The sequence below is a fragment of the Anser brachyrhynchus genome, assembly GCF_964034855.1.
Source record: "Anser brachyrhynchus genome assembly, contig: SCAFFOLD_238, whole genome shotgun sequence".
Lineage (NCBI taxonomy): Eukaryota > Metazoa > Chordata > Aves > Anseriformes > Anatidae > Anser > Anser brachyrhynchus.
The window spans coordinates 6,708-67,655 of NW_027663514.1; the positions used below are offsets into that span (position 1 = coordinate 6,708).

Consider the following 60,948-nt stretch of genomic DNA (forward strand, 5'->3'; position numbering starts at 1 on the left):
GATGCACTGCAGTGAGTCCAGAGAGTGCACTGGCACCACTGGGGATGCAGTGCAGTGAGTCCAGAGAGTGCACTGGCACCACTGGGGATGCAGTGCAGTGAATCCAGTGAGTGCACTGGCACCACTGGGGATGCAGTGCAGTGAGTCCTGAGAGTGCACTGGCACCACTGGGGATGCAGTACAGTGAGTCCAGAGATTGCACTGGCACCACTGGGGATGCAGTACAGTGAGTCCACACAGTGCACTAGCACTACTGGGGATGCAGTGCAGTGAGTCCAGAGAGTGCACTGGCACCACTGGTGATGCAGTGCAGTGAGTCCAGAGAGTGCACTGGCACCACTGGTGATGCACTGCTGTGAGTCCAGAGAGTGCTCTTGCACCACAGGGGATGCAGTGCAGTGACTCAAGAGAGTGCACTGGCAGCACTGGGGATGCAGTGCAGTGAGTCCAGAGAGTGCACTGGCACCACTGGAGATGCACTGCAGTGAGTCCAGAGAGTGCACTGGCTCCACTGGTGATGCACTGCAGTGAGTCCAGAGAGTGCACTGGCACCACTGGGGATGCACTGCAGTGAGTCCAGAGAATGTACTGGCACCACTGGGGATGCACTGAAGTGAGTCCAGAGAGTGCACTGGCACCACTGAGAATGCACTTCAGTGAGTCCAGAGAGTGAACTGGCACCACTGGGGATGCACTGCAGTGAGTCCACAGAGTGCACTAGCACCACTGGGGATGCAGTGCAGTGAGTCCAGAGAGTGCGCTGGAACCACTGGGGATGCAGTGCAGTGAGTCCAGAGAGTGCACTGGCACCACTGGGGATGCAGTGCAGTGAGTCCAGAGAGTGCACTGGCACCAGTGGGGATGCACTGCAGTGAGTCCAGTGAGTGCACTGGCACCACTGGGGATGCAGTGCAGTGAGTCCAGAGAGTGCACTGGCACCACTGGGGAAGCAGTGCAGTGAGTCCAGAGAGTGCAGTGGCACCACTAGGGATGCAGTGCAGTGAGTCCAGAGAGTGCACTGGCAGCACTGGGGATGCAGTGCAGTGAGTCCAGAGAGTGCACTGGCACCACTGGGGATGCACTTCAGTGAGTCCAGAGAGTGCACTGGCACCACTGGGGATGCAGTGCAGTGAGTCCAGAGAGTGCACTGGCACCACTGAGAATGCACTTCAGTGAGTCCAGAGAGTGCACTGGCACCACTGGGGATGCAGTGCAGTGAGTCCAGAGATTGCACTGGCACCACTGGGGATGCAGTGCTGTGACTCCAGAGAGCGCACAGGCACCACTGGGGATGCAGTGCAGTGAGTCCAGAGAGTGCACTGGCACCACAGGGGATGCACTGTAGTGAGCCCAGAGAGTGCACTGGCTCCACTGGGGATGCACTGCAGTGAGTCCAGAGAGTGCACTGGCACCAATGGGGATGCACTGCAGTGAGTCCAGAGAGTGTACTGGCACCACTGGGGATGCACTGAAGTGAGTCCAGAGAGTGCACTGGCACCACTGAGAATGCACTTCAGTGAGTCCAGAGAGTGCACTGGCACCACTGGGGATGCACTGCAGTGAGTCCACAGAGTGCACTAGCACCACTGGGGATGCAGTGCAGTGAGTCCAGAGAGTGCGCTGGAACCACTGGGGATGCAGTGCAGTGAGTCCAGAGAGTGCACTGGCACCACTGGGGATGCAGTGCAGTGAGTCCAGAGAGTGCACTGGCACCAGTGGGGATGCACTGCAGTGAGTCCAGTGAGTGCACTGGCACCACTGGGGATGCAGTGCAGTGAGTCCAGAGAGTGCACTGGCACCACTGGGGAAGCAGTGCAGTGAGTCCAGAGAGTGCAGTGGCACCACTGGGGATGCAGTGCAGTGAGTCCAGAGAGTGCACTGGCAGCACTGGGGATGCAGTGCAGTGAGTCCAGAGAGTGCACTGGCACCACTGGGGATGCACTTCAGTGAGTCCAGAGAGTGCATTGGCACCACTGGGGATGCAGTGCAGTGAGTCCAGAGAGTGCACTGGCACCACTGAGAATGCACTTCAGTGAGTCCAGAGAGTGCACTGGCACCACTGGGGATGCAGTGCAGTGAGTCCAGAGATTGCACTGGCACCACTGGGGATGCAGTGCTGTGACTCCAGAGAGCGCACAGGCACCACTGGGGATGCAGTGCAGTGAGTCCAGAGAGTGCACTGGCACCACTCGGGATGCACTGTAGTGAGCCCAGAGAGTGCACTGGCACCAGTGGGGATGCACTGCAGTGAGTCCAGTGAGTGCACTGGCTCCACTGGGGAAGCAGTGCAGTGAGTCCAGAGAGTGCAGAGGCACCACTGGTGATGCAGTTTAGTGAGTGCAGAGAGTGCACTGGCACCACTGGGGATGCAGTGCAGTGAGTCCAGTGAGTGTACTGGCACCACTGGGGATGCACTGCAGTGAGTCCAGAGAGTGCACTGGCACCACTGAGAATGCACTTCAGTTAGTCCAGAGAGTGCACTGGCACCACTGGGGATGCACTTCAGTGAGTCCAGAGAGTGCACTGGCACCACTGGGGATGCAGTGCAGTGAGTCCAGAGAGTGCACTGGCACCACTGGGGATGCAGTGCTGTGACTCCAGAGAGTGCACTGGCACCACCGGGGATGCAGTGCAGTGAGTCCAGAGAGTGCACTGGCACCACTGGGGATGCACTACAGTGAGTCCAGAGATTGTACCATCACCACTGGGGATGCACTACAGTGAGTCCAGAGATTGTACCATCACCACTGGGGATGCAGTGCAGTGAGTCCAGAGAGTGCACTGGCACCACTGGGGATGCACTGCAGTGAGTCCAGAGAGTGCACTGGCACCACTGGGGATGCACTGCAGTGAGTCCAGAGAGTGCACTGACACCACTGGGGATGCAGTGCAGTGAGTCCAGAGAGTGCACTGGCACCACTGGGGATGCAGTTCAGTGAGTCCAGAGAGTGCACTGGCACCACTGGGGATGCAGTGCAGTGAGTCCAGAGAGTGCACTGGCACCACTGGGGATGCTGTGCAGTGAGTGCAGAGAGTGCACTGGCACCACCGGGGATTCACTGTAGTGAGTCCAGTGAGTGCACTGGCACCACTGGGGATGCAGTGCTGTGACTCCGGAGAGCGCACTGGCACCACTGGGGATGCAGTGCAGTCAGTCCAGTGAGTGCACTGACACCACATGGGATGCACTTCAGTGACTCGAGAGAGTGCACTGGCACCACTGGCGATGCACTGCAGTGAGTCCAGAGACTGCACTGGCACCACTGGGGATGCACTGCAGTGAGTCCAGAGAGTGCACTGGCACCACTGGGGATGCAGTGCAGTGAGTGCAGAGAGTGCAATGGCACCAATGGGGATGCACTTCAGTGAGTCCAGAGAGTGCACTGGCACCACTGGGGATGCAGTGCAGTGAGTCCAGAGAGTGCACTGGCACCACTGGGGATGCCCTGCAGTGAGTCCAGAGAGTGCACTGGCACCACTGGGGATGCACTGCAGTGAGTCCAGAGAGTGCACTGGCACCACTGTGGATGCAGTACAGTGAGTCCAGAGAGTGCACTGGCACCACTGGGGATGCACTACAGTGAGTCCACAGAGTGCACTGGCACCACTGGGGATGCAGTTTAGTGAGTCCAGAGACTGCACTGGCACCACTGGGGATGCAGTGCTGTGACTCCAGAGAGCGCACTGGCACCACTGGGGATGGGTTTCAAGCCAACTGCATTAACCGCTCATGCTTCTTTCTTATGAGACGTTAGTAAACCAATTACATAGCCTTGTCAAGACTAAATCACAGGTAAAAATCCTGTACATCTCATGTGGCCAACCACTCCCAACTAGGATTCCAAGAACCAGGAGGTTCGGTGAAAATAGGGCTAGTGCTATTAGAGGGGTGATTATTAGGATAAGCCCTAAGCTGTCTTTCATGGAGAAGTGTGGGTGGAATGGGATTTTGTCGCAGTCTGATACGATTCCTAGTGGGTTATTTGATCCTGATTCGTGTAGGAAGGTTAGGTGGACTAGGGTGATTCCTGCAATTAGGAAGGGCAGTAGGAAGTGGATGGCGAAGAATCGGGTTAAGGTTGGATTGTCTACTGAGAATCCTCCTCAGGCTCATTCTACTAGAGTTTGCCCAATGTACGGGATGGCTGAGAATAGGTTGGTGATTACGGTGGCCCCTCAGAATGACATTTGTCCTCATGGTAGGACATACCCTACGAAGGCAGTTGCTATTAGGGTGAGTAGGAGGATTACTCCTGTGTTTCAGGTTTCTTTGTATAGGTAGGAGCCGTAGTAGAGGCCTCGTCCGATGTGTAAGTAGATGCAGATAAAGAAGAGCGAAGCACCATTGGCGTGGAGGTTGCGGATGAGCCATCCGTACTGGACGTCTCGGCATGTGTGAGCTACTGAGGAGAAGGCGAGTGAAGTGTCTGCGGTGTAGTGTATGGCTAGTAGCAGGCCTGTTAGGATTTGTGTGGCTAAGCAGATGGCTAGAAGGGAGCCGAAGTTTCATCAGGCAGAGATGTTGGAGGGGGCGGGTAGGTCGATTAGGGAGTTGTTGATTATTTTTAGTAGGGGATGGGATTTGCGGATGTTAGGGGCCATTAGTGAGTCTGTGTGTTATTAGGATTATTACCAGGATGGAGAGGGCGAAGGATCCTAGGTAGGCCTTAATTAGCCCTGTGTGTATTGAGGTTGCGGCTTTGCTTGCGGCTACTTGTAGTTCAGCAAGGCCCTCTGGCCCTATTTTTTTGAGTCAGGAGAGGTCGATCAAGTGTAGGGCAATGTTTTGTCCCTTTTCTAGTAGGTTTTTGGAGAAGAATCGGTGTACTAGGGGGTTGAAGTACCCTAATGCAGAGGAGAAGTTTATGAGGGGGGTTGGTTTGGGGTGAGTGAGGGTGTGTGTTATGTTCGATAGTTCTAGGGCTAGGATGATTCCTAGGATTGTTATGAGGATGGCAGCAGTTTTGGTGATAAGGGGTATGGTTATTGGGGGGGTTTTGGTTGGTGTGATGAAAGAGGTAATGATTATTCCTGCTGTAATGCTGCCTAGGGCGAGTCGGGTTAGGGGGGCGGTGATTAGTGGGTTGTTTTCGTTTATTGATACTATTGGGGGGATTCGGGTTTGTCCAGCTTGGACTAGGATGGTTATGCGGATGCTGTAGGTTGCGGTGAATGCTGTGGCTATAAGGGTTAGGAGTAGGGCTCAAGTATTTAGGTATGATGTGTTTAAGCTTTCGATGATGAGGTCTTTTGAGTAGAATCCGGCTAGGAATGGGGTTCCTATCAGCGCCAGGTTTCCGATGGTTAGGCAGGAAGTAGTGACTGGGAGTATTTTCTGTAGGCCTCCTATCTTTCGGATATCTTGTTCTCCGTTTAGGTTGTGGATGATAGACCCTGAGCATAGGAATAGTATGGCTTTAAAGAAGGCATGGGTTGAGATGTGTAGGAAGGCTAGTTGTGGGAGGTTTAGTCCGATAGTGACTATTATTAGTCCTAGTTGGCTGGATGTTGAGAAAGCAATGATTTTTTTGATGTCATTTTGGGTTAGGGCGCATGTGGCAGCGAATAGGGTTGATAGAGCACCTAGGCATAGGCAGGCAGTTAGGGCTGTCTGGTTGGTGGCTAGCAGGGGGTGCATGCGGATGAGCAGGAAGATTCCGGCTACTACTATGGTACTGGAGTGCAGTAGGGCTGATACTGGGGTGGGGCCTTCTATTGCTGCGGGCAGTCATGGGTGGAGTCCAAATTGGGCGGATTTTCCTGCGGCTGCGAGGATTAATCCTATGAGGGGGAGGATTGGGGTTTGGTGGGGGTGTACGGCTTGTTGGATCTCTCAGGTGTTGAATGTTGAAGCTAGTCATGCTATGCTCAGGATCAGTCCGATGTCTCCGATTCGGTTGTAGATTACGGCTCGTAGGGCGGCGGTGTTGGCATCTGCTCGGCCTTGTCATCAGCCGATGAGAAGGAAGGACATGATTCGTACTCCTTCCCAGCCTACGAATAGGAGGAATATGTTGTTTGCGGTTGTTAGGAGGAGTATGGCGACTAGGAATGTCAGTAGGTAGGTGAAAAATTTTGTTACGTATGGCTCTGAGGCCATGTATCATATGGCGAATTGTAGGATTGATCATGTTACAAATAGGGCGATTGGAAGAAATGTTATTGAGTATTGGTCTATTTTTAGGCTCAGGGGGATTTTAAAGTTTATAATGAATTTTCACTCCCAGTGGCAGGTGACAGATTCTACTCCCGAGTAGATGAATGCGGTTGTAGGGGCTAGGCTAATTAGGAATGCGGTTTTAACAGCGCGGGTGGTGGCTTGTGGGGTGTTTTTAAAGTTTTTAAATAGAAATGGCAGGATGATTGGGGTTAGGAGGATTGTCAGCGTGAGTGGTGTGAGGGAGTTGATTAGTAGTGTGGGGTTCACTACTTTTACTTGGATTTGCACCAAGATGGGTGGTTCCTAAGACCAGTGGATTGCTGTTATCCTTTAAAAGTAAGGGGGCTGAGGTTTTAGGCTCAGATGTAAGAGTTAGCAGCTCTTGTTGGTTAAACCCTCCCCTCGGCAGGTAAGAAGGTTTGAACTTCTATTCTTAGAATCACAGTCTAATGTTTGGTTTAAACTATACTTGCATGAGGGGATTCCGGAGATCAGTTCGGGTTTGAGGATTAGGAGGAATATTGGGATAATGTGGAGTGTTATGAGCAGGTGTTCTCGCGTGGTTGAGTTTTGCATAGATGTGATGTGGGAGGGGATTGAGCCTCGTTGGGTCATTAGTAGTATGAATAAGGTGTAGGAGGCGGTTAGTAGGGTTGCGATTCCTGTTAGGATGATCGTGAAGGCAGATCAGTTGAATAAGGTGATTATAATGGTTAGCTCTGCTATGAGGTTTGTTGTTGGGGGTAAGGCTATGTTTGTTAGATTGGCCAGCAATCATCAGGTAGCTATGAGTGGTAGGAGAGGTTGTAGGCCTCGTGTGAGTAGTAGAATTCGGCTGTGCGTACGTTCATAGTTTGTGTTGGCTAGGCAGAATAGTATGGAGGAAGTTAGTCCATGGGAAATTATTAGGATCATTGCCCCTGAGAATGATCAGTGGGTTTGGATTATTCCTGCGGCGATAACTAGGCCTATGTGGCTAACGGATGAATAAGCGATTAGTGATTTTAGGTCTGTCTGTCGTAGGCAGATTGAGCTAGTCATTAGGGCGCCTCATAGGGCCAGGGTTAGGAAGGGGTAGTGCAGGAGGTTGGACAGTGGGCCCATAAATAGAGTGACTCGTATAATTCCGTATCCTCCTAGCTTTAGTAGTAGGGCGGCGAGGAGTATTGAGCCTGCGATGGGTGCTTCTACGTGGGCTTTTGGCAGTCAGAGGTGTAGGCCGTATAGTGGGGCTTTTACTATGAATGCTATGAGCAGTGCTAGACCTGATAGTATTCCTGTCCATGAGGTGGATAGGGTTGGGTGGGTTAGTTGTAGGGTTGGCAGGTGCAGGGTGCCAATTTTCACGTATAGGTGTATGATTGTGATTAGCAGGGGTAGAGAGCTTACTGGCGTGTAGAATAGCAGGTAGATGCCAGCGCTTAGGCGTTCTGGTTGGTTCCCCCATCGGGTGATTAAGATTAGGGTGGGAATGAGGGTTGCTTCAAATGAGATGTAAAATAGTGCTAGTTCTGTGGTGGAAAAGGCTAGTAGGATGAATGGCTGGACTGCGACTAAGGTTGAGATAAAGATTCGTTTGCGTTGTAGGGGTTCTTGTTGCAGGTGGTTTTGGCTTGCTATGATTATGAGTGGGAGTAGTCAGCAGGATAGTACTAGGAGGGGGGATGAGATTTGGTCAATTCCTGTTCAGTTGGATAAAAATTTGTAGGGGTAGTAGGTTGGGATTAATCACTGTAGGCTTAGGGCAGCGATTAGGAGGCTGTATAAGGTGGTGTTAGTCCATAGAAATTTTGGTGGAGACAGCAGGGCTGTTGGAAGAAGTATGATTGTGGGTAGGATGATTTTTAGCATTGCAGGAGGTTTAGGTTGTGTAGATGGTCGGAGCCATGTGTGCGGGTGGAGGCTACTAGGATGGCCAGGCCTGTGCCCGCCTCACACGCTGAGAAGGTTAGCATGAGAATTGGTACCATGGTGAATGAGGAGACTTGGTTTTCGATGGATCATATTGATAGGCCTACGAATATCGATAATATTATGCTTTCAAGGCATAGTAGGGCGGATACTAGGTGGGTTCGGTGGAAGGCTAGTCCTAGTCCGCTGAAAATGAAGGCTGAGTAGAAGCTTAAATGTAGGGGCGACATAAGAAAGTTACAGGGTTGGCTGTAATCTGCTGGGTCGAAACCAGCTATCTTTTTGGTTAGACTAACTTTCTGTTATTCTGCTCATTCTAGGCCCCCTTGAATTCACTCGTAGGCCAGTCCGAGTGTTAGGAGAAGGAGGATCACTACAGTTCAGGTGAGGGTCATTAGGGGGGATTGGAGTTGGACGGCTCATGGCAGGGGGAGTAGGAGGGCGATTTCTAGGTCGAATAGGACGAACAGGATGGCTACTGAGGAAGAATCGGACTGAGAATGGTAATCGAGCAGATCCAAGTGGGTCAAATCCACATTCGTACGGTGAGAGTTTCTCTGAGTCGGGGTTTATTTGGGCGAGTCAGAAGTTTAATGCGGTTAGGGCGGCGCTTAGGATTGATGATAGGGCGAATATGAACATGAGTGCGTTCATTGCTCTCCTCTGGGTTTATACCAGATTCTAGAGATTGGAAGTCAATTGTAATTAATATACTAGAAGAGCAAGATCCTCATCAGTAGATGGTTATGTAGAGGAATAGTCAGATGATGTCTACGAAGTGTCAGTATCAGGCTGCTGCCTCGAATCCGAAGTGGTGGTCTGATGTAAAGTGGAACTTGATCAGTCGGAAGAGGCAGACGGTCAGGAAGGAGGATCCGATGATTACGTGGAGTCCGTGGAATCCAGTGGCAACGAAGAAGGTAGATCCGTAGACGCTATCGGCGATTGAGAATGGGGCTTCGTGGTATTCTATTGCTTGTAGGGCTGTGAAGTAGAATCCCAGGAGGATCGTTAGGGTTAGGGCGTGGATGGCGTGTTTTCGGTTTCCTTCTGTGATGCTGTGATGGGCTCACGTTACGGTAACGCCTGAGGCTAGTAGGATGGCTGTGTTTAGTAGGGGGACTTCTATCGGGTTGAGTGGTTTAATTCCTGTTGGGGGTCATTGGCCTCCTAGTTCTGGGGTTGGGGCCAGGCTCGAGTGGAAGAACGCTCAGAAGAACCCTAAGAAGAAGAATGCTTCGGATGTGATGAAAAGGATTATGCCGTATCGTAGGCCTTTTTGGACTGTGGGAGTGTGATGGCCTTGGAAGGTGCTTTCTCGTACAATGTCTCGTCATCATTGGAGTATTACTAGGAGTATTGAGATGAGGCCTAGGGTTAGTAGTATGGATGAGTTGTAGTGGAATCACATGATTAATCCTGAGGTTGTGAGTAGGGCGGCGGCTGCCCCGAAGATTGGTCAAGGGCTTGGGTCAACTATGTGGTATGAGTGTGCTTGGTGTGCCATTAGATGTTTTCTTGTAAGTATAGGCTTAGAAGGAGCACGAAGACGTAGGCCTGGATTATGGCTACTGCTACTTCTAGGATGGTTAGGAGTAGTAGGATGATTATTGTTAGGATGGATACTGCAGGAAGGGTGGGTATTAATGCAATGGAGGCTGTAGAGACGAGTTGGATGAGTAAGTGTCCTGCTGTAAGGTTGGCTGTAAGGCGGACTCCGAGGGCTAGGGGGCGGATTAGTAGGCTGGTTGTTTCGATCAGGATTAGTGTGGGGATTAGGGGTGTAGGGGTACCTTCGGGTAATAGGTGGGCTAAAGAGGCTGATGGTTGGTTTCGTAGGCCTGTTAGTAGTGTGGCGAGCCATAGTGGGAAGGCTAGGGCTATGTTCATAGATAGTTGGGTGGTTGGGGTGAATGTATATGGAAGGAGGCCTAGAAGGTTGATTGTAAGAAGTATGATTATTAGGGATGTAAATATTATGGCTCATTTGTGGCCATTTTTGTTGAGTGGGACTATTAGTTGTTTTGTGATTAGGTGAAGGAGTCATGTTTGGATAGTAGAAAGGCGGTTGTTGATTCATCGGTTGTTTGGGGACGGGAATAGTAGGGCTGGGAAGAGTAGGGATAGTAGGATTAAGGGGATGCCAAATAGATTGGGGCTGGAAAATTGGTCACAGAAGCTTAGGTTCATGGTCAGGATCATGGTGTGGGTTTGGTAGTGAGGGAGGTCTTATTTGATGGGGGGTTGGTTGTGGTGAAGGCTAGTAGTTTTGGTTGGATGAGGAGTGCTAGGGTTAATCAGGTTATAATTATGATTGAAAATCATGGTGCGGGGTTAAGCTGTGGCATATCATTAAGGAGGGGGAAGTCCCTCTTTGGCTAGCTTAAAAGGCTAGTGCTGTTGCATAGCTTCTTAATGATTAGGATGATGATAGAAGGGACGATCAGGCCTCGAAATGTGGGAGTGGGGTTGATTCTACTACAACGGGTATGTAGCTGTGATTAGCCCCGCAAATTTCTGAGCATTGTCCGTAAAATTCCCAGGCCGGGTGGTAATGAATGAAGTTTGGTTTAGTCGGCCTGGGATTGCGTCTGTTTTAACTCCGAGCGTTGGGACTGCTCAGGAGTGGAGTACGTCTCCTGCAGTAATGATCACGCGGATGGGGGATTCTATTGGGATAACTACGCGGTGGTCAACTTCTAGCAGTCGGAAGTGGCCGTTGGGTAAGTCTGGGGTGGGCACTATGTAGGAGTCGAAGGATAGGTCTTTGAAGTCTGTGTATTCGTAGCTTCAGTATCATTGGTGGCCGATGGCTTTTAGGGTGAGGTCTGGTTCGTCGATTTCGTCCATTATGTAGAGGATTTGTAGGGATGGGAGGGCGAGGAGTACCAGGACGATAGCAGGTAGGATTGTCCAGATCAGCTCTACTTCTTGGGCGTCTACAGCATTGGACGAGAGTTTTTCTGTTAGTATGTGGGCTAAAAGGTAGAGAACTAGGCTGCAGATAGCTAGGGCAACGATTAGGGCGTGGTCGTGGAATTCAACGAGTTCTTCTATGATGGGTGATGAGGCGTCTTGGAATCCTAGTTGGGAGTGGTTGGCCACATGAGATGTACAGGATTTTTACCTGTGATTTAGTCTTGACAAGGCTATGTAATTGGTTTACTAACGTCTCATAAGAAAGAAGCATGAGCGGTTAACCTCCTGGGAGACCCAGAAAACTTCACCCCAGCAAACCCACTAGTAAGCCCACCACACATCAAGCCAGAATGATACTTCCTATTCGCCTACGCCATCCTACGTTCAATCCCAAATAAACTAGGAGGCGTATTAGCACTGGCCGCCTCCGTACTGATCCTATTCCTAATCCCATTCCTGCACAAATCAAAACAACGAGCAATAACATTCCGACCACTCTCCCAGCTCCTATTCTGAGTACTAGTCGCCGACCTCCTCGTCCTAACATGAGTAGGAAGCCAACCCGTCGAACACCCATTCATCATCATCGGCCAACTCGCTTCAATCGCCTACTTCACTATCCTCCTATTTCTCCTCCCCGCCGCAAGCGCCCTAGAAAACAAAATACTCAACTGCTAAATACTCTAATAGTTTATAAAAACATTGGTCTTGTAAACCAAAGATTGAAGACTTACCACTTCTTAGAGTACCCCAAACTCAGAAAAAAAGGACTCAAACCTTTATCTCCAGCTCCCAAAGCTGGCATTTTCAATAAACTATTCTCTGACCCTAACCCCTAAACCGCCCGAATAGCACCCCGCGACAACCCCCGCACAAGCTCCAATACAACAAACAAAGTCAACAACAGCCCCCAACCCGCCACTAAAAACATCCCTGCCCCATGTGAATAAAACATGGAAACTCCACTAAAATCCGACCGAACAACAAACACCCCAACATTATTCACAGTAGAAACCCCGAACTTCCAAGCCCCCATAAACCCCCCAAACACCAACCCCCCAAAAACAATTGCCACAAACGCTACTGCACATCCAATCACCCGTCAATCCCCCCAAGCCCCAGGGAAAGGCTCCGCTGCTAAAGCTACTGAATAAACAAACACCACCAGCATACCCCCCAAATACACCATAAACAGCACTAAAGCCACGAACGAAACCCCAAGGCCCAGCAACCACCCGCACCCCGCCACAGACGCTAACACCAAACCAACAACCCCATAATACGGCGAAGGATTCGACGCCACACCCAAAACACCCACCGCAAAGCAAATCCCTAAAAAAAACATAAAATAAGTCATTATTCCTGCCCGGACACTACCCGAGGCCTGCGGCTCGAAAAGCCGCCATTGTTCTCAACTACAGGAACTAACCGCAAGCCCCCAATAATTCTACCCCATCTATGCCATTATGCTTAACCCCCCCCCCCTCCCCCCCCGAGGCGGGGGTATTTGGTTATGCATATTCGTGCATAAATTTATATACCCCATATACATACATACTATAGTACCAGTAATATACATTATATACGGACTATCTTATAAGCAGGTGCTAAACCCATACATGTACACGGCCATTAAACCCTTAAACACACTCCTACCAAACCACCCGGCATGAATGTTCTAGGACCATACCGCACAACACCCAATACAACTCCACTCAAGCGCATAACAAGACCCCATTTTAATGAATGCTCACAGGACATGCTCCAACAACAACTCTCCACCACATATCTCATGCAGTTCGTATCAGACGGATTTATTAATCGTACTCCTCACGTGAAATCAGCAACCCGTTGCACATAATGTCCGGTATGACTAGCTTCAGGCCCATACGTTCCCCCTAAACCCCTCGCCCTCCTCACATTTTTGCGCCTCTGGTTCCTCGGTCAGGGCCATCCATTGGGTTCACTCACCCCTCCTTGCCCTTCAAAGTGGCATCTGTGAGTACTTTCACCTTCTCAATGCGTAATCGCGGCATGTTCCAGCTTTTTGGCGCCTCTGGTTCCTCTTATTTTTTCCGGGGTTACCTCACAGGTGGCTATTCCCAGTGATCTCGGGGGTCCCACAATCTAAGCCTGGACACACCTGCCTCACGGCCTATCCTATATTTCAAGGGTCCCTCGATGAGACGGTTGGCGTATATGGGGAATCATCCTGACACTGATGCACTTTGACCACATTCAGTTAATGTTACCTCCACCCTCCGGGTTAAATGGGGCTATTGGATGAATGCTCGTTGGACATAGCACAAAACAACAAATCATTAAGCGCAACCCCTGCGCTTCACAAACTAAACCAGTAAACTTTCGCTAACCACCATGTAGCATAAACCTTCATCGCCCAATCCCAGCAAACTACCTCTAAAACTCCATTAATCATCCCTTCCATGACATCATCGGAACGATGTACATATACACACAAACACATACAAAATAACTTAAACTTATTAGAGAAACTCCAGTACTAAAAATAGTAAACACAAGCAATAATTTCATATACTTCACTCTCACTCACCACTCAACTATCAGCTAACCACACCCCCGTCCACATAGCTTAACACAAAGCATGGCACTGAAGTTGCCAAGATGGCATAAAACATGGCATGTAACATAGGCCTAGTTATCGCCGCAGGAATAATCCAAACCCACTGATCATTCTCAGGGGCAATGATCCTAATAATTTCCCATGGACTAACTTCCTCCATACTATTCTGCCTAGCCAACACAAACTATGAACGTACGCACAGCCAAATTCTACTACTCACACGAGGCCTACAACCTCTCCTACCACTCATAGCTACCTGATGATTGCTGGCCAATCTAACAAACATAGCCTTACCCCCAACAACAAACCTCATAGCAGAGCTAACCATTATAATCACCTTATTCAACTGATCTGCCTTCACGATCATCCTAACAGGAATCGCAACCCTACTAACCGCCTCCTACACCTTATTCATACTACTAATGACCCAACGAGGCTCAATCCCCTCCCACATCAAGCTGTGGCATATCATTAAGGAGGGGGAAGTCCCTCTTTGGCTAGCTTAAAAGGCTAGTGCTGTTGCATAGCTTCTTAATGATTAGGATGATGATAGAAGGGACGATCAGGCCTCGAAATGTGGGAGTGGGGTTGATTCTACTACAATGGGTATGTAGCTGTGATTAGCCCCGCAAATTTCTGAGCATTGTCCGTAAAAAATCCCAGGCCGGGTGGTAATGAATGAAGTTTGGTTTAGTCGGCCTGGGATTGCGTCTGTTTTAACTCCGAGCGTTGGGACTGCTCAGGAGTGGAGTACGTCTCCTGCAGTAATGATCACGCGGATGGGGGATTCTATTGGGATAACTACGCGGTGGTCAACTTCTAGCAGTCGGAAGTGGCCGTTGGGTAAGTCTGGGGTGGGCACTATGTAGGAGTCGAATGATAGGTCTTTGAAGTCTGTGTATTCGTAGCTTCAGTATCATTGGTGGCCGATGGCTTTTAGGGTGAGGTCTGGTTCATCGATTTTGTCCATTATGTAGAGGATTTGTAGGGATGGGAGGGCGAGGAGTACCAGGACGATAGCAGGTAGGATTGTCCAGATCAGCTCTACTCCTTGGGCGTCTACAGCATTGGACGAGAGTTTTTCTGTTAGTATGTGGGCTAAAAGGTAGAGAACTAGGCTGCAGATAGCTAGGGCAACGATTAGGGCGTGGTCGTGGAATTCAACGAGTTCTTCTATGATGGGTGATGAGGCGTCTTGGAATCCTAGTTGGGAGTGGTTGGCCACATGAGATGTACAGGATTTTTACCTGTGATTTAGTCTTGACAAGGCTATGTAATTGGTTTACTAACGTCTCATAAGAAAGAAGCATGAGCGGTGAATGCAGTTGGCTTGAAACCAGCATGTGAGGGTTCGATTCCTTCCTTTCTTGTACTTGGACGAAGGCCGGTTCCTCGAAAGTATGGTATGGGGGAGGGCAGCCGTGGATTCATTCAACGTTTGTGGTAGTTAGTTCTGGTTGTAGGACTTTTCGTTTGGCCGAAAAGGCTTCTCAGATGATGAATATTAGTATGATTACGGCTACTATTGAGATTAGGGAGCCGATGGAGGAAATGGTGTTTCATAGTGTGTAGGCGTCGGGATAGTCCGAGTATCGTCGGGGTATTCCTGCTAGGCCTAGGAAGTGCTGGGGGAAGAACGTTAGGTTTACTCCTGTAAATATTACCCCGAAGTGGGCTTTTGCTCATGTTTGGTGTAGGGTAAACCCAGTGAGTAGTGGGAATCAGTGAGTAAATCCTGCTAGAATGGCAAAGACGGCGCCTATGGATAGGACGTAGTGGAAGTGGGCAACTACGTAGTACGTGTCGTGCAGGGCGATGTCTAGGGAAGAGTTTGCAAGAACGATTCCTGTTAATCCTCCGATGGTAAATAGGAAGATAAATCCTAGAGCTCATAGTATTGGGGGGGTCTCATTTGATTGTTCCTCCGTGCAGGGTGGCTAGTCAGCTAAATACTTTGATTCCGGTAGGGATGGCAATGATTATAGTGGCTGATGTAAAGTAGGCTCGGGTATCAACGTCTATTCCTACTGTAAACATGTGGTGAGCTCAGACGATGAATCCTAGGAAGCCGATGGATAGTATGGCTCAGACTATTCCCATGTAGCCGAAGGGCTCCTTTTTGCCTGAGTAGTACGTGACTACGTGTGAGATGATTCCAAACCCCGGTAGGATCAGAATATAGACTTCTGGGTGTCCGAAGAATCAGAATAGGTGTTGGTACAGGATTGGGTCTCCTCCTCCAGCGGGGTCGAAGAATGTGGTGTTTAGGTTTCGATCAGTTAGTAATATTGTAATACCGGCGGCGAGTACGGGGAGTGATAGAAGGAGTAGGATGGCGGTAATTAGTACGGATCAGACAAATAGTGGGGTTTGGTATTGTGAGAGTGCGGGGGGTTTTATGTTGATGGCTGTGGTGATAAAGTTGATGGCCCCAAGGATGGAGGAGATACCGGCTAAGTGGAGTGAGAAGATAGCCAGGTCTACTGAAGCTCCGGCGTGGGCAAGGTTACCTGCTAGGGGAGGGTAGACAGTTCAGCCTGTGCCGGCGCCAGCTTCTACAGTGGATGAGGCTAGTAGGAGGAGGAATGATGGGGGGAGGAGTCAAAAGCTTATGTTGTTTATTCGCGGGAATGCTATGTCGGGGGCACCGATTATGAGGGGGACTAATCAGTTGCCGAATCCTCCGATCATGATGGGTATGACTATAAAGAAGATTATTACAAAGGCGTGAGCGGTAACGATTACATTGTAAATTTGGTCGTCGCCTAGGAGAGTTCCTGGTTGTCCTAGTTCTGCGCGGATTAATAGGCTGAGTGCGGTGCCGACTATTCCTGCTCATGCCCCGAAGATGAGGTACAGGGTGCCAATATCCTTATGGTTAGTGGAAAATAGTCATCGGTTGATGAAGGTGACGGGTAAGATGGCTGAGTGTTGAAGCGTTAGGCTGTAGTCCTTTTTACAGAGGTTTAATTCCTCTTCCTATCGGCTCTGTAGTGAAATTCATGTTGAGTTGCAAGCTCATCGATGCGCACTAGGGTGCGTCAGGGTCTTTGTAGGCAGAAGCCAATTGGTTTAGGCATTTAGCTGTTAACTAGAGTTTTGTGGGATCGAAGCCCATCTGTCTAGGGAGGCTTTAGCTTAATTAAAGCGTCTGACTTGCATTCAGAAGATACAGGTTAATATTCTGTAAGTCTTAATGTGCAGAAACTAAGAGGGTTTAACTCTTATTTAAGGCTTTGAAGGCCTTCGGTTTGGGGTGTTATCCTAAGTTTCTAGACAATGGCATGTATTATTGGGGACAGGGGAAGTAAGAGGATTGATAGTGAGGCAAGGACCGCAGTAGGTGTGCTTGGGGCTTTGCTAGTGTATCATTGTTTTATGTGGTTAGAGGAGTTGGGGGGAAGGGTAATTGTTGAGTGGTATGCGAGGCGTAGGTAGAAGAAGAGGCTGAGCAGTGATAGCATGGCAATTGCCATGGCTGCTGGTGTTATTTCCTGTTTAGTTAGTTCTTGGATGATAAGTCACTTTGGTATAAAGCCTGTTAATGGGGGGAGGCCTGCTAGGGATAAAAGTACTAGTATTAGGGTGGCGTTTAGCACTGGGGTTTTTGTTCATGAGGTTGTGATCATGGATAGGTTAAGGGCTTTGATTTTGTTAAGGGCTAGGAATACGGCTGATGTTATGATTGTGTATAGGTAGAAGGTAAGTAAGGCCAATTTGGGGCTGTAAACTAGGATGATGGCGATTCAGCCTAAGTGGGAGATGGACGAGAAGGCTAGGATTTTGCGTGTTTGTGTTTGGTTCAGTCCTATTCAGCCTCCTAGTGCTGTTGAGGCTAGGGCCATGGCGGTGAGTAGAGCTGGGTCGAGGGATTTGGATGTTAGTAGGAGCAGGGTTAGTGGGGGGAATTTTATGAGGGTCGAGAGTAGCAGGGCTGTTATTAGTGGCGATCCTTGTAGTACTTCTGGGAATCAGAAGTGAAATGGCACTAGGCCCAGTTTAATAGCGATTGCTGCTGTCAGTAGTAGACAGGAGGTTGGGTGGTTTATTTGTGTGATGTCTCATTGGCCGGTGACTCAGGCATTGGTTATGCTAGAGAATAGGACCAGGGCGGAAGCAGCTGCTTGGGTTAGGAAGTATTTCGTTGCGGCTTCTACTGCTCGTGGGTGGTGGGATTTGGCAATTAGGGGAATGATGGCTAGTGCGTTGATCTCCAGTCCTGTCCAGGCCAGAACTCAGTGGTTGCTGGAAATTGTGATGGTGGTGCCCAAGATGAGGCTGAAGGTTATGATTGGGGTCGCGTAAGGGTTCATTAGTAGAGGAGGGGGTTAAACCATCATTTTCGGGGTATGGGCCCGATAGCTTGATTAGCTGACTCTACTAGAAAATAATATAAGGGAAGTATGGAGAATTTTGATTTCTCTTGTGTGGGTTCAATTCCTACTTTTCTAAGGTCAACAGGAAATGAGAGGGCTGTTATACCTCTATGTTCACTTTATCATAGTGACCCTTTGTAGTTCAGGCACATTTCCTTATGTAAGGAGGTAGGCCTGCATAGCAGATAGGTATGCTGATGTGTCAGAGGCACAGAGCTAGTGTGAGGGGTAGGAAGTTTTTTCATAGTAGGTGCATTAGTTGGTCATATCGGAATCGTGGGTATGAAGCTCGGACCCATAAGAAACCAGAAGATAGTAGGAGGACTTTTGTGGCTAGGATGACGGGGAATAGTTCTGTGGGTGGCCCTAGGGCGCTTGGGTTTAGGAATATGATGGCTGTAAGTGTATTTATTAGCATAATGTTCGCATATTCAGCTAGGAAGAATAAGGCGAAGGGTCCTGCGGCGTATTCAACGTTAAACCCTGAGACTAGCTCAGATTCACCCTCTGTGAGGTCAAAAGGAGCTCGGTTTGTCTCTGCTAGGGTGGATACGTATCATATTATTGCTAGGGGTCATGAGGAGAAAATGAAGTATAGAGGCTCCTGTGCGACGGCAAAGGAGCTGAGTGTGTAGCTTCCGCTTAGTATGATTATTGATAGCAGGATTATGGCCAGTGTCACTTCGTATGAAATGGTCTGTGCTACTGCCCGTAGGGCTCCGATTAGTGCGTATTTTGAGTTCGAGGCTCAGCCTGATCATAGGACTGAGTAGACGGCTAGGCTTGACATGGCTATTAGGAAGAGAACTCCGAGGTTTAGATCTGCTAGGGGAAATGGGAGTGGTAGTGGTGCTCAAGTGGTGAGGGCTAGGACAAGGGCTAGTATTGGTATCAGAATGAATAGAAGTGGGGAAGAGGTAGAGGGTCGGATGGGCTCTTTGGTAAATAGTTTCAGTCCGTCCGCAAATGGTTGAAGTAGGCCAAAAGGCCCGACAACGTTAGGGCCTTTGCGGGATTGTATGTAGCTTAGGATTTTCCGTTCTACTAGGGTTAGGAAGGCTACGGCAATCAGGATTGGGATGATGTATAGGAGGGATATAACGAGGCAGCTTAGTGTTGTTATTTGAATCATGGGTGAAGCTAGGGAGAGGATTTGAACCTCTGGGGAAAGGGCTTAAGCCTTCTGCACTTGCCGGGCTCTGCCACTCTAGCTGGTCCTTTTCTAGGATTGAAAGTGGTGGGGGAAGGCCCTCTTCACGGTTTAGTTGGTTTCACTGCTTAGAGGGGGGGGGGCGTGCTTGTGGTATTGGCCCCACTTTCCCGGTCCTTTCGTACTGGGGAGAGTGTGTCATAGATAGAAACCGACCTGGATTGCTCCGGTCTGAACTCAGATCACGTAGGACTGTTAATCGTTGAACAAACGAACCCTTAATAGCGGCTGCACCATTAGGATGTCCTGATCCAACATCGAGGTCGTAAACCCCCCTGTCGATATGGGCTCTTGAGGGGGATTGCGCTGTTATCCCTGGGGTAGCTTGGTCCATTAATCAATTATATTGGGTCTGGTCACTGTTAGCACTTTGAGGGGTAGCTCTAGGTAAAGAGGTATGGTCTTGTTTTTGGAGGATTTGTTCTCCTCCAAGGTCGCCCCAACCGAAAAATATCGACCAGGCTCTGCGATGGTAGTGGCCCCAGTGGGGTTGATTGAGGATTCGCGGTGGTCGTTGATTTTTAAGTTCCACAGGGTCTTCTCGTCTTATGTTCACATCCCCGCTTTTGCACGGGGAGATCAATTTCACTGATTATCTGTGAGAGACAGTTAAGACCTCGTTTAGCCATTCATACAAGTCTCGATTTATGGGACAATTGATTGCGCTACCTTTGCACGGTTAGGATACCGCGGCCGTTAAACCTAAGTCACCGGGCAGGCATCACCTTCAATACTTGTTTAATTTGCTGAAGGCTATGTTTTTGGTAAACAGTCGGGCCTTATTAATTTGCCGAGTTCCTTTCACAGATTTTAATCGCTCTTATAGGCGCTCCTGAGTCGGGTTAACAGGGTTAGTTAATACGTGGTCTTGTAGGGGTTTTTGTATCTGTCTAGGTCTGTTAATAATGTTTCTATGTAAGCTTGCGCCGTTAGAGGGGTGTGGCCCTGTACATGAGGGGCCTAGGATGATTCCTAGGATTGTTATGAGGATGGCAGCGGTTTTGGTGATAAGGGGTATGGTTATTGGGGGGGTTTTGGTTGGTGTGATGAAAGAGGTAATGATTATTCCTGCTGTAATGCTGCCTAGGGCGAGTCGGGTTAGGGGGGCGGTGATTAGTGGGTTGTTTTTGTTTATTGATACTATTGGGGGGATTCGGGTTTGTCCAGCTTGGACTAGGATGGTTATGCGGATGCTGTAGGTTGCGGTGAATGCTGTGGCTATAAGGGTTAGGAGTAGGGCTCAAGTATTTAGGTATGATGTGTTTAAGCTTTCGATGATGAGGTCTTTTGAGTAGAATCCGGCTAGGAATGGGGTTCCTATCAGCGCCAGGTTTCCGATGGTTAGGCAGGAAGTAGTGACTGGGAGTATTTTCTGTAGGCCTCCTATCTTTCGGATATCTTGTTCTCCGTTTAGGTTGTGGATGATAGACCCTGAGCATAGGAATAGTATGGCTTTAAAGAAGGCATGGGTTGAGATGTGTAGGAAGGCTAGTTGTGGGAGGTTTAGTCCGATAGTGACTATTATTAGTCCTAGTTGGCTGGATGTTGAGAAAGCAATGATTTTTTTGATGTCATTTTGGGTTAGGGCGCATGTGGCAGCGAATAGGGTTGATAGAGCACCTAGGCATAGGCAGGCAGTTAGGGCTGTCTGGTTGGTGGCTAGCAGGGGGTGCATGCGGATGAGCAGGAAGATTCCGGCTACTACTATGGTACTGGAGTGCAGTAGGGCTGATACTGGGGTGGGGCCTTCTATTGCTGCGGGCAGTCATGGGTGGAGTCCAAATTGGGCGGATTTTCCTGCGGCTGCGAGGATTAATCCTATGAGGGGGAGGATTGGGGTTTGGTGGGGGTGTACGGCTTGTTGGATCTCTCAGGTGTTGAATGTTGAAGCTAGTCATGCTATGCTCAGGATCAGTCCGATGTCTCCGATTCGGTTGTAGATTACGGCTCGTAGGGCGGCGGTGTTGGCATCTGCTCGGCCTTGTCATCAGCCGATGAGAAGGAAGGACATGATTCGTACTCCTTCCCAGCCTACGAATAGGAGGAATATGTTGTTTGCGGTTGTTAGGAGGAGTATGGCGACTAGGAATGTCAGTAGGTAGGTGAAAAATTTTGTTACGTATGGCTCTGAGGCCATGTATCATATGGCGAATTGTAGGATTGATCATGTTACAAATAGGGCGATTGGAAGAAATGTTATTGAGTATTGGTCTATTTTTAGGCTCAGGGGGATTTTAAAGTTTATAATGAATTTTCACTCCCAGTGGCAGGTGACAGATTCTACTCCCGAGTAGATGAATGCGGTTGTAGGGGCTAGGCTAATTAGGAATGCGGTTTTAACAGCGCGGGTGGTGGCTTGTGGGGTGTTTTTAAAGTTTTTAAATAGAAATGGCAGGATGATTGGGGTTAGGAGGATTGTCAGCGTGAGTAGTGTGAGGGAGTTGATTAGTAGTGTGGGGTTCACTACTTTTACTTGGATTTGCACCAAGATGGGTGGTTCCTAAGACCAGTGGATTGCTGTTATCCTTTAAAAGTAAGGGGGCTGAGGTTTTAGGCTCAGATGTAAGAGTTAGCAGCTCTTGTTGGTTAAACCCTCCCCTCGGCAGGTAAGAAGGTTTGAACTTCTATTCTTAGAATCACAGTCTAATGTTTGGTTTAAACTATACTTGCATGAGGGGATTCCGGAGATCAGTTCGGGTTTGAGGATTAGGAGGAATATTGGGATAATGTGGAGTGTTATGAGCAGGTGTTCTCGCGTGGTTGAGTTTTGCATAGATGTGATGTGGGAGGGGATTGAGCCTCGTTGGGTCATTAGTAGTATGAATAAGGTGTAGGAGGCGGTTAGTAGGGTTGCGATTCCTGTTAGGATGATCGTGAAGGCAGATCAGTTGAATAAGGTGATTATAATGGTTAGCTCTGCTATGAGGTTTGTTGTTGGGGGTAAGGCTATGTTTGTTAGATTGGCCAGCAATCATCAGGTAGCTATGAGTGGTAGGAGAGGTTGTAGGCCTCGTGTGAGTAGTAGAATTCGGCTGTGCGTACGTTCATAGTTTGTGTTGGCTAGGCAGAATAGTATGGAGGAAGTTAGTCCATGGGAAATTATTAGCATCATTGCCCCTGAGAATGATCAGTGGGTTTGGATTATTCCTGCGGCGATAACTAGGCCTATGTGGCTAACGGATGAATAAGCGATTAGTGATTTTAGGTCTGTCTGTCGTAGGCAGATTGAGCTAGTCATTAGGGCGCCTCATAGGGCCAGGGTTAGGAAGGGGTAGTGCAGGAGGTTGGACAGTGGGCCCATAAATAGAGTGACTCGTATAATTCCGTATCCTCCTAGCTTTAGTAGTAGGGCGGCGAGGAGTATTGAGCCTGCGATGGGTGCTTCTACGTGGGCTTTTGGCAGTCAGAGGTGTAGGCCGTATAGTGGGGCTTTTACTATGAATGCTATGAGCAGTGCTAGACCTGATAGTATTCCTGTCCATGAGGTGGATAGGGTTGGGTGGGTTAGTTGTAGGGTTGGCAGGTGCAGGGTGCCAATTTTCACGTATAGGTGTATGATTGTGATTAGCAGGGGTAGAGAGCTTACTGGCGTGTAGAATAGCAGGTAGATGCCAGCGCTTAGGCGTTCTGGTTGGTTCCCCCATCGGGTGATTAAGATTAGGGTGGGAATGAGGGTTGCTTCAAATGAGATGTAAAATAGTGCTAGTTCTGTGGTGGAAAAGGCTAGTAGGATGAATGGCTGGACTGCGACTAAGGTTGAGATAAAGATTCGTTTGCGTTGTAGGGGTTCTTGTTGCAGGTGGTTTTGGCTTGCTATGATTATGAGTGGGAGTAGTCAGCAGGATAGTACTAGGAGGGGGGATGAGATTTGGTCAATTCCTGTTCAGTTGGATAAAAATTTGTAGGGGTAGTAGGTTGGGATTAATCACTGTAGGCTTAGGGCAGCGATTAGGAGGCTGTATAAGGTGGTGTTAGTCCATAGAAATTTTGGTGGAGACAGCAGGGCTGTTGGAAGAAGTATGATTGTGGGTAGGATGATTTTTAGCATTGCAGGAGGTTTAGGTTGTGTAGATGGTCGGAGCCATGTGTGCGGGTGGAGGCTACTAGGATGGCCAGGCCTGTGCCCGCCTCACACGCTGAGAAGGTTAGCATGAGAATTGGTACCATGGTGAATGAGGAGACTTGGTTTTCGATGGATCATATTGATAGGCCTACGAATATCGATAATATTATGCTTTCAAGGCATAGTAGGGCGGATACTAGGTGGGTTCGGTGGAAGGCTAGTCCTAGTCCGCTGAAAATGAAGGCTGAGTAGAAGCTTAAATGTAGGGGCGACATAAGAAAGTTACAGGGTTGGCTGTAATCTGCTGGGTCGAAACCAGCTATCTTTTTGGTTAGACTAACTTTCTGTTATTCTGCTCATTCTAGGCCCCCTTGAATTCACTCGTAGGCCAGTCCGAGTGTTAGGAGAAGGAGGATCACTACAGTTCAGGTGAGGGTCATTAGGGGGGATTGGAGTTGGACGGCTCATGGCAGGGGGAGTAGGAGGGCGATTTCTAGGTCGAATAGGACGAACAGGATGGCTACTGAGGAAGAATCGGACTGAGAATGGTAATCGAGCAGATCCAAGTGGGTCAAATCCACATTCGTACGGTGAGAGTTTCTCTGAGTCGGGGTTTATTTGGGCGAGTCAGAAGTTTAATGCGGTTAGGGCGGCGCTTAGGATTGATGATAGGGCGAATATGAACATGAGTGCGTTCATTGCTCTCCTCTGGGTTTATACCAGATTCTAGAGATTGGAAGTCAATTGTAATTAATATACTAGAAGAGCAAGATCCTCATCAGTAGATGGTTATGTAGAGGAATAGTCAGATGATGTCTACGAAGTGTCAGTATCAGGCTGCTGCCTCGAATCCGAAGTGGTGGTCTGATGTAAAGTGGAACTTGATCAGTCGGAAGAGGCAGACGGTCAGGAAGGAGGATCCGATGATTACGTGGAGTCCGTGGAATCCAGTGGCAACGAAGAAGGTAGATCCGTAGACGCTATCGGCGATTGAGAATGGGGCTTCGTGGTATTCTATTGCTTGTAGGGCTGTGAAGTAGAATCCCAGGAGGATCGTTAGGGTTAGGGCGTGGATGGCGTGTTTTCGGTTTCCTTCTGTGATGCTGTGATGGGCTCACGTTACGGTAACGCCTGAGGCTAGTAGGATGGCTGTGTTTAGTAGGGGGACTTCTATCGGGTTGAGTGGTTTAATTCCTGTTGGGGGTCATTGGCCTCCTAGTTCTGGGGTTGGGGCCAGGCTCGAGTGGAAGAACGCTCAGAAGAACCCTAAGAAGAAGAATGCTTCGGATGTGATGAAAAGGATTATGCCGTATCGTAGGCCTTTTTGGACTGTGGGAGTGTGATGGCCTTGGAAGGTGCTTTCTCGTACAATGTCTCGTCATCATTGGAGTATTACTAGGAGTATTGAGATGAGGCCTAGGGTTAGTAGTATGGATGAGTTGTAGTGGAATCACATGATTAATCCTGAGGTTGTGAGTAGGGCGGCGGCTGCCCCGAAGATTGGTCAAGGGCTTGGGTCAACTATGTGGTATGAGTGTGCTTGGTGTGCCATTAGATGTTTTCTTGTAAGTATAGGCTTAGAAGGAGCACGAAGACGTAGGCCTGGATTATGGCTACTGCTACTTCTAGGATGGTTAGGAGTAGTAGGATGATTATTGTTAGGATGGATACTGCAGGAAGGGTGGGTATTAATGCAATGGAGGCTGTAGAGACGAGTTGGATGAGTAAGTGTCCTGCTGTAAGGTTGGCTGTAAGGCGGACTCCGAGGGCTAGGGGGCGGATTAGTAGGCTGGTTGTTTCGATCAGGATTAGTGTGGGGATTAGGGGTGTAGGGGTACCTTCGGGTAATAGGTGGGCTAAAGAGGCTGATGGTTGGTTTCGTAGGCCTGTTAGTAGTGTGGCGAGCCATAGTGGGAAGGCTAGGGCTATGTTCATAGATAGTTGGGTGGTTGGGGTGAATGTATATGGAAGGAGGCCTAGAAGGTTGATTGTAAGAAGTATGATTATTAGGGATGTAAATATTATGGCTCATTTGTGGCCATTTTTGTTGAGTGGGACTATTAGTTGTTTTGTGATTAGGTGAAGGAGTCATGTTTGGATAGTAGAAAGGCGGTTGTTGATTCATCGGTTGTTTGGGGACGGGAATAGTAGGGCTGGGAAGAGTAGGGATAGTAGGATTAAGGGGATGCCAAATAGATTGGGGCTGGAAAATTGGTCACAGAAGCTTAGGTTCATGGTCAGGATCATGGTGTGGGTTTGGTAGTGAGGGAGGTCTTATTTGATGGGGGGTTGGTTGTGGTGAAGGCTAGTAGTTTTGGTTGGATGAGGAGTGCTAGGGTTAATCAGGTTATAATTATGATTGAAAATCATGGTGCGGGGTTAAGCTGTGGCATATCATTAAGGAGGGGGAAGTCCCTCTTTGGCTAGCTTAAAAGGCTAGTGCTGTTGCATAGCTTCTTAATGATTAGGATGATGATAGAAGGGACGATCAGGCCTCGAAATGTGGGAGTGGGGTTGATTCTACTACAACGGGTATGTAGCTGTGATTAGCCCCGCAAATTTCTGAGCATTGTCCGTAAAATTCCCAGGCCGGGTGGTAATGAATGAAGTTTGGTTTAGTCGGCCTGGGATTGCGTCTGTTTTAACTCCGAGCGTTGGGACTGCTCAGGAGTGGAGTACGTCTCCTGCAGTAATGATCACGCGGATGGGGGATTCTATTGGGATAACTACGCGGTGGTCAACTTCTAGCAGTCGGAAGTGGCCGTTGGGTAAGTCTGGGGTGGGCACTATGTAGGAGTCGAAGGATAGGTCTTTGAAGTCTGTGTATTCGTAGCTTCAGTATCATTGGTGGCCGATGGCTTTTAGGGTGAGGTCTGGTTCGTCGATTTCGTCCATTATGTAGAGGATTTGTAGGGATGGGAGGGCGAGGAGTACCAGGACGATAGCAGGTAGGATTGTCCAGATCAGCTCTACTTCTTGGGCGTCTACAGCATTGGACGAGAGTTTTTCTGTTAGTATGTGGGCTAAAAGGTAGAGAACTAGGCTGCAGATAGCTAGGGCAACGATTAGGGCGTGGTCGTGGAATTCAACGAGTTCTTCTATGATGGGTGATGAGGCGTCTTGGAATCCTAGTTGGGAGTGGTTGGCCACATGAGATGTACAGGATTTTTACCTGTGATTTAGTCTTGACAAGGCTATGTAATTGGTTTACTAACGTCTCATAAGAAAGAAGCATGAGCGGTTAACCTCCTGGGAGACCCAGAAAACTTCACCCCAGCAAACCCACTAGTAAGCCCACCACACATCAAGCCAGAATGATACTTCCTATTCGCCTACGCCATCCTACGTTCAATCCCAAATAAACTAGGAGGCGTATTAGCACTGGCCGCCTCCGTACTGATCCTATTCCTAATCCCATTCCTGCACAAATCAAAACAACGAGCAATAACATTCCGACCACTCTCCCAGCTCCTATTCTGAGTACTAGTCGCCGACCTCCTCGTCCTAACATGAGTAGGAAGCCAACCCGTCGAACACCCATTCATCATCATCGGCCAACTCGCTTCAATCGCCTACTTCACTATCCTCCTATTTCTCCTCCCCGCCGCAAGCGCCCTAGAAAACAAAATACTCAACTGCTAAATACTCTAATAGTTTATAAAAACATTGGTCTTGTAAACCAAAGATTGAAGACTTACCACTTCTTAGAGTACCCCAAACTCAGAAAAAAAGGACTCAAACCTTTATCTCCAGCTCCCAAAGCTGGCATTTTCAATAAACTATTCTCTGACCCTAACCCCTAAACCGCCCGAATAGCACCCCGCGACAACCCCCGCACAAGCTCCAATACAACAAACAAAGTCAACAACAGCCCCCAACCCGCCACTAAAAACATCCCTGCCCCATGTGAATAAAACATGGAAACTCCACTAAAATCCGACCGAACAACAAACACCCCAACATTATTCACAGTAGAAACCCCGAACTTCCAAGCCCCCATAAACCCCCCAAACACCAACCCCCCAAAAACAATTGCCACAAACGCTACTGCACATCCAATCACCCGTCAATCCCCCCAAGCCCCAGGGAAAGGCTCCGCTGCTAAAGCTACTGAATAAACAAACACCACCAGCATACCCCCCAAATACACCATAAACAGCACTAAAGCCACGAACGAAACCCCAAGGCCCAGCAACCACCCGCACCCCGCCACAGACGCTAACACCAAACCAACAACCCCATAATACGGCGAAGGATTCGACGCCACACCCAAAACACCCACCGCAAAGCAAATCCCTAAAAAAAACATAAAATAAGTCATTATTCCTGCCCGGACACTACCCGAGGCCTGCGGCTCGAAAAGCCGCCATTGTTCTCAACTACAGGAACTAACCGCAAGCCCCCAATAATTCTACCCCATCTATGCCATTATGCTTAACCCCCCCCCCCTCCCCCCCCGAGGCGGGGGTATTTGGTTATGCATATTCGTGCATAAATTTATATACCCCATATACATACATACTATAGTACCAGTAATATACATTATATACGGACTATCTTATAAGCAGGTGCTAAACCCATACATGTACACGGCCATTAAACCCTTAAACACACTCCTACCAAACCACCCGGCATGAATGTTCTAGGACCATACCGCACAACACCCAATACAACTCCACTCAAGCGCATAACAAGACCCCATTTTAATGAATGCTCACAGGACATGCTCCAACAACAACTCTCCACCACATATCTCATGCAGTTCGTATCAGACGGATTTATTAATCGTACTCCTCACGTGAAATCAGCAACCCGTTGCACATAATGTCCGGTATGACTAGCTTCAGGCCCATACGTTCCCCCTAAACCCCTCGCCCTCCTCACATTTTTGCGCCTCTGGTTCCTCGGTCAGGGCCATCCATTGGGTTCACTCACCCCTCCTTGCCCTTCAAAGTGGCATCTGTGAGTACTTTCACCTTCTCAATGCGTAATCGCGGCATGTTCCAGCTTTTTGGCGCCTCTGGTTCCTCTTATTTTTTCCGGGGTTACCTCACAGGTGGCTATTCCCAGTGATCTCGGGGGTCCCACAATCTAAGCCTGGACACACCTGCCTCACGGCCTATCCTATATTTCAAGGGTCCCTCGATGAGACGGTTGGCGTATATGGGGAATCATCCTGACACTGATGCACTTTGACCACATTCAGTTAATGTTACCTCCACCCTCCGGGTTAAATGGGGCTATTGGATGAATGCTCGTTGGACATAGCACAAAACAACAAATCATTAAGCGCAACCCCTGCGCTTCACAAACTAAACCAGTAAACTTTCGCTAACCACCATGTAGCATAAACCTTCATCGCCCAATCCCAGCAAACTACCTCTAAAACTCCATTAATCATCCCTTCCATGACATCATCGGAACGATGTACATATACACACAAACACATACAAAATAACTTAAACTTATTAGAGAAACTCCAGTACTAAAAATAGTAAACACAAGCAATAATTTCATATACTTCACTCTCACTCACCACTCAACTATCAGCTAACCACACCCCCGTCCACATAGCTTAACACAAAGCATGGCACTGAAGTTGCCAAGATGGCATAAAACATGGCATGTAACATAGGCCTAGTTATCGCCGCAGGAATAATCCAAACCCACTGATCATTCTCAGGGGCAATGATCCTAATAATTTCCCATGGACTAACTTCCTCCATACTATTCTGCCTAGCCAACACAAACTATGAACGTACGCACAGCCAAATTCTACTACTCACACGAGGCCTACAACCTCTCCTACCACTCATAGCTACCTGATGATTGCTGGCCAATCTAACAAACATAGCCTTACCCCCAACAACAAACCTCATAGCAGAGCTAACCATTATAATCACCTTATTCAACTGATCTGCCTTCACGATCATCCTAACAGGAATCGCAACCCTACTAACCGCCTCCTACACCTTATTCATACTACTAATGACCCAACGAGGCTCAATCCCCTCCCACATCAAGCTGTGGCATATCATTAAGGAGGGGGAAGTCCCTCTTTGGCTAGCTTAAAAGGCTAGTGCTGTTGCATAGCTTCTTAATGATTAGGATGATGATAGAAGGGACGATCAGGCCTCGAAATGTGGGAGTGGGGTTGATTCTACTACAATGGGTATGTAGCTGTGATTAGCCCCGCAAATTTCTGAGCATTGTCCGTAAAAAATCCCAGGCCGGGTGGTAATGAATGAAGTTTGGTTTAGTCGGCCTGGGATTGCGTCTGTTTTAACTCCGAGCGTTGGGACTGCTCAGGAGTGGAGTACGTCTCCTGCAGTAATGATCACGCGGATGGGGGATTCTATTGGGATAACTACGCGGTGGTCAACTTCTAGCAGTCGGAAGTGGCCGTTGGGTAAGTCTGGGGTGGGCACTATGTAGGAGTCGAATGATAGGTCTTTGAAGTCTGTGTATTCGTAGCTTCAGTATCATTGGTGGCCGATGGCTTTTAGGGTGAGGTCTGGTTCATCGATTTTGTCCATTATGTAGAGGATTTGTAGGGATGGGAGGGCGAGGAGTACCAGGACGATAGCAGGTAGGATTGTCCAGATCAGCTCTACTCCTTGGGCGTCTACAGCATTGGACGAGAGTTTTTCTGTTAGTATGTGGGCTAAAAGGTAGAGAACTAGGCTGCAGATAGCTAGGGCAACGATTAGGGCGTGGTCGTGGAATTCAACGAGTTCTTCTATGATGGGTGATGAGGCGTCTTGGAATCCTAGTTGGGAGTGGTTGGCCACATGAGATGTACAGGATTTTTACCTGTGATTTAGTCTTGACAAGGCTATGTAATTGGTTTACTAACGTCTCATAAGAAAGAAGCATGAGCGGTGAATGCAGTTGGCTTGAAACCAGCATGTGAGGGTTCGATTCCTTCCTTTCTTGTACTTGGACGAAGGCCGGTTCCTCGAAAGTATGGTATGGGGGAGGGCAGCCGTGGATTCATTCAACGTTTGTGGTAGTTAGTTCTGGTTGTAGGACTTTTCGTTTGGCCGAAAAGGCTTCTCAGATGATGAATATTAGTATGATTACGGCTACTATTGAGATTAGGGAGCCGATGGAGGAAATGGTGTTTCATAGTGTGTAGGCGTCGGGATAGTCCGAGTATCGTCGGGGTATTCCTGCTAGGCCTAGGAAGTGCTGGGGGAAGAACGTTAGGTTTACTCCTGTAAATATTACCCCGAAGTGGGCTTTTGCTCATGTTTGGTGTAGGGTAAACCCAGTGAGTAGTGGGAATCAGTGAGTAAATCCTGCTAGAATGGCAAAGACGGCGCCTATGGATAGGACGTAGTGGAAGTGGGCAACTACGTAGTACGTGTCGTGCAGGGCGATGTCTAGGGAAGAGTTTGCAAGAACGATTCCTGTTAATCCTCCGATGGTAAATAGGAAGATAAATCCTAGAGCTCATAGTATTGGGGGGGTCTCATTTGATTGTTCCTCCGTGCAGGGTGGCTAGTCAGCTAAATACTTTGATTCCGGTAGGGATGGCAATGATTATAATGAGAATTGGTACCATGGTGAATGAGGAGACTTGGTTTTCGATGGATCATATTGATAGGCCTACGAATATCGATAATATTATGCTTTCAAGGCATAGTAGGGCGGATACTAGGTGGGTTCGGTGGAAGGCTAGTCCTAGTCCGCTGAAAATGAAGGCTGAGTAGAAGCTTAAATGTAGGGGCGACATAAGAAAGTTACAGGGTTGGCTGTAATCTGCTGGGTCGAAACCAGCTATCTTTTTGGTTAGACTAACTTTCTGTTATTCTGCTCATTCTAGGCCCCCTTGAACTCACTCGTAGGCCAGTCCGAGTGTTAGGAGAAGGAGGATCACTACAGTTCAGGTGAGGGTCATTAGGGGGGATTGGAGTTGGACGGCTCATGGCAGGGGGAGTAGGAGGGCGATTTCTAGGTCGAATAGGACGAACAGGATGGCTACTGAGGAAGAATCGGACTGAGAATGGTAATCGAGCAGATCCAAGTGGGTCGAATCCACATTCGTACGGTGAGAGTTTCTCTGAGTCGGGGTTTATTTGGGCGAGTCAGAAGTTTAATGCGGTTAGGGCGGCGCTTAGGATTGATGATAGGGCGAATATGAACATGAGTGCGTTCATTGCTCTCCTCTGGGTTTATACCAGATTCTAGAGATTGGAAGTCAATTGTAATTAATATACTAGAAGAGCAAGATCCTCATCAGTAGATGGTTATGTAGAGGAATAGTCAGATGATGTCTACGAAGTGTCAGTATCAGGCTGCTGCCTCGAATCCGAAGTGGTGGTCTGATGTAAAGTGGAACTTGATCAGTCGGAAGAGGCAGACGGTCAGGAAGGAGGATCCGATGATTACGTGGAGTCCGTGGAATCCAGTGGCAACGAAGAAGGTAGATCCGTAGACGCTATCGGCGATTGAGAATGGGGCTTCGTGGTATTCTATTGCTTGTAGGGCTGTGAAGTAGAATCCCAGGAGGATCGTTAGGGTTAGGGCGTGGATGGCGTGTTTTCGGTTTCCTTCTGTGATGCTGTGATGGGCTCACGTTACGGTAACGCCTGAGGCTAGTAGGATGGCTGTGTTTAGTAGGGGGACTTCTATCGGGTTGAGTGGTTTAATTCCTGTTGGGGGTCATTGGCCTCCTAGTTCTGGGGTTGGGGCCAGGCTCGAGTGGAAGAACGCTCAGAAGAACCCTAAGAAGAAGAATGCTTCGGATGTGATGAAAAGGATTATGCCGTATCGTAGGCCTTTTTGGACTGTGGGAGTGTGATGGCCTTGGAAGGTGCTTTCTCGTACAATGTCTCGTCATCATTGGAGTATTACTAGGAGTATTGAGATGAGGCCTAGGGTTAGTAGTATGGATGAGTTGTAGTGGAATCACATGATTAATCCTGAGGTTGTGAGTAGGGCGGCGGCTGCCCCGAAGATTGGTCAAGGGCTTGGGTCAACTATGTGGTATGAGTGTGCTTGGTGTGCCATTAGATGTTTTCTTGTAAGTATAGGCTTAGAAGGAGCACGAAGACGTAGGCCTGGATTATGGCTACTGCTACTTCTAGGATGGTTAGGAGTAGTAGGATGATTATTGTTAGGATGGATACTGCAGGAAGGGTGGGTATTAATGCAATGGAGGCTGTAGAGACGAGTTGGATGAGTAAGTGTCCTGCTGTAAGGTTGGCTGTAAGGCGGACTCCGAGGGCTAGGGGGCGGATTAGTAGGCTGGTTGTTTCGATCAGGATTAGTGTGGGGATTAGGGGTGTAGGGGTACCTTCGGGTAATAGGTGGGCTAAAGAGGCTGATGGTTGGTTTCGTAGGCCTGTTAGTAGTGTGGCGAGCCATAGTGGGAAGGCTAGGGCTATGTTCATAGATAGTTGGGTGGTTGGGGTGAATGTATATGGAAGGAGTCCTAGAAGGTTGATTGTAAGAAGTATGATTATTAGGGATGTAAATATTATGGCTCATTTGTGGCCATTTTTGTTGAGTGGGACTATTAGTTGTTTTGTGATTAGGTGAAGGAGTCATGTTTGGATAGTAGAAAGGCGGTTGTTGATTCATCGGTTGTTTGGGGACGGGAATAGTAGGGCTGGGAAGAGTAGGGATAGTAGGATTAAGGGGATGCCAAATAGATTGGGGCTGGAAAATTGGTCACAGAAGCTTAGGTTCATGGTCAGGATCATGGTGTGGGTTTGGTAGTGAGGGAGGTCTTATTTGATGGGGGGTTGGTTGTGGTGAAGGCTAGTAGTTTTGGTTGGATGAGGAGTGCTAGGGTTAATCAGGTTATAATTATGATTGAAAATCATGGTGCGGGGTTAAGCTGTGGCATATCATTAAGGAGGGGGAAGTCCCTCTTTGGCTAGCTTAAAAGGCTAGTGCTGTTGCATAGCTTCTTAATGATTAGGATGATGATAGAAGGGACGATCAGGCCTCGAAATGTGGGAGTGGGGTTGATTCTACTACAATGGGTATGTAGCTGTGATTAGCCCCGCAAATTTCTGAGCATTGTCCGTAAAATTCCCAGGCCGGGTGGTAATGAATGAAGTTTGGTTTAGTCGGCCTGGGATTGCGTCTGTTTTAACTCCGAGCGTTGGGACTGCTCAGGAGTGGAGTACGTCTCCTGCAGTAATGATCACGCGGATGGGGGATTCTATTGGGATAACTACGCGGTGGTCAACTTCTAGCAGTCGGAAGTGGCCGTTGGGTAAGTCTGGGGTGGGCACTATGTAGGAGTCGAAGGATAGGTCTTTGAAGTCTGTGTATTCGTAGCTTCAGTATCATTGGTGGCCGATGGCTTTTAGGGTGAGGTCTGGTTCATCGATTTTGTCCATTATGTAGAGGATTTGTAGGGATGGGAGGGCGAGGAGTACCAGGACGATAGCAGGTAGGATTGTCCAGATCAGCTCTACTTCTTGGGCGTCTACAGCATTGGACGAGAGTTTTTCTGTTAGTATGTGGGCTAAAAGGTAGAGAACTAGGCTGCAGATAGCTAGGGCAACGATTAGGGCGTGGTCGTGGAATTCAACGAGTTCTTCTATGATGGGTGATGAGGCGTCTTGGAATCCTAGTTGGGAGTGGTTGGCCACATGAGATGTACAGGATTTTTACCTGTGATTTAGTCTTGACAAGGCTATGTAATTGGTTTACTAACGTCTCATAAGAAAGAAGCATGAGCGGTTAACCTCCTGGGAGACCCAGAAAACTTCACCCCAGCAAACCCACTAGTAACCCCACCACACATCAAGCCAGAATGATACTTCCTATTCGCCTACGCCATCCTACGTTCAATCCCAAATAAACTAGGAGGCGTATTAGCACTGGCCGCCTCCGTACTGATCCTATTCCTAATCCCATTCCTGCACAAATCAAAACAACGAGCAATAACATTCCGACCACTCTCCCAGCTCCTATTCTGAGTACTAGTCGCCGACCTCCTCGTCCTAACATGAGTAGGAAGCCAACCCGTCGAACACCCATTCATCATCATCGGCCAACTCGCTTCAATCGCCTACTTCACTATCCTCCTATTTCTCCTCCCCGCCGCAAGCGCCCTAGAAAACAAAATACTCAACTGCTAAATACTCTAATAGTTTATAAAAACATTGGTCTTGTAAACCAAAGATTGAAGACTTACCACTTCTTAGAGTACCCCAAACTCAGAAAAAAAGGACTCAAACCTTTATCTCCAGCTCCCAAAGCTGGCATTTTCAATAAACTATTCTCTGACCCTAACCCCTAAACCGCCCGAATAGCACCCCGCGACAACCCCCGCACAAGCTCCAATACAACAAACAAAGTCAACAACAGCCCCCAACCCGCCACTAAAAACATCCCTGCCCCATGTGAATAAAACATGGAAACTCCACTAAAATCCGACCGAACAACAAACACCCCAACATTATTCACAGTAGAAACCCCGAACTTCCAAGCCCCCATAAACCCCCCAAACACCAACCCCCCAAAAACAATTGCCACAAACGCTACTGCACATCCAATCACCCGTCAATCCCCCCAAGCCCCAGGGAAAGGCTCCGCTGCTAAAGCTACTGAATAAACAAACACCACCAGCATACCCCCCAAATACACCATAAACAGCACTAAAGCCACGAACGAAACCCCAAGGCCCAGCAACCACCCGCACCCCGCCACAGACGCTAACACCAAACCAACAACCCCATAATACGGCGAAGGATTCGACGCCACACCCAAAACACCCACCGCAAAGCAAATCCCTAAAAAAAACATAAAATAAGTCATTATTCCTGCCCGGACACTACCCGAGGCCTGCGGCTCGAAAAGCCGCCATTGTTCTCAACTACAGGAACTAACCGCAAGCCCCCAATAATTCTACCCCATCTATGCCATTATGCTTAACCCCCCCCCCCTCCCCCCCCGAGGCGGGGGTATTTGGTTATGCATATTCGTGCATAAATTTATATACCCCATATACATACATACTATAGTACCAGTAATATACATTATATACGGACTATCTTATAAGCAGGTGCTAAACCCATACATGTACACGGCCATTAAACCCTTAAACACACTCCTACCAAACCACCCGGCATGAATGTTCTAGGACCATACCGCACAACACCCAATACAACTCCACTCAAGCGCATAACAAGACCCCATTTTAATGAATGCTCACAGGACATGCTCCAACAACAACTCTCCACCACATATCTCATGCAGTTCGTATCAGACGGATTTATTAATCGTACTCCTCACGTGAAATCAGCAACCCGTTGCACATAATGTCCGGTATGACTAGCTTCAGGCCCATACGTTCCCCCTAAACCCCTCGCCCTCCTCACATTTTTGCGCCTCTGGTTCCTCGGTCAGGGCCATCCATTGGGTTCACTCACCCCTCCTTGCCCTTCAAAGTGGCATCTGTGAGTACTTTCACCTTCTCAATGCGTAATCGCGGCATGTTCCAGCTTTTTGGCGCCTCTGGTTCCTCTTATTTTTTCCGGGGTTACCTCACAGGTGGCTATTCCCAGTGATCTCGGGGGTCCCACAATCTAAGCCTGGACACACCTGCCTCACGGCCTATCCTATATTTCAAGGGTCCCTCGATGAGACGGTTGGCGTATATGGGGAATCATCCTGACACTGATGCACTTTGACCACATTCAGTTAATGTTACCTCCACCCTCCGGGTTAAATGGGGCTATTGGATGAATGCTCGTTGGACATAGCACAAAACAACAAATCATTAAGCGCAACCCCTGCGCTTCACAAACTAAACCAGTAAACTTTCGCTAACCACCATGTAGCATAAACCTTCATCGCCCAATCCCAGCAAACTACCTCTAAAACTCCATTAATCATCCCTTCCATGACATCATCGGAACGATGTACATATACACACAAACACATACAAAATAACTTAAACTTATTAGAGAAACTCCAGTACTAAAAATAGTAAACACAAGCAATAATTTCATATACTTCACTCTCACTCACCACTCAACTATCAGCTAACCACACCCCCGTCCACATAGCTTAACACAAAGCATGGCACTGAAGTTGCCAAGATGGCATAAAACATGCCTGCGGACAAAAGACTTAGTCCTAACCTTACGGTTGGTTTTTGCTAAATATATACATGCAAGTATCCGCGCCCCAGTGTAAACGCCCTCGACCACCTACCCCCATACAGGCCTTGAGGAGCGGGTATCAGGCACACCCAAGTAGTAGCCCAAGACGCCTCGCTAAGCCACGCCCCCACGGGTATTCAGCAGTAATTAACATTAAGCAATGAGTGCAAACTTGACTTAGTTATAGCAACAGCCTAACTTCAAGGGTTGGTAAATCTTGTGCCAGCCACCGCGGTCATACAAGAAACCCAAATCAACCGTCCTATTGACACGGCGTAAAGAGTGGTAAAATGCCTATCCTAGCTAACTAAGATCAAAATGCAACTGAGCTGTCATAAGCCCAAGATGCACCTAAACACACCATTAAGATGATCTTAGGAACTAACGACTGATTTAAACCCACGAAAGCCAGGGCCCAAACTGGGATTAGATACCCCACTATGCCTGGCCCTAAATCTTGATACTTACTTTACCGAAGTATCCGCCAGAGAACTACGAGCACAAACGCTTAAAACTCTAAGGACTTGGCGGTGCCCCAAACCCACCTAGAGGAGCCTGTTCTACAATCGATAATCCCCGATTAACCCAACCACCCCTTGCCAACACAGCCTACATACCGCCGTCGCCAGCCCACCTCGAATGAGAGCACAACAGTGGACACAATAGCACCCCGCTAATAAGACAGGTCAAGGTATAGCCTATGGAGTGGAAGAAATGGGCTACATTCCCTATTCATAGGGCACACGGAAAGAAGCGTGAAACCACTTCTGGAAGGCGGATTTAGCAGTAAAGTGGGACAATAGAGCCTACTTTAAGCCGGCCCTGGGGCACGTACATACCGCCCGTCACCCTCCTCAAAAGCCACATCCCACATAACTAATACCATAAATACGCTGAAGATGAGGTAAGTCGTAACAAGGTAAGTGTACCGGAAGGTGTACTTAGAATATCAAGACGTAGCTATAACACCAAAGCACTCAGCTTACACCTGAAAGATATCTACTAGACCGGATCGTCTTGAAGCCCCCCCTCTAGCTCAACCACACAAATAGTACACCAAAACTAAAGAATTTACTAAACTAATTAAACTAAAGCATTTTACAGTCTTAGTATAGGCGATAGAAAAGACACTTAGACGCGATAGAGACCCCAGTACCGTAAGGGAAAGATGAAATAGCAGTGAAACAATCAAAGCGACAGACAGCAAAGATCAACCCTTGTACCTTTTGCATCATGGTTTAGCGAGAACAACCAAGCAAAGTGAACTAAAGTTTGCCCCCCCGAAACCCAAGCGAGCTACTTTCAAGCAGTTAAAGAGAGCGAACCCGTCTCTGTTGCAAAAGAGTGGGATGACTTGTCAGTAGAGGTGAAAAGCCAACCGAGCTGGGTGATAGCTGGTTACCTGTGAAACGAATCTAAGTTCCCCCTTAATCCTCCCTACCGGACATCCTGAACCCTAATGAGATGATTAAGAGCTATTTAATGGAGGGACAGCTCCATTAAAAAAGGACACAACCTCGACTAGCGGATAATTCTTACTACTGATCCTACCGTGGGCCCTAAAGCAGCCATCAAAAAAGAGTGCGTCAAAGCTCCACCACCTAAAAATACCAAAATAAGATGATTCCCTTATCACAAACAGGTCAACCTATGAATATAGGAGAATTAATGCTAAAATAAGTAACTCAGGGCCACACCCCTCTAACGGCGCAAGCTTACATAGAAACATTATTAACAGACCTAGACAGATACAAAAACCCCTACAAGACCACGTATTAACTAACCCTGTTAACCCGACTCAGGAGCGCCTATAAGAGCGATTAAAATCTGTGAAAGGAACTCGGCAAATTAATAAGGCCCGACTGTTTACCAAAAACATAGCCTTCAGCAAATTAAACAAGTATTGAAGGTGATGCCTGCCCGGTGACTTAGGTTTAACGGCCGCGGTATCCTAACCGTGCAAAGGTAGCGCAATCAATTGTCCCATAAATCGAGACTTGTATGAATGGCTAAACGAGGTCTTAACTGTCTCTCACAGATAATCAGTGAAATTGATCTCCCCGTGCAAAAGCGGGGATGTGAACATAAGACGAGAAGACCCTGTGGAACTTAAAAATCAACGACCACCGCGAATCCTCAATCAACCCCACTGGGGCCACTACCATCGCAGAGCCTGGTCGATATTTTTCGGTTGGGGCGACCTTGGAGGAGAACAAATCCTCCAAAAACAAGACCATACCTCTTTACCTAGAGCTACCCCTCAAAGTGCTAACAGTGACCAGACCCAATATAATTGATTAATGGACCAAGCTACCCCAGGGATAACAGCGCAATCCCCCTCAAGAGCCCATATCGACAGGGGGGTTTACGACCTCGATGTTGGATCAGGACATCCTAATGGTGCAGCCGCTATTAAGGGTTCGTTTGTTCAACGATTAACAGTCCTACGTGATCTGAGTTCAGACCGGAGCAATCCAGGTCGGTTTCTATCTATGACACACTCTCCCCAGTACGAAAGGACCGAGAAAGTGGGGCCAATACCACAAGCACGCCCCCCCCCCCCGCTCTAAGCAGTGAAACCAACTAAACCGTGAAGAGGGCCTTCCCCCACCACTTTCAATCCTAGAAAAGGACCAGCTAGAGTGGCAGAGCCCGGCAAGTGCAGAAGGCTTAAGCCCTTTCCCCAGAGGTTCAAATCCTCTCCCTAGCTTCACCCATGATTCAAATAACAACACTAAGCTGCCTCGTTATATCCCTCTTATACATCATCCCAATCCTGATTGCCGTAGCCTTCCTAACCCTAGTAGAACGGAAAATCCTAAGCTACATACAATCCCGCAAAGGCCCTAACGTTGTCGGGCCTTTTGGCCTACTTCAACCATTTGCGGACGGACTGAAACTATTTACCAAAGAGCCCATCCGACCCTCTACCTCTTCCCCACTTCTATTCATTCTGATACCAATACTAGCCCTTGTCCTAGCCCTCACCACTTGAGCACCACTACCACTCCCATTTCCCCTAGCAGATCTAAACCTCGGAGTTCTCTTCCTAATAGCCATGTCAAGCCTAGCCGTCTACTCAGTCCTATGATCAGGCTGAGCCTCGAACTCAAAATACGCACTAATCGGAGCCCTACGGGCAGTAGCACAGACCATTTCATACGAAGTGACACTGGCCATAATCCTGCTATCAATAATCATACTAAGCGGAAGCTACACACTCAGCTCCTTTGCCATCGCACAGGAGCCTCTATACTTCATTTTCTCCTCATGACCCCTAGCAATAATATGATACGTATCCACCCTAGCAGAGACAAACCGAGCTCCTTTTGACCTCACAGAGGGTGAATCTGAGCTAGTCTCAGGGTTTAACGTTGAATACGCCGCAGGACCCTTCGCCTTATTCTTCCTAGCTGAATATGCGAACATTATGCTAATAAATACACTTACAGCCATCATATTCCTAAACCCAAGCGCCCTAGGGCCACCCACAGAACTATTCCCCGTCATCCTAGCCACAAAAGTCCTCCTACTATCTTCTGGTTTCTTATGGGTCCGAGCTTCATACCCACGATTCCGATATGACCAACTAATGCACCTACTATGAAAAAACTTCCTACCCCTCACACTAGCTCTGTGCCTCTGACACATCAGCATACCTATCTGCTATGCAGGCCTACCTCCTTACATAAGGAAATGTGCCTGAACTACAAAGGGTCACTATGATAAAGTGAACATAGAGGTATAACAGCCCTCTCATTTCCTGTTGACCTTAGAAAAGTAGGAATTGAACCCACACAAGAGAAATCAAAATTCTCCATACTTCCCTTATATTATTTTCTAGTAGAGTCAGCTAATCAAGCTATCGGGCCCATACCCCGAAAATGATGGTTTAACCCCCTCCTCTACTAATGAACCCTTACGCGACCCCAATCATAACCTTCAGCCTCATCTTGGGCACCACAATCACAATTTCCAGCAACCACTGAGTTCTGGCCTGGACAGGACTGGAGATCAACACACTAGCCATCATTCCCCTAATTGCCAAATCCCACCACCCACGAGCAGTAGAAGCCGCAACGAAATACTTCCTAACCCAAGCAGCTGCTTCCGCCCTGGTCCTATTCTCTAGCATAACCAATGCCTGAGTCACCGGCCAATGAGACATCACACAAATAAACCACCCAACCTCCTGTCTACTACTGACAGCAGCAATCGCTATTAAACTGGGCTTAGTGCCATTTCACTTCTGATTCCCAGAAGTACTACAAGGATCGCCACTAATAACAGCCCTGCTACTCTCGACCCTCATAAAATTCCCCCCACTAACCCTGCTCCTACTAACATCCAAATCCCTCGACCCAGCTCTACTCACCGCCATGGCCCTAGCCTCAACAGCACTAGGAGGCTGAATAGGACTGAACCAAACACAAACACGCAAAATCCTAGCCTTCTCGTCCATCTCCCACTTAGGCTGAATCGCCATCATCCTAGTTTACAGCCCCAAATTGGCCTTACTTACCTTCTACCTATACACAATCATAACATCAGCCGTATTCCTAGCCCTTAACAAAATCAAAGCCCTTAACCTATCCATGATCACAACCTCATGAACAAAAACCCCAGTGCTAAACGCCACCCTAATACTAGTACTTTTATCCCTAGCAGGCCTCCCCCCATTAACAGGCTTTATACCAAAGTGACTTATCATCCAAGAACTAACTAAACAGGAAATAACACCAGCAGCCATGGCAATTGCCATGCTATCACTGCTCAGCCTCTTCTTCTACCTACGCCTCGCATACCACTCAACAATTACCCTTCCCCCCAACTCCTCTAACCACATAAAACAATGATACACTAGCAAAGCCCCAAGCACACCTACTGCGGTCCTTGCCTCACTATCAATCCTCTTACTTCCCCTGTCCCCAATAATACATGCCATTGTCTAGAAACTTAGGATAACACCCCAAACCGAAGGCCTTCAAAGCCTTAAATAAGAGTTAAACCCTCTTAGTTTCTGCACATTAAGACTTACAGAATATTAACCTGTATCTTCTGAATGCAAGTCAGACGCTTTAATTAAGCTAAAGCCTCCCTAGACAGATGGGCTTCGATCCCACAAAACTCTAGTTAACAGCTAAATGCCTAAACCAATTGGCTTCTGCCTACAAAGACCCTGACGCACCCTAGTGCGCATCGATGAGCTTGCAACTCAACATGAATTTCACTACAGAGCCGATAAGAAGAGGAATTAAACCTCTGCAAAAAGGACTACAGCCTAACGCTTCAACACTCAGCCATCTTACCCGTCACCTTCATCAACCGATGACTATTTTCCACTAACCATAAGGATATTGGCACCCTGTACCTCATCTTCGGGGCATGAGCAGGAATAGTCGGCACCGCACTCAGCCTATTAATCCGCGCAGAACTAGGACAACCAGGAACTCTCCTAGGCGACGACCAAATTTACAATTGAAGGTGATGCCTGCCCGGTGACTTAGGTTTAACGGCCGCGGTATCCTAACCGTGCAAAGGTAGCGCAATCAATTGTCCCATAAATCGAGACTTGTATGAATGGCTAAACGAGGTCTTAACTGTCTCTCACAGATAATCAGTGAAATTGATCTCCCCGTGCAAAAGCGGGGATGTGAACATAAGACGAGAAGACCCTGTGGAACTTAAAAATCAACGACCACCGCGAATCCTCAATCAACCCCACTGGGGCCACTACCATCGCAGAGCCTGGTCGATATTTTTCGGTTGGGGCGACCTTGGAGGAGAACAAATCCTCCAAAAACAAGACCATACCTCTTTACCTAGAGCTACCCCTCAAAGTGCTAACAGTGACCAGACCCAATATAATTGATTAATGGACCAAGCTACCCCAGGGATAACAGCGCAATCCCCCTCAAGAGCCCATATCGACAGGGGGGTTTACGACCTCGATGTTGGATCAGGACATCCTAATGGTGCAGCCGCTATTAAGGGTTCGTTTGTTCAACGATTAACAGTCCTACGTGATCTGAGTTCAGACCGGAGCAATCCAGGTCGGTTTCTATCTATGACACACTCTCCCCAGTACGAAAGGACCGGGAAAGTGGGGCCAATACCACAAGCACGCCCCCCCCCCTCTAAGCAGTGAAACCAACTAAACCGTGAAGAGGGCCTTCCCCCACCACTTTCAATCCTAGAAAAGGACCAGCTAGAGTGGCAGAGCCCGGCAAGTGCAGAAGGCTTAAGCCCTTTCCCCAGAGGTTCAAATCCTCTCCCTAGCTTCACCCATGATTCAAATAACAACACTAAGCTGCCTCGTTATATCCCTCCTATACATCATCCCAATCCTGATTGCCGTAGCCTTCCTAACCCTAGTAGAACGGAAAATCCTAAGCTACATACAATCCCGCAAAGGCCCTAATGTTGTCGGGCCTTTTGGCCTACTTCAACCATTTGCGGACGGACTGAAACTATTTACCAAAGAGCCCATCCGACCCTCTACCTCTTCCCCACTTCTATTCATTCTGATACCAATACTAGCCCTTGTCCTAGCCCTCACCACTTGAGCACCACTACCACTCCCATTTCCCCTAGCAGATCTAAACCTCGGAGTTCTCTTCCTAATAGCCATGTCAAGCCTAGCCGTCTACTCAGTCCTATGATCAGGCTGAGCCTCGAACTCAAAATACGCACTAATCGGAGCCCTACGGGCAGTAGCACAGACCATTTCATACGAAGTGACACTGGCCATAATCCTGCTATCAATAATCATACTAAGCGGAAGCTACACACTCAGCTCCTTTGCCGTCGCACAGGAGCCTCTATACTTCATTTTCTCCTCATGACCCCTAGCAATAATATGATACGTATCCACCCTAGCAGAGACAAACCGAGCTCCTTTTGACCTCACAGAGGGTGAATCTGAGCTAGTCTCAGGGTTTAACGTTGAATACGCCGCAGGACCCTTCGCCTTATTCTTCCTAGCTGAATATGCGAACATTATGCTAATAAATACACTTACAGCCATCATATTCCTAAACCCAAGCGCCCTAGGGCCACCCACAGAACTATTCCCCGTCATCCTAGCCACAAAAGTCCTCCTACTATCTTCTGGTTTCTTATGGGTCCGAGCTTCATACCCACGATTCCGATATGACCAACTAATGCACCTACTATGAAAAAACTTCCTACCCCTCACACTAGCTCTGTGCCTCTGACACATCAGCATACCTATCTGCTATGCAGGCCTACCTCCTTACATAAGGAAATGTGCCTGAACTACAAAGGGTCACTATGATAAAGTGAACATAGAGGTATAACAGCCCTCTCATTTCCTGTTGACCTTAGAAAAGTAGGAATTGAACCCACACAAGAGAAATCAAAATTCTCCATACTTCCCTTATATTATTTTCTAGTAGAGTCAGCTAATCAAGCTATCGGGCCCATACCCCGAAAATGATGGTTTAACCCCCTCCTCTACTAATGAACCCTTACGCGACCCCAATCATAACCTTCAGCCTCATCTTGGGCACCACCATCACAATTTCCAGCAACCACTGAGTTCTGGCCTGGACAGGACTGGAGATCAACGCACTAGCCATCATTCCCCTAATTGCCAAATCCCACCACCCACGAGCAGTAGAAGCCGCAACGAAATACTTCCTAACCCAAGCAGCTGCTTCCGCCCTGGTCCTATTCTCTAGCATAACCAATGCCTGAGTCACCGGCCAATGAGACATCACACAAATAAACCACCCAACCTCCTGTCTACTACTGACAGCAGCAATCGCTATTAAACTGGGCCTAGTGCCATTTCACTTCTGATTCCCAGAAGTACTACAAGGATCGCCACTAATAACAGCCCTGCTACTCTCGACCCTCATAAAATTCCCCCCACTAACCCTGCTCCTACTAACATCCAAATCCCTCGACCCAGCTCTACTCACCGCCATGGCCCTAGCCTCAACAGCACTAGGAGGCTGAATAGGACTGAACCAAACACAAACACGCAAAATCCTAGCCTTCTCGTCCATCTCCCACTTAGGCTGAATCGCCATCATCCTAGTTTACAGCCCCAAATTGGCCTTACTTACCTTCTACCTATACACAATCATAACATCAGCCGTATTCCTAGCCCTTAACAAAATCAAAGCCCTTAACCTATCCATGATCACAACCTCATGAACAAAAACCCCAGTGCTAAACGCCACCCTAATACTAGTACTTTTATCCCTAGCAGGCCTCCCCCCATTAACAGGCTTTATACCAAAGTGACTTATCATCCAAGAACTAACTAAACAGGAAATAACACCAGCAGCCATGGCAATTGCCATGCTATCACTGCTCAGCCTCTTCTTCTACCTACGCCTCGCATACCACTCAACAATTACCCTTCCCCCCAACTCCTCTAACCACATAAAACAATGATACACTAGCAAAGCCCCAAGCACACCTACTGCGGTCCTTGCCTCACTATCAATCCTCTTACTTCCCCTGTCCCCAATAATACATGCCATTGTCTAGAAACTTAGGATAACACCCCAAACCGAAGGCCTTCAAAGCCTTAAATAAGAGTTAAACCCTCTTAGTTTCTGCACATTAAGACTTACAGAATATTAACCTGTATCTTCTGAATGCAAGTCAGACGCTTTAATTAAGCTAAAGCCTCCCTAGACAGATGGGCTTCGATCCCACAAAACTCTAGTTAACAGCTAAATGCCTAAACCAATTGGCTTCTGCCTACAAAGACCCTGACGCACCCTAGTGCGCATCGATGAGCTTGCAACTCAACATGAATTTCACTACAGAGCCGATAAGAAGAGGAATTAAACCTCTGCAAAAAGGACTACAGCCTAACGCTTCAACACTCAGCCATCTTACCCGTCACCTTCATCAACCGATGACTATTTTCCACTAACCATAAGGATATTGGCACCCTGTACCTCATCTTCGGGGCATGAGCAGGAATAGTCGGCACCGCACTCAGCCTATTAATCCGCGCAGAACTAGGACAACCAGGAACTCTCCTAGGCGACGACCAAATTTACAATGTAATCGTTACCGCTCACGCCTTTGTAATAAGCTTCTTTATAGTCATACCCATCATGATCGGAGGATTCGGCAACTGATTAGTCCCCCTCATAATCGGTGCCCCCGACATAGCATTCCCGCGAATAAACAACATAAGCTTTTGACTCCTCCCCCCATCATTCCTCCTCCTACTAGCCTCATCCACTGTAGAAGCTGGCGCCGGCACAGGCTGAACTGTCTACCCTCCCCTAGCAGGTGACCTTGCCCACGCCGGAGCTTCAGTAGACCTGGCTATCTTCTCACTCCACTTAGCCGGTATCTCCTCCATCCTTGGGGCCATCAACTTTATCACCACAGCCATCAACATAAAACCCCCTGCACTCTCACAATACCAAACCCCACTATTTGTCTGATCCGTACTAATTACCGCCATCCTACTCCTTCTATCACTCCCCGTACTCGCCGCCGGTATTACAATATTACTAACTGATCGAAACCTAAACACCACATTCTTCGACCCCGCTGGAGGAGGAGACCCAATCCTGTACCAACACCTATTCTGATTCTTCGGACACCCAGAAGTCTATATTCTGATCCTACCGGGGTTCGGAATCATCTCACACGTAGTCACGTACTACTCAGGCAAAAAGGAGCCCTTCGGCTACATGGGAATAGTCTGAGCCATACTATCCATCGGCTTCCTAGGATTCATCGTCTGAGCTCACCACATGTTTACAGTAGGAATAGACGTTGATACCCGAGCCTACTTTACATCAGCCACTATAATCATTGCCATCCCTACCGGAATCAAAGTATTTAGCTGACTAGCCACCTTGCACGGAGGAACAATCAAATGAGACCCCCCCCAATACTATGAGCTCTAGGATTTATCTTCCTATTTACCATCGGAGGATTAACAGGAATCGTTCTTGCAAACTCTTCCCTAGACATCGCCCTGCACGACACGTACTACGTAGTTGCCCACTTCCACTACGTCCTATCCATAGGCGCCGTCTTTGCCATTCTAGCAGGATTTACTCACTGATTCCCACTACTCACTGGGTTTACCCTACACCAAACATGAGCAAAAGCCCACTTCGGGGTAATATTTACAGGAGTAAACCTAACGTTCTTCCCCCAGCACTTCCTAGGCCTAGCAGGAATACCCCGACGATACTCGGACTATCCCGACGCCTACACACTATGAAACACCATTTCCTCCATCGGCTCCCTAATCTCAATAGTAGCCGTAATCATACTAATATTCATCATCTGAGAAGCCTTTCTGGCCAAACGAAAAGTCCTACAACCAGAACTAACTACCACAAACGTTGAATGAATCCACGGCTGCCCTCCCCCATACCATACTTTCGAGGAACCGGCCTTCGTCCAAGTACAAGAAAGGAAGGAATCGAACCCTCACATGCTGGTTTCAAGCCAACTGCATTCACCGCTCATGCTTCTTTCTTATGAGATGTTAGTAAACCAATTACATAGCCTTGTCAAGACTAAATCACAGGTAAAAATCCTGTACATCTCATGTGGCCAACCACTCCCAACTAGGATTCCAAGACGCCTCATCACCCATCATAGAAGAACTCGTTGAATTCCACGACCACGCCCTAATCGTTGCCCTAGCTATCTGCAGCCTAGTTCTCTACCTTTTAGCCCACATACTAACAGAAAAACTCTCGTCCAATGCTGTAGACGCCCAAGAAGTAGAGCTGATCTGGACAATCCTACCTGCTATCGTCCTGGTACTCCTCGCCCTCCCATCCCTACAAATCCTCTACATAATGGACGAAATCGACGAACCAGACCTCACCCTAAAAGCCATCGGCCACCAATGATACTGAAGCTACGAATACACAGACTTCAAAGACCTATCATTCGACTCCTACATAGTGCCCACCCCAGACTTACCCAACGGCCACTTCCGACTGCTAGAAGTTGACCACCGCGTAGTTATCCCAATAGAATCCCCCATCCGCGTGATCATTACTGCAGGAGACGTACTCCACTCCTGAGCAGTCCCAACGCTCGGAGTTAAAACAGACGCAATCCCAGGCCGACTAAACCAAACTTCATTCATTACCACCCGGCCTGGGATTTTTTACGGACAATGCTCAGAAATTTGCGGGGCTAATCACAGCTACATACCCATTGTAGTAGAATCAACCCCACTCCCACATTTCGAGGCCTGATCGTCCCTTCTATCATCATCCTAATCATTAAGAAGCTATGCAACAGCACTAGCCTTTTAAGCTAGCCAAAGAGGGACTTCCCCCTCCTTAATGATATGCCACAGCTTAAACCCGCACCATGATTTTCAATCATAATTATAACCTGATTAACCCTAGCACTCCTCATCCAACCAAAACTACTAGCCTTCACCACAACCAACCCCCCATCAAATAAGACCTCCCTCACTACCAAACCCACACCATGATCCTGACCATGAACCTAAGCTTCTTTGACCAATTTTCCAGCCCCAATCTATTCGGCATCCCCTTAATCCTACTATCCCTACTCTTCCCAGCCCTACTATTCCCGTCCCCAAACAACCGATGAATCAACAACCGCCTTTCTACTATCCAAACATGACTCCTTCACCTAATCACAAAACAACTAATAGTCCCACTCAACAAAAATGGCCACAAATGAGCCATAATATTTACATCCCTAATAATCATACTTCTTACAATCAACCTTCTAGGCCTCCTTCCATATACATTCACCCCAACCACCCAACTATCTATGAACATAGCCCTAGCCTTCCCACTATGGCTCGCCACACTACTAACAGGCATGTTTAACCATGTACGTGCCCCAGGGCCGGCTTAAAGTAGGCTCTATTGTCCCACTTTACTGCTAAATCCGCCTTCCAGAAGTGGTTTCACGCTTCTTTCCGTGTGCCCTATGAATAGGGAATGTAGCCCATTTCTTCCACTCCATAGGCTATACCTTGACCTGTCTTATTAGCGGGGTGCTATTGTGTCCACTGTTGTGCTCTCATTCGAGGTGGGCTGGCGACGGCGGTATGTAGGCTGTGTTGGCAAGGGGTGGTTGGGTTAATCGGGGATTATCGATTGTAGAACAGGCTCCTCTAGGTGGGTTTGGGGCACCGCCAAGTCCTTAGAGTTTTAAGCGTTTGTGCTCGTAGTTCTCTGGCGGATACTTCGGTAAAGTAAGTATCAAGATTTAGGGCCAGGCATAGTGGGGTATCTAATCCCAGTTTGGGCCCTGGCTTTCGTGGGTTTAAATCAGTCGTTAGTTCCTAAGATCATCTTAATGGTGTGTTTAGGTGCATCTTGGGCTTATGACAGCTCAGTTGCATTTTGATCTTAGTTAGCTAGGATAGGCATTTTACCACTCTTTACGCCGTGTCAATAGGACGGTTGATTTGGGTTTCTTGTATGACCGCGGTGGCTGGCACAAGATTTACCAACCCTTGAAGTTAGGCTGTTGCTATAACTAAGTCAAGTTTGCACTCATTGCTTAATGTTAATTACTGCTGAATACCCGTGGGGGCGTGGCTTAGCGAGGCGTCTTGGGCTACTACTTGGGTGTGCCTGATACCCGCTCCTCAAGGCCTGTATGGGGGTAGGTGGTCGAGGGCGTTTACACTGGGGCGCGGATACTTGCATGTATATATTTAGCAAAAACCAACCGTAAGGTTAGGACTAAGTCTTTTGTCCGCAGGCATGTTTTATGCCATCTTGGCAACTTCAGTGCCATGCTTTGTGTTAAGCTATGTGGACGGGGGTGTGGTTAGCTGATAGTTGAGTGGTGAGTGAGAGTGAAGTATATGAAATTATTGCTTGTGTTTACTATTTTTAGTACTGGAGTTTCTCTAAGTCCTAGGACTAGGAGGAAATGGTGTTTCATAGTGTGTAGGCGTCGGGATAGTCCGAGTATCGTCGGGGTATTCCTGCTAGGCCTAGGAAGTGCTGGGGGAAGAACGTTAGGTTTACTCCTGTAAATATTACCCCGAAGTGGGCTTTTGCTCATGTTTGGTGTAGGGTAAACCCAGTGAGTAGTGGGAATCAGTGAGTAAATCCTGCTAGAATGGCAAAGACGGCGCCTATGGATAGGACGTAGTGGAAGTGGGCAACTACGTAGTACGTGTCGTGCAGGGCGATGTCTAGGGAAGAGTTTGCAAGAACGATTCCTGTTAATCCTCCGATGGTAAATAGGAAGATAAATCCTAGAGCTCATAGTATTGGGGGGGGTCTCATTTGATTGTTCCTCCGTGCAGGGTGGCTAGTCAGCTAAATACTTTGATTCCGGTAGGGATGGCAATGATTATAGTGGCTGATGTAAAGTAGGCTCGGGTATCAACGTCTATTCCTACTGTAAACATGTGGTGAGCTCAGACGATGAATCCTAGGAAGCCGATGGATAGTATGGCTCAGACTATTCCCATGTAGCCGAAGGGCTCCTTTTTGCCTGAGTAGTACGTGACTACGTGTGAGATGATTCCGAACCCCGGTAGGATCAGAATATAGACTTCTGGGTGTCCGAAGAATCAGAATAGGTGTTGGTACAGGATTGGGTCTCCTCCTCCAGCGGGGTCGAAGAATGTGGTGTTTAGGTTTCGATCAGTTAGTAATATTGTAATACCGGCGGCGAGTACGGGGAGTGATAGAAGGAGTAGGATGGCGGTAATTAGTACGGATCAGACAAATAGTGGGGTTTGGTATTGTGAGAGTGCGGGGGGTTTTATGTTGATGGCTGTGGTGATAAAGTTGATGGCCCCAAGGATGGAGGAGATACCGGCTAAGTGGAGTGAGAAGATAGCCAGGTCTACTGAAGCTCCGGCGTGGGCAAGGTCACCTGCTAGGGGAGGGTAGACAGTTCAGCCTGTGCCGGCGCCAGCTTCTACAGTGGATGAGGCTAGTAGGAGGAGGAATGATGGGGGGAGGAGTCAAAAGCTTATGTTGTTTATTCGCGGGAATGCTATGTCGGGGGCACCGATTATGAGGGGGACTAATCAGTTGCCGAATCCTCCGATCATGATGGGTATGACTATAAAGAAGCTTATTACAAAGGCGTGAGCGGTAACGATTACATTGTAAATTTGGTCGTCGCCTAGGAGAGTTCCTGGTTGTCCTAGTTCTGCGCGGATTAATAGGCTGAGTGCGGTGCCGACTATTCCTGCTCATGCCCCGAAGATGAGGTACAGGGTGCCAATATCCTTATGGTTAGTGGAAAATAGTCATCGGTTGATGAAGGTGACGGGTAAGATGGCTGAGTGTTGAAGCGTTAGGCTGTAGTCCTTTTTACAGAGGTTTAATTCCTCTTCTTATCGGCTCTGTAGTGAAATTCATGTTGAGTTGCAAGCTCATCGATGCACACTAGGGTGCGTCAGGGTCTTTGTAGGCAGAAGCCAATTGGTTTAGGCATTTAGCTGTTAACTAGAGTTTTGTGGGATCGAAGCCCATCTGTCTAGGGAGGCTTTAGCTTAATTAAAGCGTCTGACTTGCATTCAGAAGATACAGATTAATATTCTGTAAGTCTTAATGTGCAGAAACTAAGAGGGTTTAACTCTTATTTAAGGCTTTGAAGGCCTTCGGTTTGGGGTGTTATCCTAAGTTTCTAGACAATGGCATGTATTATTGGGGACAGGGGAAGTAAGAGGATTGATAGTGAGGCAAGGACCGCAGTAGGTGTGCTTGGGGCTTTGCTAGTGTATCATTGTTTTATGTGGTTAGAGGAGTTGGGGGGAAGGGTAATTGTTGAGTGGTATGCGAGGCGTAGGTAGAAGAAGAGGCTGAGCAGTGATAGCATGGCAATTGCCATGGCTGCTGGTGTTATTTCCTGTTTAGTTAGTTCTTGGATGATAAGTCACTTTGGTATAAAGCCTGTTAATGGGGGGAGGCCTGCTAGGGATAAAAGTACTAGTATTAGGGTGGCGTTTAGCACTGGGGTTTTTGTTCATGAGGTTGTGATCATGGATAGGTTAAGGGCTTTGATTTTGTTAAGGGCTAGGAATACGGCTGATGTTATGATTGTGTATAGGTAGAAGGTAAGTAAGGCCAATTTGGGGCTGTAAACTAGGATGATGGCGATTCAGCCTAAGTGGGAGATGGACGAGAAGGCTAGGATTTTGCGTGTTTGTGTTTGGTTCAGTCCTATTCAGCCTCCTAGTGCTGTTGAGGCTAGGGCCATGGCGGTGAGTAGAGCTGGGTCGAGGGATTTGGATGTTAGTAGGAGCAGGGTTAGTGGGGGGAATTTTATGAGGGTCGAGAGTAGCAGGGCTGTTATTAGTGGCGATCCTTGTAGTACTTCTGGGAATCAGAAGTGAAATGGCACTAGGCCCAGTTTAATAGCGATTGCTGCTGTCAGTAGTAGACAGGAGGTTGGGTGGTTTATTTGTGTGATGTCTCATTGGCCGGTGACTCAGGCATTGGTTATGCTAGAGAATAGGACCAGGGCGGAAGCAGCTGCTTGGGTTAGGAAGTATTTCGTTGCGGCTTCTACTGCTCGTGGGTGGTGGGATTTGGCAATTAGGGGAATGATGGCTAGTGCGTTGATCTCCAGTCCTGTCCAGGCCAGAACTCAGTGGTTGCTGGAAATTGTGATTGTGGTGCCCAAGATGAGGCTGAAGGTTATGATTGGGGTCGCGTAAGGGTTCATTAGTAGAGGAGGGGGTTAAACCATCATTTTCGGGGTATGGGCCCGATAGCTTGATTAGCTGACTCTACTAGAAAATAATATAAGGGAAGTATGGAGAATTTTGATTTCTCTTGTGTGGGTTCAATTCCTACTTTTCTAAGGTCAACAGGAAATGAGAGGGCTGTTATACCTCTATGTTCACTTTATCATAGTGACCCTTTGTAGTTCAGGCACATTTCCTTATGTAAGGAGGTAGGCCTGCATAGCAGATAGGTATGCTGATGTGTCAGAGGCACAGAGCTAGTGTGAGGGGTAGGAAGTTTTTTCATAGTAGGTGCATTAGTTGGTCATATCGGAATCGTGGGTATGAAGCTCGGACCCATAAGAAACCAGAAGATAGTAGGAGGACTTTTGTGGCTAGGATGACGGGGAATAGTTCTGTGGGTGGCCCTAGGGCGCTTGGGTTTAGGAATATGATGGCTGTAAGTGTATTTATTAGCATAATGTTCGCATATTCAGCTAGGAAGAATAAGGCGAAGGGTCCTGCGGCGTATTCAACGTTAAACCCTGAGACTAGCTCAGATTCACCCTCTGTGCGGTCAAAAGGAGCTCGGTTTGTCTCTGCTAGGGTGGATACGTATCATATTATTGCTAGGGGTCATGAGGAGAAAATGAAGTATAGAGGCTCCTGTGCGACGGCAAAGGAGCTGAGTGTGTAGCTTCCGCTTAGTATGATTATTGATAGCAGGATTATGGCCAGTGTCACTTCGTATGAAATGGTCTGTGCTACTGCCCGTAGGGCTCCGATTAGTGCGTATTTTGAGTTCGAGGCTCAGCCTGATCATAGGACTGAGTAGACGGCTAGGCTTGACATGGCTATTAGGAAGAGAACTCCGAGGTTTAGATCTGCTAGGGGAAATGGGAGTGGTAGTGGTGCTCAAGTGGTGAGGGCTAGGACAAGGGCTAGTATTGGTATCAGAATGAATAGAAGTGGGGAAGAGGTAGAGGGTCGGATGGGCTCTTTGGTAAATAGTTTCAGTCCGTCCGCAAATGGTTGAAGTAGGCCAAAAGGCCTGACAACGTTAGGGCCTTTGCGGGATTGTATGTAGCTTAGGATTTTCCGTTCTACTAGGGTTAGGAAGGCTACGGCAATCAGGATTGGGATGATGTATAGGAGGGATATAATGAGGCAGCTTAGTGTTGTTATTTGAATCATGGGTGAAGCTAGGGAGAGGATTTGAACCTCTGGGGAAAGGGCTTAAGCCTTCTGCACTTGCCGGGCTCTGCCACTCTAGCTGGTCCTTTTCTAGGATTGAAAGTGGTGGGGGAAGGCCCTCTTCACGGTTTAGTTGGTTTCACTGCTTAGAGGGGGGGGGCGTGCTTGTGGTATTGGCCCCACTTTCCCGGTCCTTTCGTACTGGGGAGAGTGTGTCATAGATAGAAACTGACCTGGATTGCTCCGGTCTGAACTCAGATCACGTAGGACTGTTAATCGTTGAACAAACGAACCCTTAATAGTGGCTGCACCATTAGGATGTCCTGATCCAACATCGAGGTCGTAAACCCCCCTGTCGATATGGGCTCTTGAGGGGGATTGCGCTGTTATCCCTGGGGTAGCTTGGTCCATTAATCAATTATATTGGGTCTGGTCACTGTTAGCACTTTGAGGGGTAGCTCTAGGTAAAGAGGTATGGTCTTGTTTTTGGAGGATTTGTTCTCCTCCAAGGTCGCCCCAACCGAAAAATATCGACCAGGCTCTGCGATGGTAGTGGCCCCAGTGGGGTTGATTGAGGATTCGCGGTGGTCATTGATTTTTAAGTTCCACAGGGTCTTCTCGTCTTATGTTCACATCCCCGCTTTTGCACGGGGAGATCAATTTCACTGATTATCTGTGAGAGACAGTTAAGACCTCGTTTAGCCATTCATACAAGTCTCGATTTATGGGACAATTGATTGCGCTATCTTTGCACGGTTAGGATACCGCGGCCGTTAAACCTAAGTCACCGGGCAGGCATCACCTTCAATACTTGTTTAATTTGCTGAAGGTTATGTTTTTGGTAAACAGTCGGGCCTTATTAATTTGCCGAGTTCCTTTCACAGATTTTAATCGCTCTTATAGGCGCTCCTGAGTCGGGTTAACAGGGTTAGTTAATACGTGGTCTTGTAGGGGTTTTTGTATCTGTCTAGGTCTGTTAATAATGTTTCTATGTAAGCTTGCGCCGTTAGAGGGGTGTGGCCCTGTACATGAGGGGCCTAGGATGATTCCTAGGATTGTTATGAGGATGGCAGCGGTTTTGGTGATAAGGGGTATGGTTATTGGGGGGGTTTTGGTTGGTGTGATGAAAGAGGTAATGATTATTCCTGCTGTAATGCTGCCTAGGGCGAGTCGGGTTAGGGGGGCGGTGATTAGTGGGTTGTTTTCGTTTATTGATACTATTGGGGGGATTCGGGTTTGTCCAGCTTGGACTAGGATGGTTATGCGGATGCTGTAGGTTGCGGTGAATGCTGTGGCTATAAGGGTTAGGAGTAGGGCTCAAGTATTTAGGTATGATGTGTTTAAGCTTTCGATGATGAGGTCTTTTGAGTAGAATCCGGCTAGGAATGGGGTTCCTATCAGCGCCAGGTTTCCGATGGTTAGGCAGGAAGTAGTGACTGGGAGTATTTTCTGTAGGCCTCCTATCTTTCGGATATCTTGTTCTCCGTTTAGGTTGTGGATGATAGACCCTGAGCATAGGAATAGTATGGCTTTAAAGAAGGCATGGGTTGAGATGTGTAGGAAGGCTAGTTGTGGGAGGTTTAGTCCGATAGTGACTATTATTAGTCCTAGTTGGCTGGATGTTGAGAAAGCAATGATTTTTTTGATGTCATTTTGGGTTAGGGCGCATGTGGCAGCGAATAGGGTTGATAGAGCACCTAGGCATAGGCAGGCAGTTAGGGCTGTCTGGTTGGTGGCTAGCAGGGGGTGCATGCGGATGAGCAGGAAGATTCCGGCTACTACTATGGTACTGGAGTGCAGTAGGGCTGATACTGGGGTGGGGCCTTCTATTGCTGCGGGCAGTCATGGGTGGAGTCCAAATTGGGCGGATTTTCCTGCGGCTGCGAGGATTAATCCTATGAGGGGGAGGATTGGGGTTTGGTGGGGGTGTACGGCTTGTTGGATCTCTCAGGTGTTGAATGTTGAAGCTAGTCATGCTATGCTCAGGATCAGTCCGATGTCTCCGATTCGGTTGTAGATTACGGCTTGTAGGGCGGCGGTGTTGGCATCTGCTCGGCCTTGTCATCAGCCGATGAGAAGGAAGGACATGATTCGTACTCCTTCCCAGCCTACGAATAGGAGGAATATGTTGTTTGCGGTTGTTAGGAGGAGTATGGCGACTAGGAATGTCAGTAGGTAGGTGAAAAATTTTGTTACGTATGGCTCTGAGGCCATGTATCATATGGCGAATTGTAGGATTGATCATGTTACAAATAGGGCGATTGGAAGAAATGTTATTGAGTATTGGTCTATTTTTAGGCTCAGGGGGATTTTAAAGTTTATAATGAATTTTCACTCCCAGTGGCAGGTGACAGATTCTACTCCCGAGTAGATGAATGCGGTTGTAGGGGCTAGGCTAATTAGGAATGCGGTTTTAACAGCGCGGGTGGTGGCTTGTGGGGTGTTTTTAAAGTTTTTAAATAGAAATGGCAGGATGATTGGGGTTAGGAGGATTGTCAGCGTGAGTAGTGTGAGGGAGTTGATTAGTAGTGTGGGGTTCACTACTTTTACTTGGATTTGCACCAAGATGGGTGGTTCCTAAGACCAGTGGATTGCTGTTATCCTTTAAAAGTAAGGGGGCTGAGGTTTTAGGCTCAGATGTAAGAGTTAGCAGCTCTTGTTGGTTAAACCCTCCCCTCGGCAGGTAAGAAGGTTTGAACTTCTATTCTTAGAATCACAGTCTAATGTTTGGTTTAAACTATACTTGCATGAGGGGATTCCGGAGATCAGTTCGGGTTTGAGGATTAGGAGGAATATTGGGATAATGTGGAGTGTTATGAGCAGGTGTTCTCGCGTGGTTGAGTTTTGCATAGATGTGATGTGGGAGGGGATTGAGCCTCGTTGGGTCATTAGTAGTATGAATAAGGTGTAGGAGGCGGTTAGTAGGGTTGCGATTCCTGTTAGGATGATCGTGAAGGCAGATCAGTTGAATAAGGTGATTATAATGGTTAGCTCTGCTATGAGGTTTGTTGTTGGGGGTAAGGCTATGTTTGTTAGATTGGCCAGCAATCATCAGGTAGCTATGAGTGGTAGGAGAGGTTGTAGGCCTCGTGTGAGTAGTAGAATTCGGCTGTGCGTACGTTCATAGTTTGTGTTGGCTAGGCAGAATAGTATGGAGGAAGTTAGTCCATGGGAAATTATTAGCATCATTGCCCCTGAGAATGATCAGTGGGTTTGGATTATTCCTGCGGCGATAACTAGGCCTATGTGGCTAACGGATGAATAAGCGATTAGTGATTTTAGGTCTGTCTGTCGTAGGCAGATTGAGCTAGTCATTAGGGCGCCTCATAGGGCCAGGGTTAGGAAGGGGTAGTGCAGGAGGTTGGACAGTGGGCCCATAAATAGAGTGACTCGTATAATTCCGTATCCTCCTAGCTTTAGTAGTAGGGCGGCGAGGAGTATTGAGCCTGCGATGGGTGCTTCTACGTGGGCTTTTGGCAGTCAGAGGTGTAGGCCGTATAGTGGGGCTTTTACTATGAATGCTATGAGCAGTGCTAGACCTGATAGTATTCCTGTCCATGAGGTGGATAGGGTTGGGTGGGTTAGTTGTAGGGTTGGCAGGTGCAGGGTGCCAATTTTCACGTATAGGTGTATGATTGTGATTAGCAGGGGTAGAGAGCTTACTGGCGTGTAGAATAGCAGGTAGATGCCAGCGCTTAGGCGTTCTGGTTGGTTCCCCCATCGGGTGATTAAGATTAGGGTGGGAATGAGGGTTGCTTCAAATGAGATGTAAAATAGTGCTAGTTCTGTGGTGGAAAAGGCTAGTAGGATGAATGGCTGGACTGCGACTAAGGTTGAGATAAAGATTCGTTTGCGTTGTAGGGGTTCTTGTTGCAGGTGGTTTTGGCTTGCTATGATTATGAGTGGGAGTAGTCAGCAGGATAGTACTAGGAGGGGGGATGAGATTTGGTCAATTCCTGTTCAGTTGGATAAAAATTTGTAGGGGTAGTAGGTTGGGATTAATCACTGTAGGCTTAGGGCAGCGATTAGGAGGCTGTATAAGGTGGTGTTAGTCCATAGAAATTTTGGTGGAGACAGCAGGGCTGTTGGAAGAAGTATGATTGTGGGTAGGATGATTTTTAGCATTGCAGGAGGTTTAGGTTGTGTAGATGGTCGGAGCCATGTGTGCGGGTGGAGGCTACTAGGATGGCCAGGCCTGTGCCCGCCTCACACGCTGAGAAGGTTAGCATGAGAATTGGTACCATGGTGAATGAGGAGACTTGGTTTTCGATGGATCATATTGATAGGCCTACGAATATCGATAATATTATGCTTTCAAGGCATAGTAGGGCGGATACTAGGTGGGTTCGGTGGAAGGCTAGTCCTAGTCCGCTGAAAATGAAGGCTGAGTAGAAGCTTAAATGTAGGGGCGACATAAAAAAGTTACAGGGTTGGCTGTAATCTGCTGGGTCGAAACCAGCTATCTTTTTGGTTAGACTAACTTTCTGTTATTCTGCTCATTCTAGGCCCCCTTGAATTCACTCGTAGGCCAGTCCGAGTGTTAGGAGAAGGAGGATCACTACAGTTCAGGTGAGGGTCATTAGGGGGGATTGGAGTTGGACGGCTCATGGCAGGGGGAGTAGGAGGGCGATTTCTAGGTCGAATAGGACGAACAGGATGGCTACTGAGGAAGAATCGGACTGAGAATGGTAATCGAGCAGATCCAAGTGGGTCGAATCCACATTCGTACGGTGAGAGTTTCTCTGAGTCGGGGTTTATTTGGGCGAGTCAGAAGTTTAATGCGGTTAGGGCGGCGCTTAGGATTGATGATAGGGCGAATATGAACATGAGTGCGTTCATTGCTCTCCTCTGGGTTTATACCAGATTCTAGAGATTGGAAATCAATTGTAATTAATATACTAGAAGAGCAAGATCCTCATCAGTAGATGGTTATGTAGAGGAATAGTCAGATGACGTCTACGAAGTGTCAGTATCAGGCTGCTGCCTCGAATCCGAAGTGGTGGTCTGATGTAAAGTGGAACTTGATCAGTCGGAAGAGGCAGACGGTCAGGAAGGAGGATCCGATGATTACGTGGAGTCCGTGGAATCCAGTGGCAACGAAGAAGGTAGATCCGTAGACGCTATCGGCGATTGAGAATGGGGCTTCGTGGTATTCTATTGCTTGTAGGGCTGTGAAGTAGAATCCCAGGAGGATCGTTAGGGTTAGGGCGTGGATGGCGTGTTTTCGGTTTCCTTCTGTGATGCTGTGATGGGCTCACGTTACGGTAACGCCTGAGGCTAGTAGGATGGCTGTGTTTAGTAGGGGGACTTCTATCGGGTTGAGTGGTTTAATTCCTGTTGGGGGTCATTGGCCTCCTAGTTCTGGGGTTGGGGCCAGGCTCGAGTGGAAGAACGCTCAGAAGAACCCTAAGAAGAAGAATGCTTCGGATGTGATGAAAAGGATTATGCCGTATCGTAGGCCTTTTTGGACTGTGGGAGTGTGATGGCCTTGGAAGGTGCTTTCTCGTACAATGTCTCGTCATCATTGGAGTATTACTAGGAGTATTGAGATGAGGCCTAGGGTTAGTAGTATGGATGAGTTGTAGTGGAATCACATGATTAATCCTGAGGTTGTGAGTAGGGCGGCGGCTGCCCCGAAGATTGGTCAAGGGCTTGGGTCAACTATGTGGTATGAGTGTGCTTGGTGTGCCATTAGATGTTTTCTTGTAAGTATAGGCTTAGAAGGAGCACGAAGACGTAGGCCTGGATTATGGCTACTGCTGCTTCTAGGATGGTTAGGAGTAGTAGGATGATTATTGTTAGGATGGATACTGCAGGAAGGGTGGGTATTAATGCAATGGAGGCTGTAGAGACGAGTTGGATGAGTAAGTGTCCTGCTGTAAGGTTGGCTGTAAGGCGGACTCCGAGGGCTAGGGGGCGGATTAGTAGGCTGGTTGTTTCGATCAGGATTAGTGTGGGGATTAGGGGTGTAGGGGTACCTTCGGGTAATAGGTGGGCTAAAGAGGCTGATGGTTGGTTTCGTAGGCCTGTTAGTAGTGTGGCGAGCCATAGTGGGAAGGCTAGGGCTATGTTCATAGATAGTTGGGTGGTTGGGGTGAATGTATATGGAAGGAGGCCTAGAAGGTTGATTGTAAGAAGTATGATTATTAGGGATGTAAATATTATGGCTCATTTGTGGCCATTTTTGTTGAGTGGGACTATTAGTTGTTTTGTGATTAGGTGAAGGAGTCATGTTTGGATAGTAGAAAGGCGGTTGTTGATTCATCGGTTGTTTGGGGACGGGAATAGTAGGGCTGGGAAGAGTAGGGATAGTAGGATTAAGGGGATGCCAAATAGATTGGGGCTGGAAAATTGGTCACAGAAGCTTAGGTTCATGGTCAGGATCATGGTGTGGGTTTGGTAGTGAGGGAGGTCTTATTTGATGGGGGGTTGGTTGTGGTGAAGGCTAGTAGTTTTGGTTGGATGAGGAGTGCTAGGGTTAATCAGGTTATAATTATGATTGAAAATCATGGTGCGGGGTTAAGCTGTGGCATATCATTAAGGAGGGGGAAGTCCCTCTTTGGCTAGCTTAAAAGGCTAGTGCTGTTGCATAGCTTCTTAATGATTAGGATGATGATAGAAGGGACGATCAGGCCTCGAAATGTGGGAGTGGGGTTGATTCTACTACAATGGGTATGTAGCTGTGATTAGCCCCGCAAATTTCTGAGCATTGTCCGTAAAATTCCCAGGCCGGGTGGTAATGAATGAAGTTTGGTTTAGTCGGCCTGGGATTGCGTCTGTTTTAACTCCGAGCGTTGGGACTGCTCAGGAGTGGAGTACGTCTCCTGCAGTAATGATCACGCGGATGGGGGATTCTATTGGGATAACTACGCGGTGGTCAACTTCTAGCAGTCGGAAGTGGCCGTTGGGTAAGTCTGGGGTGGGCACTATGTAGGAGTCGAAGGATAGGTCTTTGAAGTCTGTGTATTCGTAGCTTCAGTATCATTGGTGGCCGATGGCTTTTAGGGTGAGGTCTGGTTCATCGATTTTGTCCATTATGTAGAGGATTTGTAGGGATGGGAGGGCGAGGAGTACCAGGACGATAGCAGGTAGGATTGTCCAGATCAGCTCTACTTCTTGGGCGTCTACAGCATTGGACGAGAGTTTTTCTGTTAGTATGTGGGCTAAAAGGTAGAGAACTAGGCTGCAGATAGCTAGGGCAACGATTAGGGCGTGGTCGTGGAATTCAACGAGTTCTTCTATGATGGGTGATGAGGCGTCTTGGAATCCTAGTTGGGAGTGGTTGGCCACATGAGATGTACAGGATTTTTACCTGTGATTTAGTCTTGACAAGGCTATGTAATTGGTTTACTAACGTCTCATAAGAAAGAAGCATGAGCGGTTAACCTCCTGGGAGACCCAGAAAACTTCACCCCAGCAAACCCACTAGTAACCCCACCACACATCAAGCCAGAATGATACTTCCTATTCGCCTACGCCATCCTACGTTCAATCCCAAATAAACTAGGAGGCGTATTAGCACTGGCCGCCTCCGTACTGATCCTATTCCTAATCCCATTCCTGCACAAATCAAAACAACGAGCAATAACATTCCGACCACTCTCCCAGCTCCTATTCTGAGTACTAGTCGCCGACCTCCTCGTCCTAACATGAGTAGGAAGCCAACCCGTCGAACACCCATTCATCATCATCGGCCAACTCGCTTCAATC

General features: G+C 48.0%; 1 long non-coding RNA gene across 1 annotated transcript; it reads left to right on the forward strand.

Annotated features, from left to right (window-relative positions):
• The first annotated feature begins 15,824 nt into the window (after positions 1–15,824).
• LOC308187366 lies at positions 15,825–50,437 on the forward strand. The gene is made up of 3 exons (XR_013944636.1): positions 15,825–16,445; positions 45,457–45,659; positions 50,258–50,437. It is a non-coding gene; the product is annotated as an uncharacterized lncRNA (long non-coding RNA).
• The last annotated feature ends 10,511 nt before the right edge of the window (positions 50,438–60,948 follow it).